The sequence below is a fragment of the Porites lutea genome, chromosome 4 (genome assembly GCF_958299795.1).
Source record: "Porites lutea chromosome 4, jaPorLute2.1, whole genome shotgun sequence".
Taxonomy (NCBI): Eukaryota; Metazoa; Cnidaria; class Anthozoa; order Scleractinia; family Poritidae; genus Porites; species Porites lutea.
The window spans coordinates 27,352,639-27,423,224 of record NC_133204.1 but is presented as its reverse complement, the minus strand read 5'-3'; the positions used below and the strand labels follow the sequence as shown (position 1 = coordinate 27,423,224).

General features: G+C 38.6%; 6 protein-coding genes across 6 annotated transcripts; 2 read left to right on the top strand and 4 right to left on the bottom strand.

Moving 5' to 3' along the window:
• The first annotated feature begins 17,249 nt into the window (after positions 1-17,249).
• Positions 17,250-24,262, top strand: LOC140935227 (cochlin-like). Its single transcript, XM_073384766.1, has 6 exons — positions 17,250-17,334; positions 17,895-18,017; positions 19,482-19,651; positions 21,660-21,843; positions 22,831-23,034; positions 23,996-24,262. The coding sequence occupies exons 2-6, from the start codon at positions 17,981-17,983 to the stop codon at positions 24,166-24,168; spliced, it is 768 nt and encodes a 255-aa protein (XP_073240867.1). The 5' UTR covers positions 17,250-17,334; positions 17,895-17,980; the 3' UTR covers positions 24,169-24,262.
• Positions 24,263-25,614: 1,352 nt separating this feature from the next.
• Positions 25,615-34,243, bottom strand: LOC140933160 (galactosylgalactosylxylosylprotein 3-beta-glucuronosyltransferase 3-like). The gene is made up of 4 exons (XM_073382675.1): positions 34,087-34,243; positions 28,387-28,919; positions 26,708-26,998; positions 25,615-26,009 (listed from the first exon to the last, which is right to left on the bottom strand). The coding sequence occupies exons 1-4, from the start codon at positions 34,184-34,186 to the stop codon at positions 25,914-25,916; spliced, it is 1,020 nt and encodes a 339-aa protein (XP_073238776.1). The 5' UTR covers positions 34,187-34,243; the 3' UTR covers positions 25,615-25,913.
• Positions 34,244-36,303: 2,060 nt separating this feature from the next.
• On the bottom strand, positions 36,304-43,910 carry LOC140933161 (ubiquitin-like domain-containing CTD phosphatase 1). Its single transcript, XM_073382676.1, has 10 exons — positions 43,705-43,910; positions 42,669-42,760; positions 42,121-42,212; positions 41,505-41,620; positions 40,858-40,956; positions 40,475-40,512; positions 39,925-40,023; positions 38,782-38,895; positions 38,396-38,523; positions 36,304-36,727 (listed from the first exon to the last, which is right to left on the bottom strand). Exons 1-10 carry the CDS (start codon positions 43,877-43,879, stop codon positions 36,715-36,717), a joined length of 966 nt encoding a protein of 321 aa, XP_073238777.1. The 5' UTR covers positions 43,880-43,910; the 3' UTR covers positions 36,304-36,714.
• A 134-nt stretch (positions 43,911-44,044) lies between these two features.
• Positions 44,045-55,658, top strand: LOC140933158 (alpha-1,6-mannosyl-glycoprotein 2-beta-N-acetylglucosaminyltransferase-like). Its single transcript, XM_073382674.1, has 8 exons — positions 44,045-44,919; positions 47,633-47,730; positions 48,034-48,133; positions 49,085-49,215; positions 50,051-50,129; positions 50,909-50,998; positions 52,101-52,228; positions 53,634-55,658. The coding sequence occupies exons 1-8, from the start codon at positions 44,299-44,301 to the stop codon at positions 53,842-53,844; spliced, it is 1,458 nt and encodes a 485-aa protein (XP_073238775.1). The 5' UTR covers positions 44,045-44,298; the 3' UTR covers positions 53,845-55,658.
• Positions 55,659-57,670: 2,012 nt separating this feature from the next.
• On the bottom strand, positions 57,671-60,905 carry LOC140934485 (uncharacterized). The gene is made up of 3 exons (XM_073384101.1): positions 59,246-60,905; positions 58,335-59,127; positions 57,671-58,211 (listed from the first exon to the last, which is right to left on the bottom strand). Exons 1-3 carry the CDS (start codon positions 60,903-60,905, stop codon positions 57,671-57,673), a joined length of 2,994 nt encoding a protein of 997 aa, XP_073240202.1.
• A 20-nt stretch (positions 60,906-60,925) lies between these two features.
• LOC140934484 (uncharacterized) lies at positions 60,926-61,846 on the bottom strand. The gene has a single exon (XM_073384100.1). The coding sequence runs from the start codon at positions 61,844-61,846 to the stop codon at positions 60,926-60,928; it is 921 nt and encodes a 306-aa protein (XP_073240201.1).
• Between the last annotated feature and the right edge of the window lie 8,740 nt (positions 61,847-70,586).

The window sequence follows — 70,586 nt, the reverse complement described above, 5'->3', positions numbered from 1 at the left end:
ACTTCTATGCATAAAGACTTAGAGCTTGAAATCGCCAGAATGTGGATAAAGGAAACAGAGACGACACCAGTTGTTAATGGGGCGCTCGGGCTCATTCAAATAGGGACTGGAAATGTACTTTGACAGAATTTCAGGAACAACTAGCATTAACGAGCTCCAAAAAATCACAGATCACTCTTCTGGGAACAGCCCAGATCCTCAGAAAGGTTCTGTCAACTAAGCGAACTTTTTGGTACCTAAAGCCATGGTTTGGACTCGGTGCTTCAGAGACTAAACAAGCAAGCCAAGGATTACAATAATTCTATAAAAATAATAATGGAAACTTTATTTCTGTTTATGAATGTACAATAGTAAATCTCGGTACGTATAGGCAATTGACAATTGGCTGCTTGAGATTGAATTATCCAAAAAAAAATTAAAATCAAAATTGCATTTAAGTCTGGGCCATCCCAATTCCTGTTTCTACAACAAAAGATGAAATATGCTTATCTAGTGGCTATAATTTTTTTGATTATCTGAAAGAAACCTTGATCATTATCATCATCATCATCATCATAACTATAACAAAATTCTCAAGTCTGGTTGGCTATCAACTATTCCGATTTCAGCTTTAATGGGACAATTTAATAGGACAGTACGCGTCATGCCTAAGTAATTGGACAGTACGCACCATCACGCGCGCTTAAATGGCTTTTTTTCACTACTAGCAAAAAAAATTGTAATTTCTTCTGTTTTGATTTGAAAAAAGAGCTTTATATATCACAAATTTTGTTAAAGTTATGATTAATTGGTAACAGAACTTCGTGTTGTCCAATCCAGTCTGTAATCATACTCGTGATTAAACAAATCGGACTCCCACTTCGCGGTCGTCCGATTTTGTTAATCACTCGTATGATTACAGATCGAATTGGACTCCACTCAGTCCTGTTACCAGTACTAATTATTATTATTATTATTATTATTATTATTATTATTATTATTATTATTATTATTGTTATCATTATTATAATATTTTTTTTTTTTTTTTCTTTCTTTCCACTTCGAAGAGATTGGGATTTGATTGCTCTGGCCAAGATCGAAATCACCGAAAATTTTAGTCCAAAATATGCCCGATACACGTCATTCGAAAGCCTCAGTTAGTTCTTTGGCGGCTGAAGTAAATGTTCAAGGAGAGTTTGTAACTCTGGCAACGCTTCGCGAGATGTTACAGATGCAGGAAAGAATGTTCAAGAGCTTCTTTGACTCGATCGTAACTAACGTGAACACTCGCCTCGACTCTTTAACTCATTCAGTAGCCGAGTTAAAAGCAAGAATTGCTAGTTCGGAAAAGGAAACGGGTGATCTGAAAAACAGCCTTGAGTTTTCGCAAAAGGACATCGACGACTTGAAACCATCATTACTTAAATTACAAGAACTGGACTCCGCCATTGAAGAAATTCAAGACGACTTGGACCATCAAGAAGAACAAATGGAGTATTTAGAAAATCAGAGTAGGCGAAATAATGTCAGAGTCGATGGCATTCCCGAAGAGGATAACGAAACGTGGGAAGAAACTGAAGCTAAAGTAAAGCAAGTTTTGAAAGACGAGTTGAATCTCGCCAGTGCTCCTGACATTGAGAGAGCGCATCGCGTGGGTAAAAGTTCGCGTAGGCCAGCTTCGGCCCAGAATTCTGCAAGTCGTCCTCGAACCATTGTGTGTCGCCTTCGTAACTGGAAAGAGAGGGAAACAATCCTGAAATGTGGCCGAAGAATTAAACCCGACAATATATTTGTGAAAGAAGACCTATCTCCAGCAACCCTTGAAAAACGAGAAAGTCAACGTGCAAAGATGGAAGCAGCCAAGAGAGCAGGGAAGATCGCTTATTTTGTGTTAGATAAACTGGTTATTAGAGACAGACCTAATGTCGAGAACAGCTAAGTTATTTATTTCTTACTGCTATTTCCCCCTTGTTTTTTTCTTCTTTTTTTTTGTAAATTTTGTTTTCCCCCACATTGAAAATGTCTGTCTTTCCGGAATTTTCATTTTCCTTTAACGACCTTGATGACGCCGACTTCAACCTAGCAATTTATGAAATGCAAAATGGTCCTGTTCGCTATGATGCTGATAGATTGGCTAGTTTAAGTTTCAATCCTTTACTTCACAACATTAGAACAAATCTAGCTCGTTCATTTGACCTTGACCCTGACACCAATCTCAGGGATTTATTTAGCGATGACTGTGAATATTTTATTGAAGATCAATTTAATGACATGCTGAAGATTCGCATATTTGTGACAGCTTTTCTCTACTGCATCTAAACATTCGTAACCTACAATGTAATGCTAGCAAATTAACGGATCTTTTGTCTAACGTAAATTTAAAATTCTCTTTGATTGGTATTTCCGAAACTTGGCTAAATGATTCGTCGTCGTCAGTCGACATCGACGGTTACAGTTTTGTTCATAAAAGTAGGGAAAATAGATCCGGTGGTGGAGTTGGTCTATATGTCTCTAGCAATTTGATTTTTAAATTTCGATGCGATCTTGATTTTTCGTTGCCAAACGTCGCAGAATCTTTGTTTATTGAAATTGTTAAGCCCCAGGGAAAGAACATTGTTGCTGGTGTGATTTACAGACCGCCAAACCAAAACGTTGATGAATTTTTAACAATGACCAATGAGCTATTAAGTAAGATTTCAAAAGAAAATAAGGTATGTTATTTAATGGGTGACTTTAACTTAAATCTAATGAACCACCAATGTCATTCCGTTACTGGTGAATTTTTAGATGCGCTATATTCAAATATGTTCTTTCCATTGATTACGCGCCCTACAAGAATAACTTGTCATTCGGCAACTTTAATTGACAACATTTTCGTCAACCAATTTTTCGATAGATCCAGGAGTGGACTGTTTTTCACTGATATTTCTGACCATCTGCCTATATTTTCTATTCATTTCGACACCTCAATCTCAGCATCTAATGAAACTGTTTTTGTTCGAGATGTAAATCAAGTCAACACAACTAAGTTTCTATCGCACTTGGAGAGAATTGACTGGTCTCAGTATGCCACTCTAGATGATCCAAATAACGCCTATAACAGCTTTTTCAAACAATACTCTACGGTATATGACTCATGTTTTCCTTAAAAAAAAACTAAGGCGAGCAATTACCGTTTGAGAAAGCCTTGGTTATCGAAAGGACTTCTGAAGTCGATAAGAACGAAAAATAAGTTATATAGACAGTATCTCACTAATCAATCTTTGCATTATGAAATTCGTTATAAAAATTACAAAAACAAATTGAATCACTCATTAAGAATAGCTAAACGTATATATTACGAAAAGAAACTCGATGCTTCTAAATCAAATGCCAAAGCTACATGGAGAGTTCTAAACGAAATTATTAAGACAAAAAAGAAAGCGTTTAAAATCAATTCCATCTTTAAAGTTGACAACCAAGAAATTACGGATCCAGTAGACATCGCTAATAGATTCTGTAGTTATTTTTCTAATATCGGACCTAATCTAGCCAAAGAAATTCACTCGTCTGTCTCTCACCGCAGTTTTCTCTCTGGTCACTTTTGTCAATCGGTGTTTTTTGATCCAGTGACTCCAAATGAGCTATTGGAAATTTCCAATGCTTTTCGACCAGGTAAGGCAGCTGGCCATGATAGAATTCCCATCTCCATCATAAAAAAGTCAATTCAAATTATAGCCGTTCCTTTAGCTCATATAATCAATTTATCTATCTCTCATGGCATTGTTCCCGACCATATGAAAATTGCTCGCGTGATACCACTCTTTAAAGGCGGTGATCGATCACTCTTTACGAACTATAGACCGATCTCGATTCTCCCTAGCTTTTCTAAGTTTCTTGAAAAGGTTGTTTATAACCGTCTTTATAATTATTTAAGTAAACTAGAAATTCTATGTGATAATCAATTTGGCTTCAGGAAAAATCATTCAATTTCTCTAGCATTGATTGACCTATATGAAAAAATCTCCCTTGCTCTTGATCGCAATGAACATGCCGTTGGCGTTTTCCTTGATCTTTCTAAGGCCTTTGATACCGTCGATCATAATATTCTGCTTGACAAACTCGAACACTATGGTATACGTGGCGTGGCTCTGGACTGGGTTAGAAGCTACCTCTCCAACAGGTTGCAATTCGTTCAATTTAACGGTCAATGCTCCTCTCCTCAAACTATCTGCTGTGGTGTCCCCCAGGGATCTATTTTGGGCCCCTTGTTTTTCTTGCTCTATATTAATGATTTAAATAATGTATCGTCGCTCGTCGAGCTGATTTTATTCGCTGATGATACTAATATATTTATGTCCCATAAAGATCCTGTCTACCTGGCAGCCTCACTCAATTCCGAACTTAATAAATTATCCACTTGGTTCAAGGCAAACAAACTCTCCTTAAACCTAAAGAAAACAAACTTTATGTTATTTAAGCCTAGACAGAAAAGGTATCATTTTCCAATGCAAGTATGCATAAACGAACAGAGAATCGAACAGGTTAAGGAAACGGTCTTCCTCGGTGTAGTCCTTGATGAACATCTGTCCTGGAAACCGCACATTTCTCAAGTAGCTCGTAAAATCTCGAAATCAATAGGTGTCATTAATAGAGCAAGATTTTTTCCACCTAAACCGTGTCTAAAAACTCTTTATTATTGTTTAGTTTATCCTTATCTTCATTATTGTATTATTGTCTGGGGATCTACGTACAAAACCAATCTTCGCCGTCTTGTCTCTTTGCAAAAGCGAGTTATCAGAATTATTTCTAAATCAACTTTCGATTCTCATTCAGACCCTATTTTCAAAGAATTAGAGCTACTAAAACTTTCCGATATTAGACAGCTAGAATTAGGTAAACTTATGTTTTCTCTTAACCATTCTCTTTTGCCTTCAAAGTTCAACAATTATTTTTCTTTAAACAAACAAGTCCATAGCTATGCCACTAGACACGCGAACGATTTTCACCTTCCTTCTTGTAGAACAAACCTTCGTAAATTTTCTGTCAGTTTCCAAGGACCTACTTATTATAACACTATAGAAAATGATATTAAAGAATCTAATTCTCTCCACTTATTCAAAACGAAATTGAAAAAAAAAAATTGTATATGAATTATTAGTTATAAATCTTGTAGTAAATATAGTTATATTTCTTCCATGTCTGATATTATTTTTATACTTATTGTTACTTGTACCATACCTTATACTTTGTCAACTCAGTCTATGTAATTAGTTAATTTATACTTACCTTCATTGTATTTTGCCTTGGATCCTGGCCTTACCGTTACTGTTAACTTTATTTTTACTCTGAGGGAGCCCAATGTCTATAAGCCTCATGGTTTCTGTTTGGGCTTCCTCGCCACTTTCATTTGCTTTTGTGTAACTGTCTTGTTTTATCGTTATTTGTATTTTGTGGTAAATCAAATAAAGTTAAAGTTAAAGTTAAAGTTAAAAATAACAGACAGCTATACTTTGTTATCTCCGATTTACAGATCGAAAACATTAGAGCCTGCCGGAATTAATCTTTTTTGGGGGGGGTGGGGGGGAACATTTTCAAGAATTATAAATTTAGGAATACGATATTTTATTCTTTTTAACTTGTTTCTATTTTAATATCAGAGACGAATAATTTTCTTTAGTCATGACTTAATATTAAAACAGTGGACTGCCTGCAAGAATAATTGATCGCATCTGCGCGCAGGGAGTGTATCTGCATGGAAATCGTTATTGACATAGTGATTGTGCTTTTAGAATTTATAAAATTTTTAAAGTTGTATAGTGCTTCAAATATTTCTGTAAACTATGTACATATTTGTTAATTTGAATAAAATTGATGATTATTAATTTTCATAATAATTTTAATAATAATAATAATAATAATTGCTGCGGAGCGACCGAAGGGAGCGAGCAGCAACATAATCAGGATTTAAAGGAAATATATAAGGGGCGACGAATTTTACCACAACGATTGCATTTAACCACACTTTTTACCACAATGCATTGCATTTAACCAGAGTGCATTGCGCCACAAACAACTCAAATAAAAACACGGGGAAGTTCGGTGGGTGAGAGAGTGCATCGTTCGCTGCTCAGACTTAGAGTTTTCTTTGTGGCAAATTTTCTACAGCACGGTTAGAGGTCTTACCAAATTTTAAGACACGCAGGAGTCTTTCAGATGAGTACGTTGGTTAACTTGGGGATTGGATTTCAATTCAAGAGCCTTTGACTAGTCCAGGTGTTAAACCTGACGAGAAGATGAGCATTTGCTCTTCGACTCCGCAACACGGGGGGATATACAAATTCCAGCTTGCTAGAAGGTGATGTGAGAGTGAGAAAATGTCATGCAGTGCTATTCTTAAGAAACTGTTTGAGCCGAAAGTGGATGTGATTTTGACCATTCGCTTCAAAATAACAGCGGAAATCGAGATAACAAAACATATGTTTTGTGTCCTACTTTGCAGACGAGGAAGTGTATCGGCGTTTTGAAAAGCATAATTATGTTTTTTCTTTCATTCATTGCCATGGAATATGCGTTTACATTGTTTTTTCACTGTTAATAGCTCGGTTAATGCGGCTGGCGATCATCTTGCCGGCGGAAGTTTCATGGAAAAGGAATAAAATAAAAGACTTTTCCTGAAGATTACGTAATCAGCCTCTGTGGTGCAGTGGTTAGGTGCAGTCGCGTCGAGCCGAAGGTGCAGGGTTCGAGTCCCACCGAATTCTTTATTCCTTCTTTCTTTTTTTTTCCGTTTTTTGTGTTGTTGTTTTCTATAAATATATAGCTAAATAACTGTTACTTAATAAAGTACAACAAACAGCAAGAAAAGTATTGTGTTTCCAGAGAAAATATCTTGCACCATATATTAAATATATGGATAAACAATCTGAATTTCTATTATTTCCTACAATTTACTGTTGGAAAACCAGAGTTGTAACTAGTCTAACTACTTGATCATTTTCTAAACAACGTTCCCACGAGTTCTTTCTATAGACTGATAGTTATTATTCTAGTACTTTCCAACATGTAAATAGGACATTCAATGTCATTTTCGATTCTTTTAAGTCTCACTGCCTAACTAATGCCAGTATCAACAGAATGTGCCGCAGCATTACTATCTCTTAGGTACCCTAGTAATAATTTTAAAAGCAAATTATAACTATCCTAAAAATTCTCCCAGAATCCTTTGAGGCAATTTTTTAAAAAGCTTTATAACTTTGTCAATTTTATACATACTGTCAGACCAAAACAAGATAACTTTCGCCATAAAATATCTTCCCATGTCACATCTAAGGTAACAACGTCATCAGTCACGTGTCTATTTCCAAATTAGGTCGTTTTGTTGCTGTGACGAGATTTCAAGAATTAAAAACAAATAGCATATTTGAGGTTTTATTTGTGTGGGGCATTTAAAAAATAACCAGTTGACGTCCAGCATTTAAAAACTAAGGGGGTAATGAACATGAGCGAAAAAGTCGGGAGACTAGGCCGACGGCTGTAGAGAGTCAACCTTTTACCACACGGCAGAAAAAAAATTGCGGGAATGTAATGTTCCACCTGATAATAAGAGGGACATGACGTCATCAGTCACGTGATCAAAGTGTTTTGAATGTTTTAGTTCGATTTTAAAGTACCTTTATTGTCATAAATTGGCAAGTTTTTGCTGTTTTTCTCAACAATTCTCAACACAGTATTCTCTCTGGGTAATTATGATTCCATTTTCAAAGCAGATCAAACGAATACTGAGCCACAAGTTTAAAAGCTGCGTAAATTGACCGATATTGCCAGTTAAAATCGAAAAACGAGACCTACTCTTGAGACTTTTGTAACATCCATTTTCAACTTAACTGTTTATTTGCCGAAATAAACGTTCAACGTTTGTTAATAAAGGAGAACTTTAAAAACGAAAAGGATGCATTTGTCGGCCATATTGTTTTTCTTCATTCCTGGGAGAGAGGTTAAGTAGCAGCTCTTCTAATCCTAAAAGATGGGTTGCTACCCTGATAAAAAATAACGGAAATAGTGAAGAACATTGTTGTGTTAATGTTTTCCCCGACATGATGAAAAGACACCTTACGAGCAGGGAAAGAATCGTACGTTCATACGGTTCAGTCGGTAGCCGCGTGATCGATAGTTCATAAATTTCTTAAAAGTTCCGTTCCAGTGGATAGAGGCGTTATCTTTTAGTTCTAACTGACTCTGAGGGTCCGGGTTCGAATCCCCATGAAGCAAATTATTCGTAACCTTTTTTTTTCTTTTTTTAAAATCTCTTTTTTACTCTCTTTTTTTACCTGTGTGGTGCATATAGCTAGTAACATAATGTGGTAAGTGCTTTGAGTTGGGACGTCTGAAACAATTAAATTCGACAGTTAATTCCAATTAAATACGACTTTGTCGAATCTGCCACTGAAACAGTCGAAAATTCAACTTCGGTTCAACACTTGATTTACAAGTCGCATTTCACATGTGCCGAATATAAAATCCCTTTATATCCATACTGGATGAAAATTTTTCCTAAAGACTGGGAATATTTACAACAAACGGAGTTAAATTCGGTACCATCATATCCCACGTCTGAATCAACTGACGTATTTAATTACTTTCATCGACTAAAATAGGTGTCCGGCACTCATTAGAAATTCCTCGTTTCAAAGGGGCTTAAAATGACAAGTTTCAGCTCTGTGGTGTGCAGGCTGTTATTAAGTTGTTGTTTTCTTTTCGGTTAGAGCAATTCGTATCTCTCTTTGTAAATCCATTTTATTAATGGGCTTGTGCCGCGTCTTAAGAATCAGCTGTTAGTAACAGTTGATTTTAGTTTCTCTTTGGCATGATTTGTATGTCGCTGGACATAATTTGTATATCAAAAAGAGTGATCAATTTTCATCCATCCATTTCAATAAAAGCAAATGGAATTACTTCTTACTATAGTGGACAACCTCGAATTGTGACTTCGTTGTATAAATGTGCGGCACCGAAGAAAGACTTACGCCTGGTTCAGACACCGTACTTTTCATGTGCCGAACTTAACTGAATAAGTTCGACTTTGGAGCGACACTGGCGCGACATCTGATTCAGACGGCGTACCGTGTGTCGAACCTAAGTTAAGTTCGACAGACTCTGTCGAACTTAACGCTTTTGCCGCACCAAACTAAAACTGCCGTACCAAATTGATTCAGACGCCGCTCTTTTGCCGTACTTAATTCATCAGTTAGGTTCGGCACATGAATGGAGCGGCGTCTGAACCGGGCCTAAATAGCTAACCCTTTTTGATCAAATTATTTTAAGGTTCAAACTCGAAGCTTTGTATGGTGTAAAATAATTATAATTTACTTTTACTAGTGTCACTTGTAATAATAGTAATGATGATGATGATTATAATAATAATAATTGCTTAGTTAAAGGGGATGCAGTGTTTTAATCTACGGTAAGTGAGTGATAGGGGTAACATTTGTCCTTAGAAGGTAAACAAAAGGGGTACTTTTTCTGTCAAAAAATGCTATATAAAAGGGTAAGGGGTTGGACCTCGGAGTGGAGCCTCTCCCTGTAAACCTTTGTTGAGTACCCTCGGGCCATAACGATATAACTAACCCTTGGCTCCTTTCGTAAACTTAAGACTCACATTTGTAAGTCGAGTCGGTAAGCTGGGTAAGTTCCAATTAATGACTCACTCTTCTAAAGGAAAGCAAGTTTAGTACAAGGACCTGTAACGTGCTGTCCAACTTTGAATGTGCCACAAGAAAGTAACCACCATCTTACTGATAATAATTTATCACTCTACTGGCTAAGTTCTCAAAACAATACAACCACATTTCTTGACAAAACGCGATACTTGTTTCTTCTCCTCTGTAAAACAATGTAAGTTTACTAAACGAGTGGAATCGTTGTAGCAGAATACTAGCAGCAGTTACTGTACATTTTTCTACTTAGGTTAATGTTTTAGGAATTTAGTAATATTGACCGATAGCATGAAGACCGTGTGAAATGGTTTAAGTTTTAATGTCACCTATTACAATTGTAAAATGCATTTTCAGACACATATTTTTAGGCTACATCTGTACTTGGACCTCAGACCGCCCTACCTTTACAAATATGTTAGTTGGAAATATGGTTTAAACTATTTTTGCTTATTTTGTTAGCTGCAGTTTGTTTAAGTAATTAAGGTCATACTATATAATGAACAGCATAATGACTACATTAAATTTCACTTTACTTTCCTTTAAAATTGTTTATTATACGATTTTTTTTTTAGATCACGAATACACTTGAATGCTATAAAGCCGAGAACAATAATTTCTCAAGTGGGGTTAATGAATGTTAACTTACTTTCACCTTTCAGATACTTCAAAATGGCTGCCTTTATCTATCTCGGAAACGTTTTCCTGTATTTTTTAACACTAGTTCCGAAAGGTGAGAAGTATACTTTTGTAGATCAGTGACATACGAGACTAAATCGTCTAGATGCGACTGACTCTCACAACTCCCGAATAAGCTTTACGTTAAATACTTTATTACGGAGTGACTTACTCTGACTTTCACTTCACAGTTCTTCTATGGCGCTTCACAACTTCTTTAACAACTTGTTTCAACAATGTCTTTCTTCAACTGAACCTTGTTCTTATGCGGTTCACTTTCATTCTCTCTAAAATCTGCTCCTTCGCATCTCGCTATTTATTTGTTTAGATGTTAACCATATGTTTACGTTGATAATATATTACTAACATGTATTAACTTGTTACGCAAGATTCCTTTAAAAAGCCTTTCTTCGGTTCTGAAGGAGAATAACCAGTAAAGGAAACAAACTAAGCAAAGTTCAGTAAAAGGAACACACTTTTACGCAGTGACTTGTAAGAGTGACTTAAAAGAGTCCGCTTGGATTTGGAGAAAATCCACAAAATCAATTTCTTCGTCGGCGACTTGAAAACAACCAAAATTTGAAGCAAAATGAGGCGGTCTCAAAACTTCGCCCCCACGCAGAAGGGAAGAAAGTGTGGTAAAGTATCCCGCGCCCTCAAAGGGTTTTTTCTTCAGTTCAAACCTGCGTTTTGGTGGACGTCAGTCAACCGTTACCATGGTTTTTCACGCGTTGGCCTAGAGAAAATTCATTCTCCGTTTTTTGAGCACTCGGGAGAATATGTCGGCGTTTCAGCCGTTTTTGCAATATTTTGCTGCAGGATCTGACACCGCTTCATGTCAAGATTACGAGGAGAAAGAATTTGTTGAGTGTTTTTCGGAGGAAACTCAAATTATCGACATATTTACACACTGTAAGTTACAACCACATAAGCAGGGCGGATAAAGGTTGGGCGGTGAAACGAGCCCTCCGCTCTTCATTTAATGTGTGATGCGGAGTAGGACTGGCACGAGCGCTCTTTCCGCGCTTCCGGTGCGCTCGAAGGCCGGCGAAATTTTCCTTTTTTGCAAACCGGAAATCCTATTTTCTATCTGTAATTTCAGGCTACAATGTTAAATAGATAAATTCGTTTTATAACAATATCAATAAACAGTTTCATATGTTTGTGTCTGTATGCCTATAAGTCAAACTTGTTGGTCGTATAATCCCAAAATTTGAGTTTGATTTGAAAGTGTTGAATACCTCCTCCTTCCACTAAATATCACCTAATCGTCTTTCGCCGTTTCGTTTGCAAAAGCGTAACACTTCTTAACCTCAATTTTTACTCATGTTAAAGGGGGATAAATTTTATATAACATAACAAAAAATTAGATTGATGTATTTTGATATAGTGGCGTTGTACTGCTTCAAACTTTGCTTCTCGGGTGCAACGCGCCATGGCGATTCGCGCAATGCGTCGCAAATCCGGCAACCGCATGCAAACAAAATTTATTGAGGTTAGTTGTAAGGTTTTTTCTCCGGTTTCCTCTCTAAAACAAAACAAGGTAAACAGTAAAAACTGAGAGGAAACTAATTTTGAAGTTTCAAAGAAACAGAAAGACGTATGAGATGTTTTTTTTTTTAAATTAAAAAGAAAGATGATGGTGATTGAAATTAGCATAATTTCACCTTGCACGAGCTGCACGCATTTATAAAATACACGTCATCTAGTTATGAAACACGATCTGCTGTCTTTTAGTTTTGCCATGGATGACATGGATGAGATTTTACTTCGTGTTTTAGACAGTACTTACTTGTTTTTGCTTTGGAATAACATCGACTTTGGCGAGTAGCAGAACGAAAATATAATTCAACGGTATAAAAGTCATGGAAGTAATAAGAGAAACCCTTTGAAAGAGATGTTTGTCTACTCCAACTAAACCTCCCTCAAAAAATAGCAACATTTGCCTCTCGGAGACAGCGTACCAGCACAAAGGAACGAGGAAGAAGTGCAAGAAAACAAATCAAGCCGCCATATTTCATTGACAGCGGCAGTGTCTAATGGACAAACCTCATCGCAAGCCCTGACCGAAGTCGAAAACAGGCAACATTTCTAAGCAGAGTCCCAGTCCACTGCATCACACCTTTTTGCTCGGACGCGCTGGTTTCACCGCCCAACCTTTATCCGCCCTGCACATAAGCTTTCTCAATCGCTCGCAACTCGTCTGAGTTCTTGCTAGTTCTGGTTTCTATTCGATAACATGAAGAATGATAAGTAGTAAATTTCATTTTCGAAAACAGCCTCCATTCAGAGGAAACTTTTTCCCTTTTCAGTGTGATATCTTTTGTTTCCTTGAATTTATACTAGCTTCTTGGCAATGCGTCCACGGCTCCCGTGTTTTGATATCAATCAAATAAATAAAAAACCTGAAAACCGTTACGTAAACTATAGAGAATGTTTCGGCTATATCACTCAGCTCGCAGACCTCGTTGTTTTAACAATGTAATCCTTCATCTTAATAAAATAATTTAAAAATCCGTCGTCGTGCGAAATTATCCGCCCTTCATTCAGCGATGAGGGAACCTTCTCTGTCAGAGCGCGCAGAAAACCATGGAAACAGTTGATTGACGTCCACGAAAACTCAGGTTTAAACAGACAGAAAAAACCCTTCAAAGGCGCGTGTTAGTGGTAAGTACTGGTAACCGCTGTAATTTGCGCTCCAGACGAACCTTCTGAACTTGAACAAATTTTGAGTGAAATATGACACATCTGCAAAATTCATCAATGCTTGCTGTTGCCGAAACGGATCATTGGCGTTTCCTAAAAATAATTCTGATGTACTTCTATAGTACGATTTGCTATTAAACATGCAATTGGAATTAACTTACCTTTATAGTATGGAGCTCTTTTTTGACTTTTTCTACACTCAAGCTCCAAACGGCGCTAAAGCATTTTGTAATTTGACCTAAGTAGTTCACGACGACGACGACGTCTATTGCCTGGGAAAAGACTGGAACGAGAACGCCAGTTTCGGCGGGAAAAAATTATTCGGGAAAAAGGAAACTTAAGATGCAGTGGGTTGGTAGGTCGACGTTGACGACACTGAATGTTAACATCAATGTAAAACTGTGATGTTTGTTCGCAACAAAGTTTTTCGCAATGGTGTTTTTTAAAACCATGCAAGATCTTATTTTCTAAGCCGTAAGTCTAATGTCAATTAACGTTCTCAAACTCATTATAATTCATTAAGAAAATACAAAGGAAATTAATGTTTAATGAGTGTTTGGAAATCGGATGAAACACTGCTTAGTATTTGCATCCTTAATTTCTCCTTCAAAAATGATTTTGTTTGAGAAGAAATATCAAACATTCGACACAGTGTTTCATCACCAGATGAAACACCTCGAAGTTCGTCAAAAATACTCCGCTGCGCGTCGTATTTTCAACTCTCTTCTCGGTGTTTCATCTGGTGATGAAACACTGCATCTCATGTTTGATATATTACATGAAGAATTTTTTGTGTTGTCTGAAATTTTCGAGTGGAAAAACACCTGCTTTCCGCACGAAGATTATTCAACTTTCAACCTGAATGAGATGACCGAGTCCGCGTATCTGTCAGAGTTTAGATTTGGAAAAAGAGACATTCTGATGTGATAGCTATTTCCAAATAAAGTTTATTTCCTCTATATTAAAGATACATGATTTGCCTTACCTAAATACGTACAAATACAGGGGCGGATCTAGGGGGAGGGTCCAGGGGGTGCGCACCCCCCCTGAGATGACCTGCTGTTTTCTAATACAACTGGTATTCTGCAAAAAAAAAATTATGTGGTTTATTGGTGTTGAAGTAGAGCAAGAGACGAGTGCACCCCCTCCTAAAAAAAATCCTGGATCCGCCCCTGAAATAAGTTTATCACTTACGAGTTCGCTCGCTAGGCCTCCACAGCTGTTGTCATTCTTCGAAGTAAAAATAATTCATCAGTCGAATTTTCAATCAACATCGCTTGTTAGGAGAAAAAAGGAACGATACCTGGATTTACGAGGATACGTGACCCGCAAGCCTTAGAAACGTGCACGACGGTAAACTCCGTAAACTGATATACCATCGATTTCATTTTAAAAATTACAAATGTCTATTTAAACGGAGCAACTTCAGAACACTCGGCCACTTTAGTCAAATTATTTACATTGTGTGGGTCGCGCCGAAACGTTTCTTTATAACTACCACGTAAAATAATCAAACCAAATCCCAACAAAGTCTCCAGGTGATTTTAAAAAAGCAAAAGGACTCGCGCGAGGAGAACGCGAGACCACAAATTGTTTTCGAAATGTAACCGCATTAGCAGAGATTCTTCGTGAACGGATCGCAACAGTCACTGTTCCAAATAAATATCAAAAACAAAAAAGAAAAAGCTTCTCCCGAATAAACGGTTACGTGCTGTGCTTTCCTGTGTCCAGGACGTACTAAAAGTGCCGGAAATGGAAATTTTGCTACGCGTGTTTTATCTGTTACTAAAAAACAAATCTTTTACTAATAAAGGCGTTTTTTAAAGTGAGCCAGAGGTTCTTCCTTGTTTTGAACTGAACTACAAATTCTCGGAGAGGCATAAAAAACCTCTTTCGCTGGCGACAACGAGAAAACAAGAAAATCCTGTGAACATGGTCCAGAAAATGGCAAGCCAAAGTTCAACCAAACAAAACGGAGAAGCGACAACGGAGGAAATGCCAGAGTCGATTGTCACATATACAGAAGAAGAAAAAAGTACATTCAAAGACGACATGGCCACTGAAAACACGAAAAAGAGTACGGCGCTTGCAATCGTCCTAAATCGTGATACTTAGAAAAGTACAAAACGGGGCTGAACTTGAACAGCATTTCTAAAGCATTTCAAGGTACTTACCTTATATCAATCGCGACGTTAAACTTTCAGTGCTTTCACTTGGACACTTTATTTCTACGACCAATTTGAAACTGAAAAGAAGTTATAGATAAACGGCTTGTAAATTCAGTGAAATACCTTTATTTATCCTTACGATTAGTGTGAGGCTTGTTTACATGCAAAACAGTTCGAAAACAAATGTAAAAACAAGGACAAGATACCAAAAAAGCTGTCGAAGGTTCAAACGTGTACGACTGACCTTGCTTCCCATTCGCTAACGCACTGACAGTTCTAACAGTTGACTTTAAAATGGCGGCTTTCTGAAGCGCGCGCTCAGGATAAAAACAAACAATATCATTGCTGTTTTCTTTTTTATATTATTTTTTTTATTCAATTTATATGCGATTCAAGGAAAATCCATTACCTGACGCGTGAATTCCACGTTATATTGCACTTGACAAAAACCGATATCGCACGAATCGATATCGGTTTTCGCGTGCAATTTAACGTGGAATTTCCTCGTCAGGTAATGAATTTTCCTGTAAAATAACATTGTTTATCTTCCAGATTATCGTTATTAAGATAAGAATTCATAACCAGACCAGAAGTAGAACCCTTTATAAATTGATTCAGTGGGGAATATTTTACCCCGCTTTCTTCCCGTGTGCGTGCTAGCGAAGTTTTTAAACAGCCTCATTTTGCCTCAAATTTTGGTTGTTTTCAAGTCGTTGACGACGAAAATTGATTTAGTCGATTTTCTCCAAATGCAAGCGACCTTTTGAAAAACAAATTACACCACGTTTAGTTACTTAGTAAGACCTATTTATGGACAACATATGAGCGAAAATGATTTTTGACTGTGGCCGCGAAATTTCGATTTTGCTCGATTTTTCCAGACATTTGCTCATAAGTGACTTGGCTCTTTGAGGCTAAAAAACCAAAAGTGCAAACTTCGTTAATGACAAACAAAGGACAATTCCCATATTAATAAATGAGAGAACAAGACAAATAGAGGGAAAGCTTTACCAACGAAATTGAGCCGCAAAACCCTGACTAGCTAAGTTAATTACTAAAAATGGTCTAAATGTTCACTTTTAAGCCGAACATAAGGATAAGCATCTTCGAAGGGACGTCAAGTTCAGAGACAAGATGACCCACTCAAAAACCTCATTCCTTCACACACGAAAGGAGAAATTCTTAACTTAGTCAGAACATTCCTAAACAGTCATAGAACGCACAAAGAATGACCTGAAAATACATGGTGGTGGAGATGGGGGTTGTCCTTGGTCAATAACCAACTAAGAAATGTTGCATATGATCTGTTTTCGTGCATGGTTCAAGAAGGCACACTTTTGATCTTTAATCTTTTAGATAAAGTTTTCATTAGGAAATATTATTTATCTTCTTTGATACTTATTAATAAACAGTCAAAATGTTCCAGAACTTAGAAAGCTTTCTACAACGACATATATCCGTATATATGTCAAATCAATCAGATACAATTGTCAGAAATTAATCATGCTTCACCTTTCATATTTTAAGTATTGTTTATTGGCTTATATTTTACTTTCTCCGCATAGGAGTTATATCAATATGTCAATTTCTGTTGATTTATGACAAAACCTTAGCCAGGCCCTTACACACTGCCTTCTGCTAAAGTAGCATTTTCTCATTATTGCCTTAAATCTTTGAATAATGTCAGAAATTGCTATAATAGATAACACCAAATTTGTTCATTTTTGCACACACTGGGCCAGTTTACCGGGCTTTTAACCAGAATTTTGCTGTATGAGAATATGGATTACATTGACTGTATTTAAAATTGACTGCATTAGCCTGCGAGAGCATCCGGTTTTTTCGGCTCCAGTTACTAGTTACACCCGCCGAGAACCGGAAATACGTCTGCAGTTCGCAGGCTAAGACTGATGGGCAGTGAATTAACATCTAGGCAAGCCCAATTTTAATTGGTCAGGAAACTGTGGTTCCCGTTTGGGAATTCCCCAGAGCTTCCGTCACCCATTCCGCTGGAAAAGGGTAACGCAGGCTCTCGGACCAGACTGATTTGATTGTGAATGAATGTTTCTTCTTGTTAGGTGCAGTTGGAAACGTCCAGCAAAATATAACAAGTAAGCCATTGATAATTATGAATTAGTCATTGTTCAAGGAATATTAGATTCTTAGGCTTTGTTCTTAATCATAGGCTTTGTTCTTAATCATAGCTTAATCATAACGGATAGCGCTTCTGTCCAGACATAAAGAACGGCCGCGCTGTGCCGATTTCGAGAGCTGAGTGTCACATATCCGATAGGTTTTGATGTGTCGCACTTAAGTGTAGTGTGAACAGGTTTTCGGACGGTAGCGGAAGTGAATAAGTGGGAAGGAGGACTGGACCCCACTGACACGGAAGAGAATTTAACCTTCTCGGATCTTCTCGGCCAACCGTTCGACGGGTCTGAACGACTTGTTCCAGTTCTGTGCTGTTGCTGTTCGTACTATATTATATATATAGGGACTTTCCCTTGTTAAGGGAAAAACGGAGGCAAAATGTTATAGATTATTCTAGAAGCGGTTTTTTTTTGTTATATAGTATGCCTTGACTTGACATTCGAGGTAAATTTGGGGAATATAGTGCAGGTGCAGGCATGAAGCCTGCATGATCTCACCAATCTTGTCTTGTCTCTATCAGATACTGAATGTAAGGATGATGAGAACTACGAGGCGTACTGTAAAGAGTACAGACTAAATGACTTTTGTAACTCGTACCCATATGGAATGCACAGGCACTGCGCCCTCACTTGTGGATTTTGCAGTTAGTAGATACTAGTTTATTTACATAGATACAGCGATGCTGAAGGCTGCTGTTTGTTTTGGTTTTAAAACCTTTCAATGAATTCTTGTCGTCCTGACATGCAACGAAACATTCGTCGAGCAAGGGGATTCTGTTGTGGGCCGGTAATGTAATTTTTGTTAGTTTTTTTCCTTTTTTTATTTCTGGGTCTTAAAGAGTGGCAAGAACAGCGAGAAGGATACTACAACTACGTGTATCGCAGGACCTCGCTCCTGTTGTTATCGCTGTGTTAGTTCTTCCGTCCCGACTGACTACGCTGAGCTTCGAGAATGCGCGGTGTAGTGCGTAATGAAATAGTGGCACAACTATTTTTTTTAAAGAATGAAGATAATGATGTGAACTGCGGAATAAATACAAACTGAAATGACGATATGATCGTCGCAGTTGTTATGGCGGAGCTCTCTCGCGCACGAAGCGGGAGCAGCGGGGCACCATGGGTAAGAAAATTGGGTGACCTATGCATCCGTGGAATTTTGGTAGTCACGTGACCCTACGCCCGCTCGACTGTCCGTCCGCACCACAGGCATACCAATGTAAAATAACTCAGTCATCATACAGGCGTGGCAACTTAAGGTTATTTTGGCGGGAAATCGCATAGCCAGCCGCGTCTTGCGACACAGAGACAACTTAAGAGTCAATAAAACGAAAGCGGAAACCGGAAATTGTTTCTGTATCCGTGTTGTCTAAAGTATTAAGCTTACATTAATTGTCGTGTCCACAAATTTGGAATACAGAGGAAGAGAGAGACAGAGAAACGACTAGCCAGCGAAGCTCAACGAGAAAAAGAGCGAGAAACAGCTAGAGCGAGAGATAGAAGACAAAGGAGACATTTTTTTGTTGGAAGCACAACATGAAGTAGCGGCAGGAGGAAAACAAGAAATGCTAGCCGCCACCAAGGTGAAAATGAGCGGCAGTGAAAAAAAATGAACAAGAACACGTACGATATTTCCTCCATAAAACGAGTAACCAGGAAGTTTCACGTTGTGGTCGTGCAAAACAACGGCAAAGAATGTACAAAAAAGTGCGCTGCACGTGCAAAATTGCTTTTTGCTATAAATTTAGACCTATTATTTTTTTTCACCGTTCTCATTTCCTTCGTCGCTTAGCATTACACGATTATATATCTTGTTTGAGAAAACTGTAAATATCACCGAGAGCTTCGCTTTTAGCCCTGGCTAAATCTATATATTAGCAATTTAAGGCAATGAGATTCAAATCCCTGGCCTCTGCCTTTATGCGACGCAGTACTCTACCAACTCTACCAAATTTAAATGAAGATATGATCGTCGCAGTATCCATGGCCATTTTATGTAATTATATTTCCGCAGTTGAAATTATCGGCATTTTCTTTCCATGCTGTCGGTAGGACAAGAAGCGAGTTAGTAACTATGTAAAATTAACTGGTTTGCATTTTTGTTTTTCTAGAATGTAAGGCCAAGATAGATATCGGGTTTTTGGTGGACAGCTCTGCAAGCATCGAGAAAGCTGGAAAAGGAAACTATAAAAAGTGCCTGGACTTCATACAAAATGCGATCAATGGTTCATTCATATCCGAGGAATTCACTCACGTTGGACTTGTGTTGTACTCAGCAAGGGTTTGTATAGACTTTGTGGCTAATTCATTCCTTTTTTTATAAATCAAAGTGTGTAAATGGTTAGACAACCCAACAGATTATGCTAGATCGCGCTTTAACTTTTGCCAATATATTTTTTTAAAAGTATTTTTGCGAATAAATATATAGAAATGTTGGTCTAGTAGAGGACGTAGATGCTGATTTCTCATGCTAAGCACCGCCCTGTTCCCCTCCTCGATCAGCTTCAAGGAGCCACCTTCTCCGCTTCTGTAAATAATATTAGAGTTGTTCTCGACTCGACGCTTTCACTTGACAAGCACGTCAAGTCTCCAGATGGCGAAGATCCTTGTCCACGCATTTGTTACCTCAAAGCTTGATAATTGCAACTTTTTGCCTTATGGTCTCCCCAAGAACTTATTACAGCGTCTGCAATATGTTTTGAATTCTGCACTGCTAGGCTTGTCAACATGTCAAGAAAATCAGATTACGTTACGCCACTGATTTTTCAGTAACATTGGCTGCCTGTTGAGCAGCAAGCTGAATTTAAAGTGCTCCTTTTTACATATAAGGCGATGCAAGGCTTGGCTCCTCAGTTAAAACTAAGTGATCTCCTAGAGCCTTACTCTCCATTGCATAGTTTGCGATCTGCTTCGAAACTGTTGCTTAATTCACCCTCATTTAATATTAGAACTTGCGGATATAGATCCTTTTGGGTTTGCGCACCAAGACTTTCAAAGCGTCCTTTTTTTCCTGGTTGGTTATACCATAGACTGTGGTTGTACGCGAAGACTTCGTCGCTCGCTCGGTCTTTGCGCCACCTCATGCATTGAAGCTCGCTTCGCTAACTTTGAAGGACTTATGAGAGGTCGACCTGTAGCAAGTCTAACCAGGACTGCTTTTTTACATAAAATCAAGCTCTTCAGTTGACATTTTTAAGAAAAGACTAAAGACATATATTTTAAGAAAGCTCTGAATTGAATCATTTGTTTATTTTAGTGACTGTGGACTTTTGCGATCACTATTTTTAGATGGTTTTACTTTTTTAGATTTTAAGTGGTTTGTAAAGCGCCTTTGGATGCCTACAGAAAAGGCGCTTTATAAATTTTTTATAATAAAAATAATAGTAATTATTATTATTGTGATTATTACTATTAAGACAAAAGGGAGCACGTGCGTACTTGAAGAAAAATGCCCAACATATGCAAACAACAACAAAATAGAAACCCACAACAAAGAAATATTAGACAGAAAGGAAATAAGCAATTGCTCAATGAATGTGCAAACACCCATGCAACTCTAATTCAAATAATGTCAAATTGTCTTTCAAAACAAAAGCTTTGCCACACTTTGACGCTCACATGAAGGTCATAAGTCGTACTAACTGGTGAATACAGAACACGGTCCTAGACGACCAAAGAAATCAACTTCTCACCACACTGATGACACTAGTAAAATGATCCTTAATTAAGCTAACAAAAGACACAATCTTGACTTACAATTTAACCATCATTTGATAAAGCGCTACCCTGTTTCCCAGCACTTGGGCCTTGATCTTCACACAATATACGGACACTTTTGGCTGAAGTCGGTTGAAAATTGTCAGTAAAGTCTTTCGTAAACCGCATCAGAAACACCTAAATCATGAAGAAAACTAGAATTATTTACTGACAGTACAAATTTCTTCAGGGTTTGAGGCGTTTATCCTCTTTTATAAAATAACTAAGATAGTGCGCGCGTTCTGATTGGTTAAAAACCTGTGGTTTATTGTGCTGGTAAACTCTGTTTTACTTAAAGTTATTTTATAAAAGCAATAGATCACACTTTCTATGGTTTTACAGGTGTGATAACCCACTTAGGATAATGGGAGAACACTCGAAAAGCTAGTAAATCACTCGCCTTCGGCTCGTAATTTACAACCTTTTCTCGTGTTCTCCCAACATCCCGAGTGGGTTATCACGCCGGTAAACCCATAGAAAGTGTGGTCTATTGCTTAAATAAATTCTTTTCTAAACAAATTGTTTTTCTCCAGGTCGAAACAGTCTATGACTTCAAAAAGTTCTATGATCCAGAGGCAATGATGAATGCAACAGCAGGGGCTAAGTATTTAAGGGGAAGCACCAAAACTGGAAAAGCTTTAAAATACACCAAGACCGAGCTGTTTGACAAGTCAAGTCGCAAAGGGGTCCCAAAAGTGCTTATTGTGCTAACAGATGGTAAAAATGCTCATTTAATAGTGCACATTTACAGGAGCCCATCAAATGGATCCATTTGATGGGCTCTTGACTGAGCTATAGAGCGTTCTGTACATGACTTCAAGTCCGCCATATTGGTGTTCAAAAACCAGCCTCGCGTCCCTAACGTGATATTAGGCTGATTTAGCAACAGAACGGGAACGTCAGTTGACAACGGCGAGCGCAAATCAAACAACTGGCTTGACCAATGGCAGAGCGGCAAATTGGGCACCGGAAGTCGTGTTTAGTCCTTTCCGTGCGCTTTCCCGTCGTCAACTGACGTTCCCGTCCTGTTGCTAAATCAGCCTATTGGAAAAAGGGAAGACCCTGGGCCCTTTTGCCATTAGCTATTAAAATAATACACCTTTTCTGCACCACCACTAATTTTGCAAGTCAAATTAAATCAAATTCAGTTAGTTTAAATTAGCGACTATCAATGCAATAATGAAGTCCTTTTTCAATACGCGTCCATCCTGAATATCAGGGGCACCCAACGAGAATATAGTTCAAAACCACTTAAACACAGCGTTATTAAATGTATTTTAGTATTTAAAAGGTAGAGATAGGCATATTTTTATCCCCTAAAAATTTTTTATCTGTTCGGATTTCCTAGCTGAAAGTCTAGTGATCCGAAAGTTATAGGGATCAAAACTTACCTTTTCGAAAATTTTAGCCAGAAAATAGGCTCCCGAAAATTCTAGGTGAGCTTTTTAGGGTAAAAATTAGTTTAAAATGGGCGAGTATACCATTTTTTATTTGTTCGAAAATCGCTAGGAGAGGCATGCAAGCAAGAAATTTTACAACAAATGTTCCGAAAATTCTAGATCTCAAATCGTCTTCCGAACAGATATTTTTCCGACAATTGTCGTTGGGTGCCCCTGGAATATGTTTGGTCTTAACACAGCCACCGTGTCCAAAATATTCCCTATATGTTTGTTTAATTCATGTTTTTGTTTTCATGTTTTTCAGGCAAGTCAAAAGATGCGGTTAAAGGTCCAGCAGACCAGCTTAAGGCGGCAAACATCACAGTTTTTGCAATAGGGGTCGGGCGGAAATATGACATTGCCCAGTTGATAGATATTGCCAGTAAACCTGACAGGAAATACGCATTAACAGCAGACTTTAACAACCTTAAGGATCTATACACGAGCATCAGAGATGACGCATGCAGAGGTATTTCAAAGTGCAACTGTTGACCGTGATTGCATTTAAATGGGTTAGGTCAAACTATTTTTCAGCTTTTCAGTTTAAAAATGTAAAACGCGTTCTCGCATCAACTGAATTACAAAAATGATGGTCCCGTTTTTTTTTTTATTTAAGACTACAGTTAGGCACTGAAACTGTTCCCTATCATTTTTTGGTAAGGAATGGCAAGGATGAAAATAGATTGAAACTTGAAAAAGTCGGTCCAGCTTTTCAAGTTTTAATGCTTGGCCTGCAAAAATCACCCCCGAAAAATATTATGGTTAATGCTCCCTGATGAAATTTGTTTGATATATTCTTCATGTCTCTATAGAACATTGGTAAGGACTCTAAGTATGGACAGTTCAGCAGAGAATTGAGGCTTAAACAATAATATCCACGTGGCATAGCTCCCCTTGAAGTATTTAAAATTGTAGTCTTTTAGCCTATGTCGAATAATTCAAAAGGTACAGATAGGAAATCATACACAACATATCGTGATGTCGTGTTCGTAAATGTGGCAATATTTCCCTGTTTAAGTACCCTAAATGCACACAGCTCTCCTTGAAAATGCAATTTTGTTTCAGAAAAAAAAAACTTTCTTGTGTTTAGTATACCATCGAGCGACAGAGTTGGTTGGTCATCACTAGGGTCGAAGAAAAAAAATAAGGAAAGAATGGGTTGGTCGGTAGGGTTGTACAGAAAAAAAAAAAAAGAAAAGAAAAATAGAAAAAAATGAGGAGGGTTCGAGGTATTTCAAGGCAATTTCACGAAACAGTACCTAAAAATACTATTTTTCCTTTTTTTTTTTAATAATATGGCGTGGCCCCATATCAATCACTTTTAAATACTCCACTACAACAGTTACGGTCGTCGACAATTTAAAATTTATCTTTAACAGAATCTTAGTCTTCCTGAACATTCATTAATGTACATACTATTTCTTTATCAGTGAATTCGACTCTAAAAGCTTCTGACATACCGGCAAACCATCTGCCACACCACAGCGTTTCTACAAGTCCAACAGCGTACGGAGCTCAAGGTAGCAACGAAATGACACAACAAGTTACTATCCTAAAGGCTAGGACTCATGTAGAACGTATTCCCCAGAGTCAGCAGGTATAGAAGAAGGATAAAGAAGAAGAAAAATAAATATTGGGATAAAACTATACCAATGAAATAACTTTATGGCTTAATAAAGACGACTAACGCAGTATGAATGAACAATAATTTACTCTAGTCTCTTGGTGAAAAGGAATTCCCAAGGAATGTGATGGAAATTAAAGACAAGTTTCAATCGAACATATGACTTCTATAGAAAGTCACGATTTCATGTTTCTTTCCCTGTGTATTTTGCCTTTTTAGCTAAAGTGAGCCCAACACGTTAATGTCCATACTTCGACGAATGAACCTGTATTAAACGGCATTGATAGCGGAGCTCTCGCTCGCGCGAAGTGCGCGCAGCGGAGCCCCCAGGGAAATTTGGTTATCCAGGCATCCAAGGAATCTTGGTTGGGACACAATCGTCTGTACGTAAGCGGATGTGAAATGGCACACTTACTAGCTGGAGTCCAAGACATATACTATCTGTCTTTAACTTAGTAATGGACATCATCATCATCATCATAATAATAATAATAATAATAATAATAATAACAATAATAATAATAATAATAATAATAATAATAATAATAATTTTCAAAACTTTTAAGGCGCAAATATCTATATCAATATATTTCAATGCGCCAAATCCATGTTATGTTCAATTGACAGCTGTCAAAAAGGTATCCGCTGATCAGTATCACATGACTGTATCGCAGGCTCAGGTTTAAAGCTCATTGAAGTTTTTCAAAGTCATCCGCTGACCAATTTTTGTTTTTCATGTGATCGCGATTTGATCAATTTGATCAGCGCTAACAGGGTTACAATGAAAAATTATACAACAAAGGGTTTTGCGCCAATCAGAAACGGAAACTATTTTGAATAAATCAAATGGATAATAATCGTAATTACCTGTAATTGCTAGATGCCACCACAGCACAGTGCTACCCTTTTTACAAATGCATATGGGATGGGGTAGGGTTGGACTTGAACCCTACCACAGTCATAGCTTTAGCTCTGAAAACAGCTTTATTTTCAGGCCATAGCAATGGCAGTCTTCTCATCAAGTTGATGACAGGGTGTTAAGTTATTTATTTATTTATTCACTTTTTGCAATGTAACAATGTCTATCACAATGTGAATATTGAAGCTCACTTCGAATATTACACAACATACATTGTGGTCTCGATCGTTTAAATTATAACACGTTTGCACAAAAAAAGAGAGACGTTTTCCTGCGCAATTTCCCACAATTTATTAATCATTTCTTCTTGAACCATGTTTATTAATTTTGAAACCATCTAATATATCTTTTTTATATCTTTTTAGTCATATCAATAGTTTTAAAATAGTTTTAGTTTTGCTAATTCAAAAAACAACAACAACCACAACAAACAAAAAGCGAAACATATGTTAGGGGTGAAGCAAGCACTGGGTTGCGACAAAAGAATGATGTATTGGTTGCGAGAGTAACCAAATGATGATGATGATGATGATAAGATGTTGCGGTGTACAGAGTATCGTTCAGAATCTTTTCTAGTCCTATTTATTATGTTATACCGTGATCATAGCATTGAAGATATCACTGTTTAAAACATTGTTTTTGTTATTCAAATATGTAACGAGTGAAACAAAAGAATTTTTTGTTACAAAAACCAATGCGCTCTTGGTTGACACATTAATATCAGTAGATTACGTCTGCGTGAGTATAGCATTGGCCGTGGCGAAAGGTAGAAAGGTCTATAAAAATCATAAGGAGAACACCAACTTTACACTTCCATTGGCGGAGATTCGCGTCCTATTTTGTTTAATTTATCTTCTTGCTTCATTTTGGGGTCCCCAGTTTGAGTGTGCCACACAAGAATCTAGGTGTAAAAAAAAAGGAATGCAAGAGAATCGCATTCACCTTATAGATCAAAGGATCTAGTTGGGAAATCGCGTTTGTCTTTGCGAAAACCAGTCCATTTGCCGAAACAAAGGTCGCGAAAACCTGAAACTGGTATAAAATTTGGGGTGGAAAATGGAATTTGATTTTCTGGTTGAAAAACTGGGGAAGATTAAAACGGGCTACGCTCAGGTTAGCTTGAACGAAAAGGTGTCCCGTCACTTTACTGCAAAGACGTTTTACTACATAAATGAATAGGGACATTTTAAGGACAAGAAAAACCAACGACTTTGAATAAATGAAAACGGTTTACGAGATACGTGGCCTGAGAAAACAGCCGATATTTCACAACCCCACCACTGCTTTCTCCGCGAAATTCCATACTAATGACACGTCATTACCCTCCAGACCTGGGTAGTGCTTCTGATTGGTTGAAGCAAAATTTCAAGCAATTAAAATCACTACCCAGATCTGGGTAGTGACACGCTATCAGTATGGAATTTCTGCGCTCGTTTGTAAGACGTAATTTCGAGGTGAAACTAGTGGTGATGTCGCGATATGTCGGCTGTTTTCTAAGGCTACGAGATATGACCATTTTAAGAGCATTCGACCTTTGTTCCCGAAGGCTAATAATTTAAATAATAAAGAAAAATATAATAAGTAAGAACAAAGGAATACCTGTTTACAGTTATTTGCCAAAGGCTCGAACTCTTCTCTTGTTGCCAGTTTGCTTACAATAGAGGACTCTAGGTATCCTCTGCTTGCAAAGGTATCCATCACCGCACTTGGATTATCAATAATGAGCTGAACATTGATAGCAAATCCTGCCATATCAACCGGCATAGGACGTTCAGGTTTCCAGAGAGTGTAAAACTTAATAACAGAGCCATCTTTGCAGATTGGTCCTTCCCATTTTAATCCTCCCACCAGACCAACTGGCCAAACAGAAACTTTCTTTGTATAACGCATCTTAAATTTAGAGAAGACAATCGGTTACTGATTTTGTTTTTCTTTTGTTGTTGTTGTCGTTGTGGTTTTTGTTTTATATTTGTTTTTTGTAACACTAGTAATAACTAAAGGTCAAAGAGTGCGGGAGACATCTTTGGCAGGTCACAACGCTTCTGCTGTATGCTTAGCGTAAATGTCATCTGATAGAAGGTCCAAAAGCGTGTGATCAGATTGCGTTCTACGCACTCCATTCATTCTTAGTGAAACTTCAATGTAGGTGCCGCGCATGCTTCATAGCAAACTAGAGATTAGGCATCTCTGGTCACCCGTGACAATAGGGCCATTTATAAGAGGAAAAATAAGAGATAAGACCCGAACTGTACCATCTATACGAGCATGTCTTATCTAAGACGAGAACCGCTCGAATAAATGGTTCGCGTCTTATTTCTGTTCTTGACTCGTTTTCATGTGAATGTTGCCCGTAGCAACGGCAATCCAAGGTGGCGCGCCAAAAATTAACGCATGCGTACTATGCGTTCGCGTCTTATGTAAGACGCGAAGGTCATTTATACGAAGTTTTTCTCGTCTTAGCTAAGACGCGTCTTATCTAAGAACAGGTGTTAAAGGCTGTTCTAAAATAAGACGCGTCTTAGCTAAGCCGCGTCTTATTTTAGACGAAATGTGCCGTTTATACGGAAAGTTCGCGTTTTATTTAAGACGCGTCCTATGTAAGACGCGTCTTATTTTTCCTCGTATAAATGGCCCTAATGTGTCAGTCCAAACAAGACAAATATAAAACCCAGCTGTTATGTTAAAGAGATTACTTTTATAAAGGGAAGATATATAAAGGTATTTTTTTTCTTTTTTTAAATATCACAACCTAATTTCTGATTTTTTAATTATAGAGATTGTGAAATTTTATCAAATTGAGGACGAAAAAAGTGTATCATTTGTCCCTGTTTTGGCGTTACAATCTGGATTAATTTCTGTTTGTCAGGATGATTTTTAACAATTAATGTCCAGGGGTAGATCATCATAACGTAATATTCTTATACCGTCATTCGGATTGTGCTAAGCTTTCGTGTTTGCCTAGTCCCTGTAAGGAGTTTTCCCAGGCCCTCTCGGTCAATTCACTTCGGTGATGCTTTGGCCGCGCGAAAAAATGAGGCCTTGGGGACTAGACAACTTTCGTAGGACGGTAAACTGGCCAATACAGACCCAAATTACAAAGACCTCGTGATTCTAGGACTCCCTTATGACCTTTATGCAAAAGAAATTAACTGACCCATTAGCAAAATGTGCATCTTAGTTCATTGTTTCTCAGATGATCTTTTATTGCCCGCAGCATGTCTGTTAGCAGCATTATACTTACCAGTTGTAACCTCTAGTTCAATTACAGTATTGCTTACCTGTTCAAATATTCTCAAATCATATGTGTTATCATCATCCCCAAAATAAACAACCCCCCTTGAACCACTTTTAAAATTATCGCGTATCCATTTGAGGCCCAAATTTCTCTGCTCAACTCCTCTAGCTTTCAGCCATCTTGGGTCACCTTCTTTTGTTATAAGTTCTTTAGGAGTTCGTACAGCCAGATGTGTATATGATAATCCACAGTTTTCTAAAAAGCGTGTAACAAGATCTGTTTTCTGAACGGAGTCTTCAACTAATATCCATTGAAGTTTAGGAACATGTAGCAATGTTTGTGATAATCTTGTCAAGTCAGCCTTTTGTGTAAGTCTTTTGTAAGTGGGAGTAATAAAATAAATTGTGGGCATTTGGCTATCATTGTCATCATATATGCTGTCAAAGGTTTTAATTCCAAGAAGTTTAAGTCTCCTATTGACTTTCTTCTCTTTTTCATCAAGAATAAGCTCTCTTCTCTTTAAACTTTGATGGACAAAGTCAATCCTTTTCATCATGTGTCTTGTTTTACTTGAATCTGTGAAAAATAAAGTTCAAAATGAAGTTAAATATACAAACATTGCTAAATGTAATCGTTAAAAGAGTTACCTTGAATGGTTATAGTCCAGCCAATCTATACATTTTTGAAGGTCAACATCAAACTTATGGCTTATGATTTTAATACAAAGTAGTGCACTAAAATGTTTCTCACATTCAAAAGTTAGAAAAGCAGCGTCAAAAGGTCAAGACGACGACATTTCCATGTTCAACTAACGTCAGGGAAAGTATGCAACGACGACGGGGACGGCAACGAAAACGTCACTCGGAGCTGAATTTACACCGTTTCAATTTGTCAAATGTGGCGAATTTTTCTGCAGTTATAATCCTAAATGACTTTATCCAAGATCAGAAACAGGAAAAAGAAAACCGCTGTCTTGTGTTCACGTCCTTCAGTTTCACGTCATGGTCGTGTAAGGACGCCGGCAAAGGAATGAACAAAAAAGCGTGGTGCACGTGCAGAACTGTTGTTTTGCTCATTTGCCGTTCTCGTTGCCGTTGCCGATGCCGTTGCTTAAGCTCCGTAATACCAAGTCAAAAAAAAAAACACCGTTTGTTGCACACTATAAATACTAATTAAAAACAAACAATGCTTAATTAGTATGAAGTGTCAAGAATGTTAATTCAAACAAAGAGTTTTACACGAGCGGAGTCGGCCTGGGTGTTTAAGCCTGATTGGTTTCTGTAAATCAGACTTCATTCGTTTGGCTTTTGCGAATAATCAGTGAAATTGGCTTTCTTTGGGGTTACCTAATTGCCGATGAGCAGCCACAAGGTGTTACCGATAGCGGAATTTTTATGTTCAACTATTCAACATCGATCAAACTTATTCCAACAATAAATATTGGGTGCGCCTCTCTAGCAACATACATGTACATGTACTAAAAATCCACAAAGATCCGTGTGGTGGGACATGTCAAAAGTTTTTTTAGGCGAAGCCAAAAACAGATTTGTGATCTCAGATCACATGGATTCTTCACTACCAAAACAAGGGAAGATTCGAAAAAGGATCATTTACAATGACAACGGAATGACTTAGTGCTCTTCGGGATTAGAAAAATAGAGGAAAAAAACAACAACAAACTGCATGATCCTCGCGGTGAAGACAAGATGGAAAAGCAACATAAACTACGTATGAATATACGAAATGTATATATTTCGGTTCGAAACACAAACGTTTGTCGAATAGAAAACACCTTAGAATAGTAAAGTTATAAGAATTTAAAACTGAAGGCCATGAACTTTTTTATTTATTTACTTGGAAAATAAACCGGCGTAAGCAGACACTACATACGTACAAAAAACAATGACAAGTAAGGGTTTAAAAACAGTCTACGAATTTAAAGATATGACAAACAAGGAATGATATGTAACTAATGGCCCAAAGTTAAGGCGCCACCAACATGGGTTCAGTTAGAATGTCATTCATACATGTACGGGATCTGTTGTGTACCATTTTTGTTCAAAAAACCGCTTGTCACAAAAACTTTTTTCAAATCCTTTCCCAAAAACCGCTCAGATTGTGAATCTCAAAAATCCTGATTTGCAGTTGATGCGAAGAATCCACCCTGAGTGTGGATTTTATGGATTCATGATCCGTTTTTGGATTTACCTCCTCGCCCCCCCCCCCCCCCCTCCCCCCCGCCCAAAAAAAGCAACATCGGTATTGGGATTCGGAAAACCGGATATGGATTTTTCCCCAAAAAAACACTCTGTTAGTTTAATAGGCGTTAATTATTTTAAGCTTTAAACAAAGGACGCTAGTTAAAATCACACGTTCAGACGAAAAATGCTCTTAATGTGTTAGCTTGTTTTATGGAAAACTTAACGAAAGGAAGGGATACCAAAGAAGGTTGTGCTTGAGTCGCAAGGAAAAGCTACAAATCGCAGTCTTCCATTTCATGTATTGTGACCATGCAATGTATAGCCTGCGGGCAAGCTCTCCATTTGAGGGATATCGTGAAAAGTAGACGCGCGAGAGGCACGCGAGAGGAGACGCGAAAGCGGGGGGTGCGGGGAGAAAGGATTTCCTCGTCCTCTCGCGTATTCGCCGTTCGCTCGTGTGTTCTTGCGCGGCTCGCTTCACTCACCCAAATAAAAGAGCTTGCTCGCAGGCTATGCAATGTATGAACACAATTACTTCACAAAACATTTAAACTAGGTTTAGGTGGCGTTTTCCATTTTTATTTACGTCTTTTTACTTAATTCAAACGATTCAATCATATAACACAATTTTGTAAACTTTCCTTTTTATGGCCACCCATATTTTCATTCTACGTCTGGTGACCATCTTATACCGTAAAATTAATGACCTAACAGATGCCCACTCAAAAATAGACCCCTCTTATCTATGCTGTTAAAATTGTATTAGGACCTGTTCACAAAGTCAAGGAGAGAGGGTTACCCTCATGCTAGGGTTACCCTCACAAGCAGGTTAAAGGTAGCCTGGGTTTATAAGCAAATTTCACAGGTAGGGTTACCCTATCACCCGGGTCAACTTAACCATCTTTACTGACATGTTCCGTCATGCGTGACATTCCTTGTAACACCCAAGATTTGAAATAAGACTTGAAGTTCTCCATGGAAAACTTGTTAAATTCACAAAAAAAGGGAAAATATTATCATCGTATACAGAAAATACCTTATCTTGTTCAGATGTTTATAATTTGGCTCAGAAATTGGATCATTCCATTAAAATTGTCAGAATTAATGGTCACGCAAGAAGGAGGAAGGTTGTCCCAGGTAGGCAAGTTATCCCTAGTAGAGGGGTAACCCTCTTGCTAGGGAAACCCAAGCACTCAGGTAGGGTTACCCTAGTGCTGGGGTAGCCCTCCTTCCTTGTAAACAGGGCCTTAGAACCTTCTCTCTAATAAACGCCCCATCTAATAGACGCCTCCTACGAGAATTACTCTTAAATAATAGGAAATAGCAAAAAGGAGCAAAACATTCAATTTGTTCAGTTTATTGCTTGATTGGCAGGGGTTTGCACATTGTAGATCTTGTTTAATGTCAAGTTCAAAGCAAGGATAGACCAGTGATAGCAATGCAATAACCATAAGCAAGGATCAGATTCTGACATCAAAGTTAAGAAGTGAAAGAGCGATATGGATCTCTATACAGCCTAGACGTATCAATTGATGGAATGGGTATTCCGCTATTTTTAAACTCTCTTGCTTTTTTTTTCAAAATTAAATTCAGGTTCAGGTTCAGGTTCAGGTTCAAGTTAACCTGAATTTAATTTTAACCCATAACATAAACACCTCTGTCTTTTAAAAGCCTCCTATCCATTAAATGCCCCCCTCTGGATGCTTAAAATTAAATGGATGCCCTGGGCATTTACAAGGCCATTTACAGTAATTGTAGGCTACCGAGGGGTACAACAACGCTAAGCTTGGAGCACTGATTTTTATCTCAAGACAAATCACACCCAGTCATATAATTCAAAATGTTTGGCAATACGTGACATTTTTGCTCACATTTTGCATGTTCTACAGTATACTACTCTTGGAACTTGGTAGAGACCAGGGGCGCTTTCCATTTAGGGAAAAAACCCGGAAATTTCGGTGGGAGCAAAAGTGGAATTTCCAATTGGTAAAAAGTTGTTCCATTTGGTCTTAAACCCCGGTACGTCGCGGTGCCCTACCGTGGACCTGGAACTGGTACAAATTACGAGAAACGTAAATGGAACACGACATTCCGTTCGGAAATTCCAACCGGGAAAACAGGACCACCTTTTTAGATTTTCCACTTTTTCTGGGAATTTTCCAGTGGGACGAGCCGACGAAACGTGTTCCATTTACCGCCGAAATTTTGACTAAATGGAAAGCGCCCCAGGAATGACCTAGCCAAGAACGCCTGAGGACTAGGCTGGATACAGACCTTCGAAACAAAAAGCCGCCATCTTTTATCCTACGGTGCATTTTGTTTTAAGTAGAACCCAGACTACTATTCGGCAAGAGAGTGCCTAGCGCTTTTTGCTTGTTCATTTTTGAAATATTTGACTTTGGCAATTCTTCATTTTTTTCAAGACTTTTAGCACTTTTTGGTACGATACAAATAAAATAAAAATATCATGTATTCCTCAGAGAGTGATCACTTTACTTATCCAGAGGACTAGTGGGAAAGAAAACTACTCTTTTTCAGAATTTTTTACCCGTTTTGGACGAGTGGACAACTGTTAAGTTCGAGCACTGTAAATCAAATGCTGGACACCCTGGACTTCAAAGGTTCATATAAGCACTGAGCTCCCTTCATTTGTTTTCTTAGAGCACAGCCTTGTATTATGATGCATACATGTAACTTATGTAAGCCCCAGCCACTGTCAACTAATTGGACAAGTCTGCCAAGCAAGGAGTCAAACCCTGGCTGGACCATTACTCAGGCAATTAAAATAACTTTAAATGGTCAGACTTCTTGGCCTTCTCAGATATTGTGTTGTCTCATAAACTATAAGCCCTACACCATTGTAAACAAGGAAAATTCTGTGGGACATTGAAGTACCCAAAAACTGTTCAAAGGGAGTACGGGATCATTACTGGCATGTGGTTATGGGAGCTTGTGGACACAGTAGTACAGTATGTGGATACAGTACAATAAGTAGTCTGGCTGGATTAGTTTTAAGGGCTCTTCTTAGAATAAACCTAAATATAATATCTTTCATCATTGCCTTTCCCGGGGACTTAATCCTGGGATATACCAGAGAGGTTATATTTAGGTTGAGACAAAAGACTGCTAAAACCGTGGGGCAGAGACCTCAGAACTTATATCTGGTTATCTACTGGGTGCTGAAACCTTCACTCACTCACTCAATAATCAAAATATTAATTACACAAGATCAGTAGAAGACACTTATTTAAGATTACTACTGTTATCTCCCGTTAATATAGCCATATGTGAAATATAACGGAGAAATATTATCCTTAAATACCTGAAATTCCATGATACGTATGTAAAAACCCTTGAGTAAGATTTTTCTCAATCTACTTGAAATGATTCCTATACAAAGATTCCTATGCCACCCATGGATATTTAGCTTAATTTTTATACAAGAGTTTTGCCTACCGAAATGAAATGGGCTTGACACGTCATTCGCGAAAGACATCAGACATCCCAGTACGTTTACCAAGAGCAATTAGGTTTCAACTTACCGTTGCTACACTGATTTGCCATCCATAACAATCCAAAAAAAGTAAGGGTTATTGAGAGAATCAAAAGATTCATGGGACTAAAAATTCTCGTTCTCAGCATGGTTAAGTCTCGAGTTGGCTAAAAGTTACGATGAATGGCATAAAATATTGAAACGCTCTCGCCATATTGGTTTTGTCAGTTTTTACAAGGCCACTCAAGAACCGAGAAAGACTAGAGGTGAGTCATTCCCAGTCTCTCTTCGTTAACTTTTCGCGGTCTACAATCCTGCAAAGCAAAGCTCAAAGCAAAGCTGTACGATTTCTCCTCTGTTGGAACGATGGTTTGGCCTTTAATAATGGGAGCAGCTCGAGTTTATGCTCCCTATATCGTTTTACCGGTTGCAGTGGTAGTGGGGAGTGTCGGCTATTTCATCGAATCTCGAGTCCGGAAAAATGACAAGTGGAATAAAGAAAAACCCAGCACTCTCCAAGAACGAACATTGAGACAACTTGAGGCGCTGGAGGATCCAACAAAAGTACAGAGTTTAAAATACAAGGAAGGGATTCCAACGACTATGTTTGAAAGAAACCAAGGATACAAAACTGGTTTTACGGGAAGGTCACTTGAGCTTGGAGAAACGTCCGGTGAAAAGAACACCCAATCTTGATTTATATTTTGTTAAAGATATTTGATCGACTGCAATCGGTTGCCTGGGGGTAAAAAGCTTGCAATTATTCAAAAAAGGACGCATTCAAGTAGGGTTTATGGAGTTTTTATGGGGAAGTGAAGCAATACAGTTGGGTAATTATTGCGAAAAAGTCCTTCATACTTACTGTATATTGAATCATTTTGCTTCCTTACTAACGCGTAAGACTGGAGACTAGTAATTTCCCTGCTCTTGCACAGAATAAAACAATATGCGCTGCTTCTCAAATTGCCTTGTATGGGGGCAACAACAAAACAAGAGTCAGGAATGGAAGAAGCAACCATGAAACAGCTAGCATTCTCTCAGGATTCATTGTTATGCTGGCAAGCCGTGCAAGTGAGTGTGGCAAACACATGAGGGAGGAGACAGGTTTGCTTTACTTGCTTGCATAACATACCCGCCGTGCAACAAATCCTGGAGACTAGAGACTGCCAGCAGCCTATAAAAGCACCATTGGAGAAACAACAATGAGACAGCTCAGCTAGATTCAAGAGAACATGAGATCATGAGAAAAGTGGCAGTTGAGGTTAAAGTAAAGTGTTTTCGACTGACTTTTTCGACGGGAAATCGAGAATATAAGACTGGTTAAGAACAATAGGCCAGTGTTTGCACATCTCCAACATGACCAATGCATGCAGCAACCTCAATGATTTTTCTCATACATCATCAAAAAAAAAAAAAAAACAAGAACAGTATGAGATATCTGGGAATGAGCCAAGTGTAGGGGTAGATACTGTCTTGGATTCACAGACAATTTTCTTTGGAAACAGGTAACCTGGTAATTTCTAAGGAAGCATATGACAAGTGCTTCAAAGTACAAGAGGAAAGGAGTACTCAGAGGATGCAAATGGCCTATTCTGCCCTTTCCCCTTCCATTTTGAAGCTGTGTTATGTAGCTGAGAGAGTTCCATGTTACTTGTTCATGTAGCCGGTCACTTCACCTTGCTGGTACCCTTTATCCTTGGTATGCTACTTCTAGCCTCCCATGCAAACGCCTTATGACGTCTCCATGGGAGGCTTAAGACGGAGTCCATCAGGAAATTGAGTAATTTTAATTTTCAGTGGACCAAAACCCTGTACCAGAATAATATTTAAAGAATATTGCATTCTTTGTTACATTTTACATTTTTCAAGGACTAAAGATTTAATTAGTTGTCTGTAATAACACCAAAGGAAATTTCTCATGGAAGTCCGAGAAAATGAATGTCAAATTTCACAAGAATTGTGAAAACACAGGTAAAATTCTGAAAATTTTATGTGTAAGGTGTAGTTTTGTGAAATTTGACATTCATTTTCTTGGGCTCCCATAACTACTTTTCTTTGGTGTTATTAAGAACAACTAACTACATCTTTAGTCCTTGAAAAATGAGAAAAAGAATGCAATATTCTTTAATTTATTCTGGTAAAAGGTTTTTGTCCACTGAAAATTAAAATTACTCAATTTCCTAGTGGATTCCATCTTAGTTAAAATATACCAGGTGATAAGCTGTTATTAAAAACACGTCACAAACAATGCTTCATAATGCCTCAGTTTTACTGAAAATATTTTATTGTGTAACAAAGTGATAAAGCTACACATTTAAATTGCTCCAACATAAATAATAATGTACATGCTCCTATATACAAACTAATTCACTGCACTCATAAAAAAATTTGTCAATTATTATTTTCTTGGAGCCTCATTAAAAATGGATAATAATCATAATAATTGATTGAGCAAGAAGAATGAGGCATTGAGGAAGCTATCTCATTCAGGCAACAACGGACATGGTGAAGACAGTGGCTCGGCTAAGAAAACTCAGACTCATCTGTACATTCAACTGATGTGATTCTTCAAATATGTACTTTGTACAACTAATGCTGGAAAGTGAATGCACGACCTGTGTTTTCATGTTGTAGGGAAATCAACCATTTCTTGCAATTTTTGCAATGGTCCATGTGATTATGCTTTGTAGCTGAAAGAAATGAGAGAAAATGGAAATTTAACTATTTTATCAATGACTGTTATTTTGACTGTTACTATCTAACTCTCCTTCTAATCATGTAAACTAACAGAAGTATCCGTGTAATAGGCACGTTCATCCTCGGAGACCCAGGGGCAGATAGTGGGGGCGAGGGAAAGTCCAAACAGGCGAAAAATATGGCACGAAGAAAAGTAAAGAACGGTGAGAAGAGCCCCTGGGGACAATGTCTTACCAAACCAGTTCCAAACGGTCGCCGCCATTTTGGCTTCTGATTGGTACCAGAAAAACACAAAGTTTTCTGGCACCAATCAGAAGCCGGAACGGCAGCGACCGTTTGGAACTGGTTTGGTAAGACATTATCCCCAGGGGCTCTTCTCACCGTTCTTTACTTTTCTTCATGCCATATTTTTCCGCCCGTTTAGACTTTTTCTCGCCCTCACTATCTGCCCCTGGATCTCCGAGGATGAGGCACGTTAAATTGACTGTAAAGTAACACAATTTCACTGGATTCCAATGCAATGTAAGCATCAGGATTCCACAATGTATACACTGTAGCCTACTAATACAGCCACCTCTGCTCACTCCTCGCTGCTTGGGACCTTTCATAGTAGTGATGTCTACAACTCAACAACAGAAATACCACACTGGTGAAGTAAGTCAGTGTCTACATAAGGTATATTTTCCACAGATATTGACTGTTTTGCCGTAAATTCAGGGCATTTTCTTTAGGCCACGAGCGAAGCGAGGTTATAATTTTGTCGCCCGGTTCACGCGAGGACCGCAAGCAGAGTGTGATTTTGCTGTGGTCATAAATCTTTCTAATGGTTTGGTATGTGCAGTTACCTAGCAACAAAATCATAAACAAATCCTAAAGGACGTCATCATGCATTTTGGGTTTCCAGGCAACATGGCCACCAACTAGGGCTTATTTTATTCATCCTTTGCTTACTGTACGTTGGCAAATCGCCTGGTGAAACGCAAAGTATTTCTGAGGCAAATAACAGTGGGCTGCAAACACAACAGTGCCTGATTGGACAAGTGGCTGGAAATTCTTGCCGTGGAAGATTTAACACCGAAAGAACAGTGACCTGAACTTCAGTGAGAGCAGCAAAGAAGATGACTAGTGCATTCATCAAGCAGCCTATATAAATCCCAAGAGTGGATAAACACGAATATAGTGCTAATCGTTTTGAAATACTCTTTTATGCTACATATGTACTTTTCCTCACGTGTATCTTTGAATTATTCATGATACATGCAGGTCCACAAGATTCAAACAGTGTGAATGGCAGAGAAAAATACTTCAAGACTATTAATTTTACATGACAAAATAATGCAGTGGTCACATGGCCCAGTGATATGAGGCCTCACTTTTTGCGTTCCAAGGAGGAAGTTGGGGTGCAGGTTCAAAACCCTGCGGGGCTAATTCCAGTTTTTGTTTCTTTCATTGTATTTTTACCCTTTAGCTTGTTTCTGTTTATTCTCACCACTGACCCTTTTTAGCTTTTGATCACGTATTTCTTGTATAAATATTAAAAGCCAACGAATTATTAAAAATGGCATTATAATTTAAATACATGTATGTATTTTTTTCTGATTGTTGCAGATCTAGAATATGTGGTATTACAAAATCTAAAATAGTTACTACCAAGTACAAACCTTTCCCAGTACTTGTGATTTAAATTGCTGAAATCATTGAGTTGTGCAATGTTCTCCAGGTACTTGGCAAGTTTCAACAACTCCTTGTCTTTGTGCCTGTTTTTATGGGCTTCTCGAAAAGGTCTGATCTACAAAAAGAAAATGACCTCTGCAAAATAATCTCTGAGAAAGGAGGACAGCAATCCTAACTAAAGATTTCCCACTTTCCACATTTGGGTGGTGACACACCATCAGCATGGAATTTCCGCACTTGTTAAATGTTCCTCAGACATGATTTCCTATGGCCCTACATACATGTAACAAATTCAGGCTTTAATTCTGTGCTGATATATTAATTGATCAAGTCATCAGAGTGTTCAAGTGGACACAAAATTACAGATGTCTACCTTCAAACCATTTTGAGGATTCATGAGAAAGTTCCTTCTGAGATCATCAAACATGATTGTGTTTTTACTGTTATATTCCTCAAATTTTCCCCAAATAACACCAAGTGGTTTGGTCTGCAAGAAATTAAGGTTGACTTAATGATAAGATTATTATGGCCAATTAATAGCCTAAGGTCACTCTCTTAATCACTCAGTACTTGAAAATTAAATCTAACTAATGACAGACCAGCCAAGTCTCCCAGTCTCATGGTGAGTTGCGAAGATCTCACAGCAAACTGGTATGATCCTTATTTGAATTTAAAATAAATAAATAATATAATGATGATAAAATTAGTTTTAAAAATACAGAAAATGTGTTGACATTCATAAAATTATCTTTGTTATGTGAATTCTAAAATACGTACTCAATACTGTAAATATGGCAATTGATAAACTGACAAAACCTCCAGGAATTATGTATTTGTTTTATACCATATATGGTCATGGTTGATCACCTGACAAGGTTGGCATCATTCTCCCTGTACAATAATGAGCATAGGTAAAATCTGCATCCTTCAAGGAAAAATAAATTGTAGACACTAAGAACATTTCCCTCTAGTATTTTTAAAGATCTTTAGGCCATGGATGCAAGTAACATTCATTTCTGTGATTATGACAAATCTCCAGGTTTCTTAATTTAGGTGATCTCCAGGTTTTTGAGTCATCTCCTCCAGGTTTTTTATGTTTTTAGGTTGACAGGTCTTTAATGATATACAGCTCCACTTATTCTTCTTGAAAACCACAATAGTTTACTGACCACTCCCCCAGGGTGCAATTATTATTGGTTTGCTTGTCAGTGATCACAGCTGCTGTCAATTTAATGATGCTTGTGAATGGTCACCTGAACCACAGTCATCAGTAGATGACTGATGATGTTGATAAATAACTTAATTAATGAGGTTATTACAAAATTACATTGCATAATCAAAGAAAAATATAACAACAAAGTCATTATCGCCATGAATGCAGTTCTATTCAAAACATTTATTTGCATTAATGAACTTCAACAATTAGTTACATATTGTGCAGTATACAAGAAAAAAAAGTCATACAGAAATTTTAGAAATTAAAGGCACTGCATTCAAATTTCCTGAAGTAAATTACCTCAATAAGACCATACTTTGAAGACAAGACAGTGATCATGGCTCCACTGTCTAGTAGAAAGCATATCTTGTAATTTGGATTGTCTAAAATACCCAGCTCCTACAGGAAAACAACAAAAGCTTAAAATAGGCAAACTTGAAATCATTAGCGAGCCTACGCAACAGAACAGCAGAAAGAAGAGGATGGCAATCAGTGTGTGCAAACATAACAGGGCTACTACTTGCCTCTTTGTCGTAAACTTTACTTAACATTAATGTGTTCTCCTTTCTTGATCTGCTGTCCTGTTTGCATGAGTTCACTATATTATACAGGGCTGATGGAAGTGACACTAAGAAGTGTGGAATTGAACAACTAGGGAGTTGACTTTTGGTTATCTATTTTACCTCCAATTCCTATGAAAACAGCTGGGGTTATGTTCAAAGTAGCCAGAGGAGATCCCTGGCCCCCAGATTTTTTATAGTGAAAGCCCTAATATGATTTAAATATTGCACATTTAAAATACAGGTAATGGACATTTTATTAAACTTATGTGTGAAAGAAATTTTCTTACTTTCATTTTAGCGTCAATCCATTTCATACTGGTGGCAGCTAATAACAGTAAATAATAAAATAATAATAAACAACATGCAGTTCTGCTTTAATAATTGAGATATTAACAAAAAAATAATTATTAATTAAAATGCAGCTCTACATTTAATAGAATGAAACAAATTGGACTGGGAAGCTAAGGAGCACACTCATAAACACACCCATCTACGCACACATCTACATGTCCCAGAAAATTATTCATGGACGTTGATTATAAATAATATTATTTTCATTGCATATTTTCTCAAAACTAAATGAAACTAAGTGTAACCTTCTGAGCATTTTGAAACAGTCACTAAGCTTGATTGAGTAGAGCTAGCAATTCCTCTTTTTTAATATACTTACACCATATAGCAATGTCATAATGCTCATAAGATGCAGTGAGAAAATCATGAAGGTAGGGTCTCATTAACTCAAATCCAGTCTCAGCAACTGATCTATGATCTAGAATATATTGGTAAGAGTTACCTTTAATGCATTGTAATACATACATTGCACATTTAAGATCAAGGAGATTTTAAAACACTTTTAATATGAAATTTTCCACCAGTTAAATTAAGCATTCATTTTAATTAAAGTAAGTTATTGTTGTTGTTGTTTTGTTTTTTTTTTTCCTTTTTTTTTCTTTTTTGGGGAACAATGATTTTTAAGTTATAGCGATGTTCTTTAGTGGAAAGCATTAAATTAATGCCACTCCACTGTCACCTATTATAATTATATAAAATTTAAGATTTTAAGGTGCATTTCGTCCTATTTTCATTTTGTTTTCCTTAAAATTAGCCAGGGTCATGTACAAACTTAGAAGCCCAGGAAATCACCGGGTTTTTTTTACTGTTGTGTACCTTATAATCAATTTCCATCAATTCCGCGGTCATTGCCAGTATCATGGACACCACGGATAAAGGTTAAGTTGGGGAGATTTCATTACTTAACACGTCGATCTATACACCTCACTTTAAACGAGACATAACTTGCGCCATGCAGTTTCATACCAAAAATTGTATAGTCCACATCAAGAACAAGCAGTTTTTTCCCAGCTCTTGGGGGATTGCGAACTGCCACTTTATAGTCTGATATTCTTTTGTTGATCTTTGCCAGATTTTCATCTCTGTAAACAAACGAGTACGAAATTGATGATTCACATAGCACATAGTAGCCCATACACATAGTAAGTAACAAATGTGACTCTTGACTACTATCAACAATATTTACTAGTGTGCATGGTGGATGTAGAAAATTCAGAATGCCAAGGAGGCTTCATTGGGACCATAAAAAAGTAGGAAGAACAGTGCGGATAATATATTAAATTTTTTGCTGATCAATATAATTTTACACAAGCAGTGGTATAGACCTCTTTCATAATGACAGCCTGTTAATATATTATTTTATACGTATGATAATAATTAGCCTTTCTGATCTTGTTAGCATATGCAATAAATAATAAAAGAATTCTTAATTAATTTCAAACAAGACCAGGAAGGTTCATTTGCATACATTTTTTAAATCATAAATAAATGGGCCTATTTATAAAAGAGGTATATCTTTTGAGGTTTAAATGCATAGAGATTGGCCATCATTTCAGGTATCAGTAGTTAACTGTCCATGTACCTATTTTCTATTTGAATCTCCTCTTCTTCAATGTCAAAGTCATTTACAACTTCACTGTTTTTAAGTTCCTCAGATGGAGAAATTACTTCTGCCTGAAAATTGAGATTTCACCATAAGCCACTTACTATACTAGCTTGAAGATAGCTAGCACCATCCACTGGATAAATCGCTATCCAGACCTGTGGATAATGCAATTGGTTTCCTTAATACCCATCCACTGGTTAGTGATTTATCCAGGTGCATAGTGCCATCCAGTGTTTGAACAATAATATTGGGGCCTGATGTGTTAGGAGAAATATATTATTGTAGTCTATAAGTACAATGATTTAAAGTTGGAACTGAGATCTTCCATGGCTCTACATGTACACTTGGCTTATAACTGTTATAACATACCATGAGGGCCTGCTTTCATCCTAGGTTCTTTTTTGTGCATGTTAAGACTTCAGACAAGAATGCTGTAGTTCAATTTTCTAAGTTCACTTTAAGCAAACATTGTCTTTAGACCAATAATTAATTTGTTATATTGTACACAGTTATATACTCCTTACCAAGTTCTCTTCCCTTGTTCCCATCATCATAATCTTTGTATTGGGCTTCAAATTTAAGGCACTTAGGCGAACATCATCATTGGGACTTTTGCCTGATCAGGAGAGAAACAGCAACCAAACACACAAACTCAAACAGGTAGAGGCAGATCTAGGGGAGGGGTCACAGCGTTAGGGTGCCAGTCAGGGTGAGCAGCAAAGCCTCAAGGGGAATGTGGTATCTGCTACAGTGCACGGCATCATCTGCGCGAATGTACAAAATTATAGACCTATCCTTTTTAGCTTGTATGTTTTTTCTTCTTTTTTTTTTTCAATGTAGGTCTCACTGGAAAACAACAAATTCTTGGTTTTCACCCTTATGACAAAACAGCCAAGTCGATCCATGGCCATTACATAGTCGCGACAGAATTCAAGAGCAGGCAAGATGAATCAATTCTAGTACTCTGACTGGCTACCAATGTCTGTTCGCGATTTCCTGCATTGGTCCCATAAGAAAAAGTCAAGATATAACCACATAATACACCATTTACTGGCCTAGCCTGTTTGGTCAAGATGACTGGATATTGGCATTGTTCCTTTTTCACACCTTATTGACCTTGCCTTAGTCGAAAAGAATGCTAAAAAGAACTTAGCTGATATGCAGCCATTCTGACCTCACACTTGGTCAATATATGCATGCCATACTGTTTTTGCAGACTTGGCATAAAAGAAATGGTTTTGTACCCAATGTTGGGGAAATTTTTGTTTGTTTGCTTCTTTTATTTTTATTTATTTATTTATTTTATTTATGTATTTTGATTTTTTTTAAACATGCATATGGCCCAGTCACATCACATGAAAACCAACAACTGAAATTTATGTGACTGCCAGACTCTCATGAAAGCTTTTCTTGTTTAGCAGATGCTATAAAGTATTTGAGTAACAAGTATAAAAACTGTTCATAAACAAACTCTTTGTCTACAAAACAAATTTAACGTCATTACCGTAAAAAATATCGCGCGGACTAGTTTAAACTGTCCAAACTACTTCTTAAATATACCTTTGAATTTCAAACCCAAAAGCTTCTGTCTCTCAGGTAAAACCCCAGTTTTTTCTTTTATCAGGTCTTTGAGGTACCTCACAGTTTCGGACGGTGATAAATGCTCGATCGGATACTCTTTGCCACTCCATTTGACGATGACACAAATGTCACTCGCCTCCTCGCTTGCCGCCATGTTGTTTATCACTGTCCGCGAGAGACTGGGGAAAGTTATTCCCTCACCTTCCACGCAACGGTACGCAACGAAAAACACGCGCGCAAATAGAATGATCCACAGTTCAGTGCCGTTTCGAAATCCATACAGCCGGCCTGGTAAATACTATCGTGGGAAAGACGTAAATAAGCTTCAAGCATACCTCAAATATGAACACACTGTGATCACATGGCGTATAGAACCTTCCTAACTACAACAAAGAGAAACAAGTGAACCGAAATGGGCGTCTTCGAAGACAAGCTAGCCATCGTTTTACGGTTCACGACAACCTTGTGTCAGCCATGACACGTACAACTTTATGGGAGTGCAGTTCTTCACACAACTCTCCGTGGCTGTAGACAGTTTTCACTGCCACAGTTGCCTTAGCTAAGTTGGCAGTCATGATTTTCAAATACGGAGGGACGACGATTCGCCTGTTCAGCACCAAACTGTTTATTTTGATTACTTTAGGAGTTTGTGCCATTTTTGCGGTGCTTGCGCTCCACGAGATTATTACATCCAACCCACTTAACAACACACCGCCAAACAGAGATGTTGGTTACAATTTACACAATTTGAACATATTACCGACCACACTTCGCCATGAAAATACCTTCAAAACTTCCAGTATTGACGGAAATATTAGAAATACTGCCGCAAATGAAAATATAAACAAAAATCTTCCTCAAGGGAGGATTACGGAAGCGGTTAACTTTATACGTCCTACCGTCACAGTTGAAAATCACATTCACGTCGCTTCTCCGGAAATAGAAAAACTGCGGAAGATGGTGAAAATTCTGAACGACAAAGAGTACGTTCGAAATACGGAGAAATTCGGCACGGATTTTTCTCAGAGTTCAATTGTTATCATCGTTCAGGTTCACGATCGGGTCGATTATTTCTCCCATCTTCTCAAGTCACTGAGTCGTGCCAAAGGAATCGAACATGCCCTTCTGATAATTAGCAATGATTATTATTCGGAGGAAATAAACCAAAAAGTGGAATCAGTGGACTTTTGTCGGGTAAGTTAAATTGTTACAACCGTATCAAATATCCTTCACTTTCTATTTATGTTATGATGGGCGAAGCATGTATAAGCTCAAATAAATTCTACGAAATGAGCCACTGGAAACAAATATTGTGTTGTTTTCCTTGTCCTGGTGACAAATTTAACGAAATTCCCCCTCTTTGCACTTGTCCCAAATAAGTGATTAGAATTTGCCAAGTTTCTTGACAAAGATTTGTACTAGATATGTTAGTGGAGTCTCAAATTGATATATTTTATAGATCATATCAACATTTATAAAAAAAATCTTCGATTTTCTTTGAAAAAGCATTCTAATTTGGATTCTTGCTGTTTACTTAATATATATTTTACTTAAATTTTCTGGTTAGGAAAAAAATAAACATAGCTGTTTTACTGAGAACTCTATGTGTGTGTATGCAAAGCAATAATATTTCATCCAATCACCGTTTTGAATAATTTAGTAATAGTAACAATTTTCAATTATGAGTGTTGATATGTAAATTTTGTATGAAGTTAGTTAAAGACAGCTGGGTATTAAATTTTTGCATCTCAGTCTGCATTCCAAGTGTGCTCAATTGAACTCCATGGTTGCAATCAAGGTTAAGATATTTACTGGGAAACCTGTAAATGGAGGGCGAAGGGACTGCTATAACGAGTTTTAGTTATATTGAGGTTCTTTTTCATTTTATTTTACTATTACTTGGTCAAAGAGAATTCTTTGTTATACCAAGGACTTTGTTTTGTAGAGGTTCATTATAATATTGAGGTTCCACTGTGTAGACTTTTTGAATTAACACTAGGCTAAAGGTACCCCAATAGTTACATGTTTCAATTTTCTCCTTGGTGTAAATGTTTTGAATTCTTACAGTACATTACCATACACAGAAGAAATGGAAAGTGAAATTTGCACTTAGATCCCATAGTTTTGTAGTAAAAGTGCACACATTAAGAAATGACCATCTGGGTGAGTGATGAGGGTGTCAATTGGATATAGCTGTAGTCAGTAAACAGCGAAAAATATGCTACTTGGTTAGTAAACAGCTAAAAAAAAACACTAGTTAGCCCGTAAGCAGCAAAAAAATGTTTAGTCAGTTAGTTGAAATGGTTGTAAGTCCTACTGACGTCAAAATCGTGTATAGGGTGGTGTTTCCAAGTCAATCACTTCCTTAAAACTACCAAGTGCTCTCCCACTTTTCCAGTACTGGTTTGCAATATTCTTGAACACTTTGTCTTATCAGTCTGAAGATAATTATTTCTTACAAATTCAGCCTAACCGACGCCCTGATTTGTCTTCCATGGTTGAACCTGGAAGACGGCACAGTCCTCTTCAACCTCTTTCAGTAAATAAAATTCTTGAACAAAAGCGCCCGAGCTGAATTTCTGTACACAGTCATTGTGCCATTTATCATAACTATAACAGAATTCTCCATTCCAATTGGCTATCGGTAGCCCAGATTTCAACATTAATTAGACTTCATTCAGTCCTATTATGCCAGATTACAGACAGTCACACCATCTTTGCAAGATCATGCAAGCAAAGAGCAATGACACTGAGGAAATAAACATTTTACAGAAATTGTGCTTGAAAAATACTAGTTAGCATAATAACAATGTGATTTACACAAAAAAACAGAAATAGTTGTATCAGAACAAGGGAGTCAACTCCAGCCTCGTTCCCATCTAATTTGAATTAAGACACACAACCACAGGCAGTTCGAACGCAGGCTCGAACAAGTACGGAACGTCGCAGCAAAGAGTAAGTCGCATATACGTCAACTAACAGATTAAAGTGCAGGGAATATTGACAAAATACATTTCTATCAATCTATGTCACCATGTTGTCTTTTTATTTTAGAAAGTCTTCATCTTTTTGTATCAAGTTCTAACTTTTTGGCTCTGCTTGGCTCCATATACGCTTAAAAAATACCCTGTTTTTATATGCTTGTCAGCTAATATTTTGTAATTTATACGTTTACGATAGTGAAAAAAGGCTTTTTTATGCTAAGCAGTTAACCTTATTGGCACCCTCAGTGATGTCCTGAATAAAGTCACAATCACACAAACATTCATATACAGCAGCTAGTACACTCATGCATGCATCCAGGTAATCACATTGAATATTCTTAATAAGTCATGAGTCCTGGGTTCAAACCATCAACAAAGAAAGAGGAAATAAATAAGAAAAAAATCCTTTGTAAAATCAGCAATGTAATAACTTTGAATCACATTCTCTCCACTGTTCCACATACACTTCCCTTGACCTAAATAGCCTGAGAATAAAACCAACATTTAAGGAGGCCACCAGTCCACTGGATTCCCTTTGAAATGATGTTTGAGAAATGATTATACAGTGTGCAGTGTGTAGTAATGTCATACTGATGACATGTCACTACTCAGATCTGGGTAAACCATCTGATTGGTTGAAAATTTGCTTCATCAAATCAGAAGCACTACCCAGATCTGGGTAGTGATGCATCATCAGTTATTGTATGGAAGCTCTGCGATTGTTCTGTAGACATCATTTGGCAGGGAAACAAGAGGTGGCAATGTGGTTTATGAGGGTTAAGCTCCCCTTTGTAATGAGGACAAATGAAAATTTCCACATAAAATATTAATATTCTTCTTCTTTTAATTTCTGTCTAGTCTTAACAAGTTGAGTAATTATTGTTTTCCTCATCTATTTAATTAATTTTTCTTTTACTCTTCAGGTACTCCAGATTTTTTTCCCTTTCTCATATCAGCTTTACCCAAAACAATTTCCTGGCACTGATCCTAATGACTGTCCAAGGGATATAACAAAAGACAAGTGGGTATCTTTACAACTCTTAGGTAGCACAGTCTCTTGATCAGTTTACAATGTACTGTTTAATTGTATTAGCTGTTCTAAAGACATGCTGTGATGCAAATGTTTAGCGCATATTTGTGCTAAATCGGAAAGAGCTTGAAAATAGAGAACTTTGTGCCTTAGTTGTGACATCACTGTCTAGTTTTCTTGACAAACCTCCTTGAGCAGCGTAATGAATTCATATCCTCTGAACTAAAAAAATGGTTCATACTGAAAAATATGCTTTTTTTTCTCATTGTTGTTGCTCATTCTTTCTTTGTTTAGAGCAAAAGAAATTGGTTGTAATAATGCTGAGACACCAGACATGTTTGGTCATTACAGAGAAGCAAAGTATACCATGACAAAACATCATTGGTGGTGGAAAGTAAGCCATAAATCCTTTAGCCCCCAGTATTTGATATTAAGGCCCAAATATTAGATTTATTTTAGCTTAAGGTTATCATACACGTACTTTAATAATTATTATGACATTGACCATCACCTTGTTAGCTCAATTATTGGGAGAGTGCCGGTCTGCTGAGCGTTGCAGGTTCAACCCCAGCCAGACCAACACTCTGGGTCTTTATATAGCTAAGAAGAAAATGCTGCGTTTGTAATGACATCTGCAAATGGTTAGACTTGTAGTCTTCTCCGATAAGGATGAAAAGCTGTAGGTCCCATTTCACAGTATCTGACCTAAAATCTGGTTCTTTGCGGGATGTAAAAGAACCCACACTACTGTTCGAAAAGAGTTATACCTCAGTGGTGTGGCCAACCTTTCCTGGGCTGGTTGGGTTATCTGTAAGGAGAGATCTTATTGTACAGCTGTAGGGCTACCCTCATGATCCTCCTTCAGGCATTGTAATGGCTAGCTGTAAACAGTGTACTAACTGAACTGATGCAGATGAATAGGGAAACGACAAACTTCTTGCTGGTGAACACCTAACATTTCCTCTTCACCTTCTCGACGCTTGTGATAATTGTTGTAGCTTTTTGCTCTTCAATTTTTAACTTGTGTTTCAAGTTAATGTCCTTGCAGCTATTGTAAACCAGAAAAATACAACATGTCAGAGTGGCATGCGTATTTCTTGCACATGCATTTTTGTTACATTAGAATACACTGTATACTGTGTGGAACATTGCCAAAGAGGACCTCAAAATATGAGAGGATGTCTGACCAAATATTTTCACTTTGATTTCCAGTTTTCAGCAAAGGCTTAATTTTAAATGGCACACATGGTCTAGTGAGCACATGGATTAGCAAGTTCTTGAGCAAAATTATGTTGCTGCTGTCTCACTGATATTTAACACTGATTAAGGTTGTTTCCTTTTTCAGGTTAACAAAGTGTTTGACCAGTTAAATGTAACAAAGTCATATGTGGGACCAGTATTGTTCCTTGAAGAAGACTATTATGTTAGTCCAGACTTCTACCATATGTTAAGATTGCTGTATGACAACAAAATGAAGTAAGTAGCACAAATTACAGTGAATGCCCCACCACCATAACAGGGCTTCTGACAGGTCGCAGAAGAAAAAGTCAAATTTCATGGGATTTTTAGGGACATATTCACGGAAAAATCGGCCGATTTCCTGGTAATTTCATGAAAGTTTTTAGGGCAAACTTCACCAAAAAGCAATCAGTAAAAAACGGCCGATTTTGCACTGATCAGACCAGAGTTTTTAACGTTTTTCTAACAGAGGTCATCATTTGCTCTTTCAACAACAATACGCTCCAGAAATGAACCGATGGCAAAGCCTTTAACATCATGGCTAGCGCCCAGTTTCTCCCAACATAATCTATGCCTGGTAGTTTTGGTACGTTGTTTGCAAGTTTCAGTGATGAAGTTCTAAGATAAATTTGCAAGTTTACGGCAAGTAAGTAGCCCCAATAGCAGAAACAAGTTCCAAATATATTGTACAGACATGTATTTGATAAGATTCCTACCGAATTTCACAGTATTTTTCGTGTTTTTGTGAATTTCACAAGATTTTGCAGATTTACCTGAATTTTGCGGCTCCGCGACTGCGCGAAATATCAGAAGCCCTGCATTAACAATTCTACCTACTGAAAACATATTATTATTAGTTTACAATAAGTTCAAGCTTTTAATGGCAATTCAGGCTGGTTTAGAAAAAAGCATTTTCCATTGATTTTGGTGATGGCCTTATTAATTCTCACCACCTTTTCTAGTGATGATGTACTTTATAAATTGTTTGTTGTTGAATGAAAATTGATTTTGGTCACTGTTGGGAGCTCCACGATTAAATGACTCATAATTTATTGTATCTTAAATTTCACAGTGGGTGTAAAGATGATTGTGATTTCATCACTCTGGGAACTTACAAATCTGTAGACAATTATGCTGGGGCCCAGAATGTGGTAAGTGGAAATAACACTCTAACTTTACTTTGCTGGAAATTAAAATGGTGTAAATGAATTTTATTAAAGAAGAAGGAGAATTCAAACACGAGAAAGTTCAGAAAATTTTTTCGAGCTCCAGTTGAGAATCGAACTCACAACCCAATGCTTCATAGTTAAGTGTGGCTAAATGTAATTTAGGCAAAGCTAACCTTGCCTAAATTGCATTTAGCCACATTTAATCATGAAGCAATGCTGGTCAGCAGTTTTCTTAGCTATGCTGGGGGTGGCCAGATTCTTCTAGCAGGGGCACCTTGTAACTTGTATATGCAGTTGCAACTTTGTAGGCACTGGTGCCCAAGCTCATCTATTGGTGATGAGTTTAATGCATCAATAAATTTTGACCTGCAGATCTACAGTGTACAATCAATAATTTAAAGTGAAGAGAAATAATACATGTATTATTGCAAGAGCTCTTAGCATTAGTCAAACCTGACTGGTTTGGTCAGCCCAATCCTAAAAAGAATGGCAATAAATAAAGAAGAAAGATGGTAAAGTTCTCACTGAATGCAGTATGGTGCTGTTAATCAGACCTGTGCAGCCAGATAAGTTTTATGTTCCTGAAATGACCTTTTTTTCACTCAACATAAAACCTTTTTTTTAACTGATTTTCATTTTATCATCATCATAATCACCAGCAATCATTTAAGGCACTCTCCTGTAGCAGTTCGTGGGTTAAGTCAAATATGGGTAAAGAAAGTAATGAAAATAGTTTTACCTGTAGACAATGTTTGTTTTAGGCACTACTTTCTAATTGGCATTCACATGAACATAACATGGGACTAGCATTTGACAGGACCACTTGGAAGAAACTCAAGAAATGCAGTGAGGTATGCAGACTGGCAGTTAGCTTATGCTTTTAAGTAACTCTCTTGAAGTTTCATGCAAAAAATTAACAACAAAAACAGAAAATTAATGATTTAATTTATTATTATTATTATTATTATTATTATTGTTATTATTATTATTTAAATGTGTCTTTCTTCATTTTTTTAGCTCTGTAGACAAAATATTTAATTTTTTGTCATCATTTCAATTAAACATACATACATTTAGCAATACTTACTTTCACGAACATGAACAGGCCATCTTGTAGATTTATTGCTTATTTGGATATTTGGCAAGTGGAACGATTGTTTCCTAGTCCCTAGGCCTCATTATTGCGCGCGGTCGATGTGTTTCGGGTCACGTGGTCCGAGGGCCGCTCGTCTCGGATACGTCACTGAAATAAATTGACCGAGAAGGCCTGGGAAGATGCCGTACAGGGACTAGGCAAACACGATTGTACAACGTGTAAAATTCTAAGTAAGAGGAAAGGAAATAGCAATAAAAGGAAGGGACAATGAAAAAAAAGTGACCACTATAGCAGCCGTTGCAAAAGCAGACGTTCTGATGCACTTACATCTGTGCAGTAGGAACTACATTGTGAACACCCAGATCAACGCAGAACTTTACTGAATTGGCCTGTATGTCAGTAAAGTTAGAAATCCCTTATTATAGGATGTTTATTTTTGACACAAATTTATATCATTTCACTTAATCACTTTCACCATATGATGCGGAACACACAACAGAGCTGGGCTCCAATTTAAGTGCGCCCCTACAGATAACCCATCCAGCTCAGGAAAGTTTGGCCACACCACTCGCGTCTACGTCGCGTCCCCTACTCATTTCGAACAGTGGTATAGGTTCTTTCACGTCCCACAAGAACAGATCAGTAATAGTTTTCTGAGACGGGACCTACGGTTTTTCGTCCTTATCCGAGGAGACTAGAAAGCCCATTACAAAGGCAGCACTTTCCTTCTCAGTTATTTAAAGGCCCCGAGTGTTGGTCCGGCCGGGGTTTGAACCTGCGACCTCCCGTTCGGTAGGCTGGCGCTCTCCCAACTGAGCTGACCAGGGGGCGGTTAAGATTCTTCTTACTTGTTTCAGGTTTTTTGCAAGAGTTATGACGAATACAACTGGGACTGGTCTCTTATGAAGATTAGTATTTCATGCTTGCCACGGCCTTTGAAGTCACTTGTTCTCAAGGGACCCAGAGTATTTCATCTTGGAGAATGGTAAGTTTTAAAAATGCAATTTTCCTTTTCTCCTCCTAAAAATGGCCAATAAGTCGTAGAAAATCATCGTTTGAAGTACTGTATGGTCCTAAGTGCAAACGTGCTTGGCAAGCGTGTGCGGTTAGTCTGCGTGGCAGGCATCAATGAAGGCTAAGGGAAAGGATGATTGTTACGGCGTGCGCAAGAGGGAGGAAGGCAGCACCTGCAAGGACCCTACTTTTTGATCTGTTCCTTTCCTTTATATTCTCGGGCGTTCTTTACGTTCCCGTGCGCCTTTCTTCCTCCTTTTTTTGCCGCTTCAAATGCCTGACACGCCCCGGGGGGAGGGGGGGGGGATCTATCCTGCGAGCAGCCTCACTTGTGCGAGTTCACTTTTCCTTGCGGGATGGCGACTCTGCCGCCAAAAGTTTCCCCTAACTCGCGCAGGCTTTACGGGGAGGCTGCCCCCGAAAGGGGTACCTTTTTCAGGCTTCAGGTATATAAAAGAGTAGGGATTTCGTGAGTTAAAATATACGAAAGGGTCAGGAATTTTGGCCTTAAACTAAAATGTTTCGAACCGATGCACCTTAAGGCTGTATCAATTTAATTTATTAAACGCTTCCTAAAATTACAAGAAGACTGTTAGCAGGCATATGAAAGAGGCATTTGTTGTTAATGGAAGGTATACAAAAGGGGTAACGTTTTATTGCCAAAAAAAATGGTATACAAACGGGTAAGGGGTTGGACCTCGGGTGGACCCTCTCCGTGTCCCTGGGTGCAACGAAGTCTTGCGGGCCGTGCTAGCTTTTCTTGTCTGGTAATTAATTAGTGCATCTGTGGTGACCAATAGACCTTATTCACAATGCCCGCCATCTTTGCACGCGTTTAAGGAGTGATGGGATAAAAGCGATGTCACGTGGTTTCTCAAGGGGCAAACAAGTGATAAATGTTCCCAATACAAGAAGTCGCAGTTGAGTTTATTTATTCTTGCCAACAGAAAATGAACAACTTTTTGTATTAAAGATGATAATGGCAAATTATGGGTGAATGTGATCGTTGTTACTTTTTTAATGCAGTAGCGACCGTAGATGTCCTCACAGAACGCAATAATAACGTTAATTTTGTCGAAAGTCAAATTCGTTTTGAGAGAATATACAAAGTCGAACGCGATTTCTCGCATTCCCCCTGAATGCCACGTGACATTGCTTTTATCCCATCAATCCTAAAGCGCGTGCAAAGATGGCTGGTATCGTGAATAAGGTCTTTTGTCTCAAAATCTTTGTCACTGGCGCCGTAGTCAGTGCTCAAACGTGGGAGGTGTGTTGTCCCCCCGAAAATTCTGTAGAGCCACAGTGAATTGCAAGAGCCGCCCCTTCCGTTAATACTTCTGTAACGAGTGAAGTTGTTCAATTCTTTGTCTCTACAGTGGCTTGCATCACAAGAAAACAGATTGCAACATTGAGGCTACAGTGCAGAAATACCAGTCAATCATCGACCGGAACACAGAAAACTTTTATCCTTCCACCGTAAATGTCCAGCCGGGGAATACTGGTCAGAGCTCAAAGTTCGGTCCTAATGGGGGGTGGGGTGACACCAGAGATCACGCTCTTTGTTTTCAGCTGATGCAAAATAGATGAGGTTTCGCCTCCTATCCTACATTGTAGCTAGCGATTTTGAAATTGTTTGTACGTGAACACTAAAACTTAGTAAAACAATTGGTTGTGATAACGCTACATTGAATCATTTTTGCCAGTTAACAGACTCGGTAGCCGTTAAAAATTCACACCTTTTAAATGAAACTGAAAGTTTTTAATTTTTTTCCAGCGTTAGGCGCAGCGGTTATTTTTCTAGTGACGCAACGCTTCTCAAGCGAACACCTCTTCTTTGGAGAGATTCACTGCGTGACGAGACTAATGTAGCCTTCGTAGCAAGCGTTTCCAATCGAGTTATTGCGCGAAAGTTGGAAAGAGAGCAAAAAAAGGGAAGGAGGAGAGGGCATTTTAAATTCTGCCACCAGAGGTCAGATCAGACCAGATCTGCGACGCACGTAAACAAAACATACCTTTTTGATCGATGTATTGATCGTTATTTAATCAACACTACCAGCACCCCACCAATCAATCTCTTACGCTACGCTAAACCGATTTTGAGAAAAAAACACCGTCTGTTTTGCAGTCTATTGCACGGCCTAAAGCTACAGCCCATATTCTCTGAAGCTTCCTAAACAGAATAATGAGAACCGTCTGATTTTCCTACCTGAATTTCCGGTGTCTTCGTGTAATCGCTCATTACCCTGTGCCTTGATTTAAAGGGGCCATGTCACGAGAGATCAATTCTGGACTAAAGTCATTACCTAGAGCCCTTACCCAAAGCATAAAGCTCCTGTAAAGTTATGAAGATATCGAACGGAAACGATTTCACCAGGGAGCACTAACAATTTTTGATTTTTGCTGGTAAGGCATTAACTCGAAAAGAATAGCTTACCTTTTCAAGTTTCAATCGTCCATAATTGTCTTTCGTAGTAACAGACAACAGGAAACAGTTTCAATGCTTAAGTATAGCCTTCAATGAGACAACTTGACTATTATATTTTGAATTCAATTGATGACACATTTAATCTTTTCAATTTTATTTATTGGTTTCTTTACACTAGGCCGTTAAGTAAGACTTAAGAGCTGCTAAGTTTTACTTCACCAAAGATACGTGTGTGAAGGCCTAAGTAAAATCTCAAGTTATTTTACTTTGCGTCTCATTAAAGTCGGAGAGTTGAAACGATTCAAAAACGGTTTCAAGTGAGTTGAAAACCATCCTTAAAACCGACTTTGCGAACTTGCGGTTTCTTGAGCTTTGAGAAGGGCGAAGCATGTCATCCCATCTTAATTATGCTGCATTGGAAACTAGCCTTTTAAGTTAACCTGAAGTAAAAAAGATGGGTTTTGTGTGAAGCTTCCTTTTACTTGAAGAATTTAAAATTTACTTGTCATGAAATACTTCTTAGCTTATTTAGGCTCTAGTGTAAAGACTACCATTTTTTATTTATTTTAAACAATAGTCAAGGGTACCCAGTTCTGATCAGCGAGGCTGGTTTGAGACATAGCCCCTTTAAAGAAATCCAAGCCAAAAGTTGGCCTGTGGTATTCGACATAAAAACCTCTTTCATGGTATTTTGTGGTGGTTGTTTTTTTTTTTGTACGTTTGTTTGTTTGCTTGTCTTTTCGCTTTCTCTGAATTACTTATCCATCAGAAGAGAAACAATTATAGGATGGGTTTATAGAAGTGTAACGGTCCTACAAACCGGGCCTTGCTTATTTATTTTATTTTATTTTTTAGAAATTGTAGAGAAATAGATAGATGGGTAGTAATTAAGGTCTGTAATATAATTTAATTTGAATGTCAAATAAATTCTGTTTTTGAGCCATTTTCGGCTTAAAAACAATATATTTTGTAGGAAGTGAGTTTGTGTCATCGTAAAGACATTTTACACTAACATTAAAGGTAACCCTTTCAAATCTACCCCCCCTCCCACCCCTCCCAACGTCCCGGGGAGGAGGGGGAGATAAAATCGGCATGAACTTCGCTTGGCCATCGTGACGTCATGAGAGAGAGACGCGTACCATCTTCTGTAGTTTCGTGCCGCTGCAATGCAATTGCCAAATTTTACTTTTTTGAGCTTGTCTTCCTGGATCTGGGAGCTTCAAAGTGCTTTCTGCTTTAACAGGATAGTGTAAGTACCTAGAGCTAAAATATGGCATCAGGCGGTGCCCTTGAACACCAGACAATTAATCGTAACTCGTAAGTGACTTACCCCTGCTTTACAAATAGATTCCATGTTGTGCGTCTGTTTAGTATGACGTCAAAATGTGGTAAAAACAAAGAAGTGTCACGGATGTTTTTACCACATTTTGACGTCACCTGTGATCGATACATAATCCCCACGCATTGTAATTAGCTTTCCATGAAGAGCAAACTTGCTCTACAATGACTGAAATAGTGTTTTCTTTTATTCCACATTGTTCACCAAGAACGACAGTTCGAAATTGCACAGGATCTTAAAAATTCCACTGTTTGGATTCAGGTAAGGGGTTCCCGTTAAGCCGGTTATGCCAAACACCCCGTTAATAGGGACCCTGAGGGACCATAGAAAATGTCCGTCGTAAAGCGCGGTTCGAATGTAGTTGCGTTTTGTAGTATTCTTGCTTCACTTATAGTAGTGATCCCTCGCCCGGAATCTTCTTTAACTGTAAAGAGGTCTGTTAAAAAATCCTCGGTGCGAAAATTGAAATTGTTAACTACTTTTTCGTTTTCTGCACCCGCAAATAAAGCGATTCAAAAATCGCCACTAAAAACTTAGTAGTAGCTCAACCAATCGAAACGCAGCATTGACAATATACCACTAGTTGGATTTTTCTAATATGGGATAAACAACATGAGACCCACATAGTCAGAAAGAGCATATTGAGGTTATGGCAAGTCTGAAGTTTGGTGTCGATCGGGCCAGATATTGAACACGATACAGCTATTTGTAAACGTACGTGGAATTTATAAGAGACTGGAAATGTTTTGATCCGCGCACAGTCTGTATAAGGGTCAAGAGTAGTCAAGAATATATGACTTGAAACACTCACCGCACGTTGTGTGTTATCAAAACCACAGTTTCTCGTGCTTAGCGCAAAAATTCAAACCTTGACACAGCAATATGCTATTCGTGTTTCAAAAAATACAAAAATTTTGTCCAGATAAGTTATGAAAGAAGGAGTTTTGTAACAATGGAGAGATAAAGATTCACGTTTACTGCAAACGGTAAACGTCAGTGTGGTTGTGAATGGCGGCACATGATAGCCGTGGCGATGAACATAACAGCAAAAGGTTTAATCATACACGAGGCTGAATCAACTCACAAGTATCATCACAAACATCCGTTAGAAATCCGTAGCACGAGAAAGAAAAACTGAAACAAACGACTTACAAAACACTTGGGAAACTTGAAGAAAACCTTAGTGAAACTTCAGGTTATTTCAGGGTGGCCTCGTGCCCGCCAACGCCGAGGCCCCGTGCGCATGCTCCTAATAAACAAGGGGGTAAGCCCGCTGGTCAGGATACCAGCAGTTAAATGGCTCCCCAAAATGTAAGCCTTGCCTTACATTTTGGGGAGCAACAACTATAACAAGAGCAACAACAACTATAACTATCTCGATAATAGTCCTAAAACTTATTTCCTAGAGAAAGCGTTCATAAAAGCTCGGGCTCCTCGTCGGGGAATCCCGGTCTCTAAACATTGCGCCTCCAAAAGTAAGAGGAGCTTGTTAACAGGCCTTTCCAACTTGGAGCCATTGCCTGTCAGCACTGTCGCCGATCGGACTCGATCTTGATCATCAGGATGCGTGGCTACGACCTTACCCAAAGGCCATCTGTTTCTCGGAGACTGGTTTTCTTTCATTAATACCACATCTCCAACCTTGAAATTTATTTTTGGCCGAGTCCACTTGATTCTTGCTTGTAACTGTTGCAAGTACTCTTTGCTCTACCTTGGCCAAAACTCTCGGCTGGGTGTTGCGTGCGTCTCCATTTCCTTCGACAGTATAAGTCTTCTCTCTTAAATTCTCCTGGTGGAGGTGGCACAAGCCTTGTCTTTCCTGTCAGCAGCATACTTGGCGACAATGGTGGCTCTGAAAGAGGATCGCTGAGTGTCTCTACCGTCAGAGGCCTGTTATTGATTGTAGATTCTGCTTCGCAAAGGAATGTTCTAAGCGATTCTTCGTCAAGACGATTACCATGCTCTCTAATAAGACCACTCATGACGTTTCTGATTGACCTGATTTGCCTTTCCCACACGCCTCCAAAGTTACTCGCCGATGCAGGATTCTTAATCCAATCGATCTTGGCTTTAAGGAGTTCTGCTTTGACCTTTTGGTCGTCTATCTCGTCAATAGCGTTCTTGAGTTCCGCTTCCGCTCCAATAAAATTCGTTCCTCTGTCACAACGAATTTCTCTGACTGGTCCTCTTCTACAGATGAACCGTCTCAATGCTTAAATAAAGGAATCAGTTTCTAAGGAGTCTGCAACTTCTATGTGTACAGCCCTACTTGCAAAACAAGTAAACAATGCTCCGTATCTCTTGACGACAGACCTTCCTCGTTGTACGTGACAAGGACCAAAGAAATCGACTCCGCAGTAGGTGAAAGGCGGTGCTGGCTCCACGCACGACTTCGGCAAGTCAGCCATCTTCTGCTCTCCCACAGTACCTCGAAGGTAACGACATGTTACGCATTTGGAAATAAACTGCCTGACGATCGAATTTCCACCGACGATCCAATAGCCACTAGCACGAAGCTCATTCAACGTAATTCCTCTTCCGCTACGGTGTGTTCTTTCGTGCGCGTAGCTGATAACTAGTGCGGTAATGTGGCTTGACTTTGGTAAGATGACAGGGTTTTTGAGTGACTCCGATAGTGTTGCCTTCCGTATTCGCCCGCCAACTCTCATGACACCATCACTGTCTAGGAAGGGGTCTAACGTGCGAAGCGTACTGGTTTTCTTCAGCACAGCCTTCTTCTCCTTTTCTACTTCCCGGCTACCGTACTTAGCGTTCGCTTGAACGATTTGGAGACTTCTTATTTCCGATGGAAATGCTTGTCTTTGTACTTGTTTTATGATCTCCACTTCTGCTTCCTGTAAGTTGGCGACGTTAAGTTCTGCACTTGCAGGGGTGTTACTGACACACCTTTGTTCTGGTGATCCAGCACTGGACTCCTTCCCTTTAGAAATGACCTTTTCTCTGAGCTTTCTCTTGTACTTTAGGCATAGTGCGACAGCTACCTTAGCTTTGTGCCAGCTTGAGAACCTGTGAAGTCTCTCAACTATGACGTCACTCTCTTTCACTACACATGTGTTAACCTTAGTGCTCTTCACTTCGGGGGAATCTGGGTCCACAGTGTCTTTGTATGACTTTTCTTTCAGCCAACTGCTTGTAGATTTTTTTAAGGAAGTTAGGGCCTTGAATCCATTGTGATTTCTCAACAAAGTCTTTAGGTGACGTACCCCATGAACCTTCGTCTGCAGTATTTGAAGTGGTTTCGACGTAATGCCACTGTGAGGGAGTGGTGTGATCATGAATGAGTTGAACCGGGTTGGCAACATAGACATGAAACCGACTTGATTCGTTACTTAAAAAGCCTAGGACGACTTTACTGTCCGTCCAATAGTGATCCTCAATGTTCTCATACTCTAGTTCATCCTTTAGAACATCACCAATCTCGACAGAGACTGAGGCTGCAGCTAACTCTAACCTTGGAATGCTGACGGTCTTTCTTGGCGTCACTCGCGCCTTTCCCATAACAAAAGAGACATGTACTTGGCCGTGTTCGTCTTCGAGCCTTAAATACGAGCATTGACCGTAACTACACGTCGAAGCGTCAGACATACAGTGGAGTTGCGTGGACAAAATCTTTCCAAACTCCGAGGGCTTAAAGCTTCTTGGTACTTTCAAACTTTCAAGTAGGTACAGCTCATTTCGCCATCTTTCCCATGTGCTGCGGGTGGCATCGTCGACTGGCTCATCCCAGCTATTAGTGTGACAGATGTCCTGCAAAATTTTCTTTCCGACCAGTACTACAGGAGCAATGAAACCCAAGGGATCATAAATCGAGCTGATGGTCGATAGGATGCCTCTCCGCGTGCAAGGTTTATCCTTAAGTTCAATCCTGAAGTTGAACGTGTCTGACTCAATACACCAAATAACTCCTAACGCTCTTTCTATGGGTAACTTGTCCTGGCCAAGTGTGAGGTTCTTCACCTGTTCTGCTCTGTGTTCTTGAGGGATTGAGCTGATGATACGCTCTGTGTTTCCCACAAACTTGGTTAAGTTAAATCCACCATTTTGGCAAACTGCTTTGGTATCCTTTGCTAGCTTAACAGTCTCATCTTCGGTGCTTGCCGAATTGAGAACGTCATCCACATAAAAATTCCTTCTAAGGGTGTTGGCTGCTTCTGACCCGTATTCATCTTCGTTGTCGTCAGCAGTGCGTTTAAGTGCGTAATTAGCGCATGCAGGGGATGATACTGCACCGAACAAATGCACCGTCATACAATACTCTTCGGCCTCCTTCTGTAAATCTCCGTTTGGCCACCATAGAAACCTGAGAAAACTTTGATCTTCCTTCTTTACTCTTGCTTGAAAGAACATTTTTTCAATGTCTGCCATAAAAGCATACTTTTCTTGCCGGAACCTGGTAAGAACACCGACTAAGTTACTGCTGAGATCTGGTCCCTGGAGCAATTTGTCATTCAAGGAGTGCCCTTCGAATGAGGCCGAGCAATCAAACACCACGCGTATATTCGTTGGCTTTTGCGGGTGATAAATTCCGTGATGCCGCAGGTACCAGGTTCTGTCCAACTGATCTTTAAGATCGTCATCCACCTTCCGAGCGTACCCTTTCGAAATGATATCAGACATAAAGCTGCGGTAATCCGTGTAATACTTGTAATCAGACATTAGACGTTTCTTGAGGCTGTTCAGGCGCTTCTCAGCTTGAGCATAGTTGTTTGGGAGCTGAGTGTTCTTATGTTTGAAAGGGAGGGGCATTTTACAGTGCAAGTCCTCGAGATGAACGATACCAGTTTCCACAGTCTCGTAGAACTTGATGTCTTCGCGCGACGTTGATATTCCCTTTTCCTTTTCGGAGAAGTCAAGTTCAAACATTCGTTCAACTGCCTGCGGTGTTATCTGTTCCTTAACCGTATTTGAGAGACTACATATCCTCGCGGGGATGAGGTGTCTTGCTGATTAAGACGAATTCTGTTGCGCGTTAAGATGCTACTCTGACAGGAAGTATAGAGAGGATCGTTTATGTACCATCCGAGCAGCGACCGTACAGCATACGGATCTGATTCTCCACCGTAAACAATTTCTCTTGGTCGTAGGGCACTTGGACAGTTCAATCCGATAAGAAAACCCACTTCAACTTCTTCCATGTAGGGGGAAAGTTCGGCACTAACATCCTTCAAATGAGACATCCTACTGATTACATCAGGTCGTGGTATTTCACTGCGGTCCGGTGGAATGATGTTTCGCGTGAAAGTTCTGGGCAACTCTAACCTTGCACTCTCGTCCTTGACATTTGCTACGACTAATCCTTCAATGGCCTTCGACGTTACACCGTGTGTTCCATGGATTGTAGTAAGAGTGAGGTCAGTGCTACTTCCTTCAACGCCAAGAGCCTTAGCTGCGCTTTCATTCACAAACGTTCCACCGCTGGCATTGTCAAGTAAAGCATAAACTCGTATTTTCTTCGCTGGATTACTCTTATGAAACAACCAGACTAGCAATATACCCATATTAATCGGCACATCTCCAGCTTCAGTTATGTTGCAGATGGCAGTGTGATTGCTACTAACTCGAGGTCTATCTTGAGGTTGGTTCTTGTCACCTTTGTCGTTCGATTTCTTAATTCCATCAGGGTTGTGTAGTGATGTTAGATGCTGCTTGTTGCACGTCTTGCAAGTTTGCCTTTCCTTGCAATGCTTTGCAATGTGCTGGTCGCTAAAGCAGACGAAGCACAGTTTCTTCTCTACTACAAAGTCTCGACGGTCACTCAGAGATTTCTTCAAAAACTGTTCACACTCGTTTAAGTTATGAGGCATCTTGCATAAAGAGCGTACAACAGTCTGTTGATTGCTATCTTCCTGATTTACACCAGTAGCAAGGTCTGTCCCTTTTCCCCTCTTTAGGGGCTTTCTTGTAAACTTAAGATGAGTGCCTCTGTCTTTTTCATCATGATTTGGCTTGCTAACATATTAGAGACCTTAAGATACCCCGAAATCGGTGTACGGGTAACGGGTAGCGCCATGTTTTTTTCATTTTGTGGTGACGTCATCGACCTTACCCGGTAGAACCAGCCGTTTTTCCGGGGTAGACACCAGTTTACCCGTAGGAGATTTACGAGTAGCTGCAAGTCCTACATGATGGGGAAACGAGTAAGTTTTTAAGACTTTTTAAGTACAAATGTAAATTGTATGACTCCCTGGCAATGTTATTGCAAATCTGTTCTAATATTTTTGCCAAATTTGAATTTTAGCTGTAAAGAAAGCGCTTTAAAATGTATTGATTTTGGACCTCAAATGCGCAGATTGAACTCTGAAACGATATCAATTTATTTGTGGCGGTATTTGGGGGGATTTCTGAGAATTGCTCGAACGTTTGAATTTCGCAAAAGAAATAGCATTGAAAAATTTAGCATAGGAGTCACTGTTGAAGTTGACAATCAAAGGAATTGTTTGGTGATGTGCCTCGATCAAATGGCGGGGTTTGCGATAACAAGCTTTCGGTCGAGGGACTTCCCGCCAAGTTTCTTAAAATCTTTCTATGATATTTCAATAAGCTTATGTATGAATGAATTATTTGTTGCAGCTTGTTGTTAAGATATGTAGTGTAGAATTTGAGGGAGATTTTGTATGCATTAAGTGACATGCTCTAGCCGACGTTTTGAAAACATACCTCAAAATGGACCAGAATATTCGCACAGAAAGCTGGCGATAGCCAGCTTTCTGGTCACTGCGGTGAGAAAAAACATAGGGGGCTTGCTGTCCTGGTTGGTCTCATTGTCAAGTTCAGTCCCTGAGCTAACTCGCCATGGGTTGGAAAGGGGCCTCCATGTCAATCCCTAGCGGGAGAGGGTGCTGCAAAAGCGTTGTACCTTCCGTTAGTCCTGGTCTGGGAGAGTCAGTGCACTGGTTATGTCTGCCTTTAGTTTGTCATGTCAAATTCTTGTAACGTTTGAGGCCCATTGGCCAATGAAAGCATTCCCCTCAAGCACGTGCTAGGCTGGGGGGGGGGTGTAGGAAGTCAGGAGGGGGGGTGATTTAACCTTGAATTCTCTGCTTAGAACTTGCTTCAATCTCAAGCGTCCTCCGTCATTCAGGGCCTTTAAGCAGCTAGAGTGTATGGACAAGTCCAGAGTGTCTTTTTGATGGACTTGAATGTTTCTTTTGCTAATCAGGAACCAAGAAGAGAGTCACCTTAAGAGAAGCATAGGTAAGAGCTGAGTTTCTTGGCGATATTTACTCTAGTTGAGTCAGTTTAAGGTGTGTGGGCCCCTGGTGTCCGATGGTACGGTTTTCATAAATCCGGCTAGATGATGTCGTTGAATGCTGTTGGGAGGGGAGAAATGGGGCGAAACTGGGTCGGGAGGAGGCAGATTTGGCCCGAGGTGACCTCCTTCTTGGAAAAGACAGCATTTGTCGTCAACAATTGATGTCGTTGAATGCTGACGTGAGGGGAGAAATGGGGCGAAACTGGGTCCGGATGAGGCAGATTTGGGCGGAGGTGACCTCCTTCTTGGAAAAGACAGGATTTTGTCAGCAATTGTTGATGACGCCCTAAATGACGGAGGATGCTTGAGACTTAACCAAGTTCTAAGCAGAGAATTCAAGGTTAAATCACCACCCTGACTTCCCCCACCCCCCCTCCCCTCCCCAGCCTAGCACGTGCTTGAGGGAAATACTTTCATTGGCCAATGGGCCTCAAACATTACAAAATGTTTTCGCCATTATTTTGCTTTGAGCAAGTGAAGACGTTGAAAAACTTTTCTAGGAAACTGTTCACAAGTAAGATAAAGAAAAAAGTAGAAGAAGAGACGAAAAGTAGTGTTTGGGACTTTAAAACGCCTAAACTGGCACAAATCCATCAACATTCAAGCGGTAGGTATGGCAGGTATGTTTATAATCAAAGTACACTTCCAGATTGGGGAAGTGCACTTTGGACCTTGAGAAATTTCGGGCGAGACTTCAGAAAAGATCAGAAAGGTCTCACTTTTAGAACAAATTACTCAGTTAACTCACGCGCCTTCAATTCGTACAGAGAGAAATATTCAAAAGCCCGGCAACCCTTGTCTCCTACCGTCTTGTCCGGAGCAAAACTGTTTGGTCACCGTATCACACTCTATACCGAGCTTGTACCTCATGTTTGGCTTGTTAACAATTTGACTTCAACAGCACCGATTGGTTCTCCGATAGCCAGCACGTGAGCTCCAGCTGATATTTGCGAACAATGGGAAAGGAATTTAACTGCTTGTTTCAGCAGACGTTTGCGGGGCAGGAACACGTGACGAACCCCCCATGAACGTCTGCGATGAAGGTAACTTTAGAATTCGAGTTACCGGGGTTCTACTCTGTAGTTCGTTCCCAGTCCCCTGGTCTACCCTACTGCTAAATTAACCATGTTTGAATTAGAAGTAATACAGACTGCTGAAAATAAGATCGTGTCAGGAGCCGATTTAATTTCTCCTCTAATTGTGTGTAACGTGTCGATACTCTCGGATTTCGGGGTTATCTTGCCGTCGATAACCAAGTTAATTAGAAGTAGTTGCTCCGCTATTTGATTTTATTTGCGACGACGCTTCTATACGAGATTGCCACCATCAATATTCCATTGTGATACACGGCAGATCTTTTATAGCGGAGCTCCATAGCTAAGTAAATCTACCCATCCCAGAAAATTTGGTTATCACGTGACCGTACACCGAACGAACGTACGACCGTCCGTCTGCACCACAGTCATACCAATGTTTACTCTCGCACTTTCTAGCTAGTTTGGGAACCCAAGGGGAAAACTGATTGCACATCAATGTTGTGATCAATTGACAGCTGTCAAAACAGGGTATCCGCTGACCAGTATCAGCTGACCTTATCGCGGGCACAGGTGTCGACCCATCGAGGTAGAGTACTTTTGAAGCTATCTGCTGACAAGTTACTAGTTTTCAAATGATCGCAGGCTCAAGTTTGTTTTTTAAAAATTTATACGAAATATGTCGTGTTTATGTCACTATGGCCCAGCACTATTAAGATTTTGATTTCAAACTTACCTCGGACACGAAATTCAGCCAGTTATTCAAAAATATAGGCGGGGAAGACCTTTTCTTACAATGTCACGCGTTGGTCACGCCCTACGTCCAATTTTTATGAGTGAGTTCATGAGGAAAATTTATGCAGCATCTTGAAACTTGTTTACTTTGACGGCTGAAGCTGACAGAATTTTGTGTCAACTTGGGATGTTTTTTATTGTCTTTTTTCACTGGATGTACAAAATGAAATACAGCTGCTATCAAGAGTCTTCTGTTATTCATGGCTGGTTTGTTTATTGGGTTTTTGAGAAATGCGTCGCTTGTAAAATTCGGAAATCCGATTTCGGATGGCATCGTTTTCGTTTTTCACCTTGCTTGATACGTAAGAGGAGTCTAAAAGTCTCAAGCGATTCTGGCCTTTCAGGAGCTGCATCTCGAATGGTTAGCCTGAGCAATTATTGTATCTGATGTTTGTTTTTTTATATGTAACCTCATGAAGTCGAGCACAGTTTATGCTGCAAGTTAATTATGCACGTTTGTAAGATTTGTATGATCTGACCTAGTATCAGGTTTGATATAAGCTTACAGAACTTTAAAAAGCCTTTAGATATATTTTCTCGCCGTAAATAGAAAGAAAACGTCCCGAAGAATATTTAGTTATAAATTTGCTTGTAGAAAGAAAACTTTGAGCGATTTTCTTGCCTCGAGTTCATCTTTGAAAAAAGAAAACACCGGGAAGCCGGCTTAAAACATAAACTTAGACTCAGGATTCTTAGAGACACTTTAATACTTGTCTTCGTGAATGAAAATTGCTTTCTCTTTAAATGTTTCACCGAATTATATTTCTTTTATTGATTGTTAGAAGTCTCTTTTGCAATTTTAATCGCTGTGCCGTTTGTCTTTCTTGAACACCGCTTGCAGGAGTACTCAAAATGTCGCGCGTATCAAACGCTTTTCAAGATTACACAGCGTTATAAAGCCATTAAATAAAACAAAATTAACATAATAACTTCGTTATTATGTTGAGGCGTAACTCTATTAATGTTCATTCACACACTCGACCGCTTGTCAAAACCCGAGAACCGGCTGGCCGTATAGGTGATTTTGGAACGGTTTCGCTAAAAGCCAACGATTGATCGTCCTGAATATTGAGTGAGTACAATTGTTTTGAAAAACAGTGAAATACTGCATTCTGTCCGAGGTCTGCATGATAAATACAGCGCCTCATAGTACTGTTTCACCTCAGATGTGATGTATAAAAAGTATAAAAAGTTGGTTTACACACCTCCAGATTTGTTGGCAAGATTTTGTAAAGTAAACTTATCGAACGCAAAAGATTCAGCCTGATTTGTTTTCCAGGCCTAATCTACTGTGATCAAGAGCCGTTATGGCTCTTGAATGTGATCGAAGATGATTGCTATTTTTGGGTGAACATATAAGTCAACTTGATGTGAGATGTTTCACTCTAAAACCACTTAGCTTTTCCCTCAAAAGCCACATGAATGTGCCCGTAAGTTAACTGATTTGTGGATTACAAGTTTATTGTTTGATTTAAATTATATATTTATTAATGGGAGCTTCGCTCTTTAGCCCTGGCTAAATCTATATATTACCAAGCCAGAGGGCACAGAGAGTATTGTTCGGGCATTTTTGCTTTATTCGATAGAACGATAGTTTAAAAATGGCGTTGACGTTAATTTAATTTAATATTAATATGTTATATATGCTTAATTTATTGAGTCTGCTATCTACAGGAGGTAAATATGCCCTAATTGGTATCCAAGGTCACTATGTTTAGTCCTTACAGTAATAACAAAATAGCTTAAATAGCAGTTCTTGTAAGGGGTCAAGTAATCTATTAATTTAGGTGTAGTGCTAATATCGCTGGTTTGACCGACGTAGTATCAAACATTTTTATAGCTCGCCTTCCCAAATGAGTGTTCGAGAGTTCTAGCTCCTCTTTTCAGTAATGTTCCTGTTCTTTTAACATCCTCTAGTAATAAGCAAAGCAGATTCTAGTAATTTTTGCAGATAATTGTGGTTTCATAAGTAATTATAACACAGTCAGAGCCCGAATATCCACAAGACCAAACTTTTCTCCTCGTTCATGTTGACATAAACTCAGTTGGCAATGCATTTGCCTGTTGATTAATTCAAGCGTGAAAAACTGTCAACCGAGTACTTATTTATCGCGGAAAAACACAAAATATGTTGAGCCAACGGTGTTCAAAAGCCCATCTCAACAAGTTAAACCGCTGAAGAAATAAATGTTAAATAAATAAACATATGCGTCATTGGATTTCACAGAGCTTTTACATGGCGTTACACAGTTTTTGGAGCAAGAGTAGTCGGTCTTTTGCCGGTATAAAAAAGGTGAAAGAGTCTTTAACATACAACCAGCCCTTCGGAAACTTTTCCATTGAGAAAAACTTCAAACTTGACCTTCAGAAGATCAGAGTAGTTTTATGAAGTTATGTAACTTTTCTTCTCTTGTTCTTTGTCTTGGGTTGGAGAATTGGCCTCTTGGTGGTTTATTGTTGATTCGTGGCTGATAGGTGTAAATGGGTGACAGACGACGTTGGAAAAACTCACTCTCCTTTGATGTTGTGTTGAATTGGACGAATTGCAGGTCACCGAGTTAGATCTTTGAAAGCGTTGCTGCTGGTGGTGATCTAATAATGCGGGATTAGGGGCATGTATCTGTGGCTCGCTATGGCGTCTTCTCTTTAACGGCTTCTGACTTTGTTTGTCGTCTTGTATGCGCCTTAGATTGTGATAGATAACTGCAAAAGACCTTTCCATGTCTCTCTGGTACGTCGAATTAGTTTTAACTTTTTGTTCATCACGACTTGACGAACGGTCCATATCTTATAAAGGATGAGTGAACATGCATTTAGCGTCATTTGGGTTGTGAATGCTGCACCTTTTTACGTAACCATCCGTAACCATCACTTTTTGAGGTAAAGTAATTGCAGGACAAGTCATTAATTAGGCAAACAATCTACTGTGAGACTCCACTGCCTTTGGCGAAGGCGAAGTAAGTCATGCTTAGCTTCATTGTTTGGTGTCCAATTATACAGGGGCACCCAACGAGGATATAGTTCAAAACCACTTAACATAGCATTGTTGAACGTATTTTAGTATTTAAACGGTAGATATAGGCATATTTTTATCCCCGAAAAACTTTTCATCTGTTCGGATTTCCTAGCTGAAAGTCTAGTGATCCGAAAATTTATAGGGCTCAAAACTTACCTTTTCGAAAATATCAGCCAGGAAAAGGCTCCCGAAAATTCTAGGTGGCCTTTTTTAGGGTAAATATCCGTTTAAAATGGGTAATTATACCATTTTGTAGATGTTCGAAAATCCTAGGAGAGGCAGGGCAGCAAGAAATTTTACAACAAATGTTCCGAAAATTCTAGTTCTCAAATCGTCTTCTGAACAGATATTTTCCCGAAAATTGCCGTTGGGTGCCCTTGATTATAGACTGAAGTGCAGCAGAGTAATAATAACTATCGTTTCTTGCTGATACAATTCTACCGCCTCGAGGGTAGATATGTTGATATTTCGCAACTGTATTACTTAGCTAAAAAAGGGGCTATTTTCATGTAAAATTGCGTTGGTTGGTCATTGGGAGAGACAGCAACCAAACTGCAGCTTGTAAGTCTTTCTACTCTGGAAAATTATCTTATCAACTTGGTAATTTTATTTTTTAAAGCTATTTATAGTTCTTTGTAATGAATTTGTTTTCATGGATTATAAGTTTGTTTTGCAGATTGGGGTGTTTGTGTTCACTCGACTGTGCCGCATGGAACCTAATGGCTCGGACCTGAGCCTTACTAAAGTTCAATAATCTTCTCCTCTTCTTCATAACAAAATCAAATTTCATATAATAACCATCACTGTATAATCTTATTTCATGCTATAGTATGCACATTCCTGTTTTTAGTACATCTTCATCTAGCCACTTCTCCTTAAATTCCACGTATGGTTCACGGAACAATTGTCGCAAGAAGATTCCAAAATCTTCGGTGTATTCAATTTTAATTTGATTTATTTTTTCTTAATGTCTTATTTATATAACCATTTGGATTAATGTGGCAATTCTGAAGTTGAGAATTGTCGCTTATGCTGCCATATTAATCCAAATGATCATTTCCTTTGATGATGTTTTTAATTTAGCTTTTGAAGGGGACGCTTAATTTCTATAGCAATCACATATATACTGAAGTGATTGATTTATAGTCATCTCAAAGGACGAAAACTGTCATTTTTCATTTCCTTAGGGATAAGTGACGAACTCTTAAAGGCCCAGGCCAATTTTCATGCGACCAACCAAACTGATTAAGTGAAGTTCGTGCAGTAAAATTGACGTTTGGCTCAGAAAAGTTCTTCTGAGTAAGTTTTGATCGACAAACAGTTATATAACCGTCCACTTCACACGGATAGACGTTGCAAAGGTGCCGCGGCTTATTCAGTGGAACTAATATATTGAGGACCACTAACAATCGGAACCACGAAAAAATGTCCATCATAAACAGGTTACTATAAACAGGTTTTCGCAAAGCGGGATTTCATTGTACAACTGCAACTGTATTTTATTATTACTATCATTATTTTTTTATTTTTTGTTTTTTCCCTTCAACTTGGTTTGACCCTTAGTTAAGTTTGAAGTTTGAAGTTTGTTCCAGCGGTCGAACATAACTAAACTTAGGTCGATCCAAATTGGAAATTTAAAAGATAATAATAATAAAAAAGGCGACGTTTGGCCTTGGCCTAAAGTCGTACTTTGTGGACGGATATTGTTTTAGAGTGCACAATGCCAATGACATAGGCACCTGAGAAATAGAACTAAAAACAGTCAAGCCTTTTTCAAATTGCTGCCTACTTAAATTGGACGGATCACTGCCCTTCTTTTTCTCCACCCTCCCCTCTCCCCCTTATTTCCGGCATTCTTTGCCCTTTCTCCCTCCTTCCCTGTTTTCCCTTTCTCCCTTGTTGTGGGCTATGAGTGCTAGTTGTTGATGACTCATTTTTCTTCTATTTATTAATTACTTTATACCTTCATAAAATTGAGCTCCGGTTTCTGGTTGGCGTAAATATCTTCATATCGCACTTAGCTCCCAAAATTTGAAAAAAGAATTGTGAATTGTCCAATATTGACAGAACGCCAGAGTCACTGAATAAACTCTCCGTTCATTGGACAAGAAGAACGTCTTTATTTTCCTAAAGTTAATACATGTAACTATCGTTTGTGAAATCAATGGGTGTTTGTATGGAGCTAGTTGGACTTAAAGGAGATAACTTTTTTTATGAGGTGTCTGTGAAAAGCTGCTATCAGTAAACTAGGGTTTGAATGAAATACATTCCTGTCCCTCAGTCTAAGGAATCAGAGATGAAACAGGGAAACATCTCTCAGACAGCAGGTTGGACAAAGAAAATGACATGGATATCTGTGTAGCATGTGTGGTGTTAAACAACAGTTCTTTCCTGGATCGTCAGGAATTAAGGTGTTTCGATACAGTTTTTTTTCGGAGACCATACCG

What these genes read in the sequence shown, in the direction of transcription:
- LOC140935227 (XM_073384766.1), top strand. Translation starts at nt 17,981, where the DNA reads ATGCACAGGCACTGCGCCCTCACTTGTGGATTTTGCA. An exon ending in TTGTGTTGTACTCAGCAAGG is followed by an intron (nt 19,652 to 21,659) that starts GTTTGTATAGAC and finishes GTTTTTCTCCAG; the next exon opens with GTCGAAACAGTCTATGACTT. An exon ending in CAGAGATGACGCATGCAGAG is followed by an intron (nt 23,035 to 23,995) that starts GTATTTCAAAGT and finishes TTTCTTTATCAG; the next exon opens with TGAATTCGACTCTAAAAGCT.
- LOC140933160 (XM_073382675.1), bottom strand. Translation starts at nt 34,186, where the DNA reads ATGCTGAGAACGAGAATTTTTAGTCCCATGAATCTTTTGATTCTCTCA. An exon ending in GGCAAATCAGTGTAGCAACG is followed by an intron (nt 28,920 to 34,086) that starts GTAAGTTGAAAC and finishes TATTTTTCACAG; the next exon opens with ATTCAAGTAAAACAAGACAC. An exon ending in ATTTGAGAATATTTGAACAG is followed by an intron (nt 26,999 to 28,386) that starts GTAAGCAATACT and finishes TCTAAATTTAAG; the next exon opens with ATGCGTTATACAAAGAAAGT.
- LOC140933161 (XM_073382676.1), bottom strand. Translation starts at nt 43,879, where the DNA reads ATGGCGGCAAGCGAGGAGGCGAGTGACATTTGTGTCATCGTCAAATGG. An exon ending in TTATGACATTGCTATATGGT is followed by an intron (nt 40,513 to 40,857) that starts GTAAGTATATTA and finishes TACTGTTATTAG; the next exon opens with CTGCCACCAGTATGAAATGG. An exon ending in GGATTGACGCTAAAATGAAA is followed by an intron (nt 40,024 to 40,474) that starts GTAAGAAAATTT and finishes GTTTTCCTGTAG; the next exon opens with GAGCTGGGTATTTTAGACAA.
- LOC140933158 (XM_073382674.1), top strand. Translation starts at nt 44,299, where the DNA reads ATGATTTTCAAATACGGAGGGACGACGATTCGCCTGTTCAGCACCAAA. An exon ending in AATCAGTGGACTTTTGTCGG is followed by an intron (nt 44,920 to 47,632) that starts GTAAGTTAAATT and finishes TTTACTCTTCAG; the next exon opens with GTACTCCAGATTTTTTTCCC. An exon ending in GTATTTCATCTTGGAGAATG is followed by an intron (nt 52,229 to 53,633) that starts GTAAGTTTTAAA and finishes TTGTCTCTACAG; the next exon opens with TGGCTTGCATCACAAGAAAA.
- LOC140934485 (XM_073384101.1), bottom strand. Translation starts at nt 60,905, where the DNA reads ATGTTTGAACTTGACTTCTCCGAAAAGGAAAAGGGAATATCAACGTCG. An exon ending in TGCAGACGAAGGTTCATGGG is followed by an intron (nt 59,128 to 59,245) that starts GTACGTCACCTA and finishes CTGTGGACCCAG; the next exon opens with ATTCCCCCGAAGTGAAGAGC. An exon ending in TGTCACGTACAACGAGGAAG is followed by an intron (nt 58,212 to 58,334) that starts GTCTGTCGTCAA and finishes GTTCATCTGTAG; the next exon opens with AAGAGGACCAGTCAGAGAAA.
- LOC140934484 (XM_073384100.1), bottom strand. Translation starts at nt 61,846, where the DNA reads ATGCCTCATAACTTAAACGAGTGTGAACAGTTTTTGAAGAAATCTCTG.